Source organism: Seriola dumerili, unplaced genomic scaffold (genome assembly GCF_002260705.1).
Source record: "Seriola dumerili isolate Sdu_G_001 unplaced genomic scaffold, Sdu_1.0 BDQW01000068.1, whole genome shotgun sequence".
Lineage (NCBI taxonomy): Eukaryota > Metazoa > Chordata > Actinopteri > Carangiformes > Carangidae > Seriola > Seriola dumerili.
The window spans coordinates 9,161,751-9,219,217 of record NW_019174323.1 but is presented as its reverse complement, the minus strand read 5'-3'; the positions used below and the strand labels follow the sequence as shown (position 1 = coordinate 9,219,217).

Here is a 57,467-nt window from a genome sequence, read left to right as displayed (position 1 = left end):
GATGTTTGACGAATGTGAGATATCGCATTATGTCCTTTTGTTTCATTTCGTTTCATGGTGCTAATTTGAGTGATTGATTGGTCTGTTTTCCTAGGTTGTTGAACGTTTATTGTCAAAGGTCCCTTCAGTAATTTTAGAAAATTGCTTATCATCGGATTCGACAATGTGAAATTATTACAAATACTATGTACATTTGAATCATATGACATCAGAAGGCTTTTATTCATATTATTCTAACAGTAACTTGTTTATATACATGACTTTGACTGACCTTATTCATATATTCATTTACTTTGAAAAACACTTATGTCAAGGCCAGACATGCAGTGTGTCTGAGCTCATTTAACATGCATTACTTCCCTTCTCTCTGACACTGAGCAATGTGAACAAACATTATATGTGGACAGAAGAGCAAAGTCTGAAGGAACATTCCAAAAATTACACAATTACTCTATAGGCAGGCCGAACAAATGAGTCTGAAATGATTCTTAGAAAAGCGGTTGAATGTATTCTTGGCAAGTGTATACCTTTGCTCTGTCGGTCCCTCTGTCCTTGAGCATCAATGTCACTGTATCAACGTTACTGAAGTCCACTTGAGTTTTGCCAGTAATGGTGCTCAACACCTGAGAGGACACCCTGAAGAGGAAATACCAAAGAGAAGACATTGAGAGCTTGAAACACAGCCATTGAAATTCACTGCAGGGATCATTGAGATTTTTATTTTCTTAATGTTTTGGGTTTCTGAGTCACAATTACAAAGGGTGATACTACGTTAAATTCTGTGGATGTAATTTTTTTCAAGAACGGGTTCAGAAAAAAAAAAAAAAACCTAAAACAATACTAACATGGAGATTTGATGCATTTTAATCCTTGGTAAAAAGAAAATAATTTCTGCTTAGTCTAAAAGGAATAGTTTAAGATCTTGGGGAATACTCATAAATATGAATATAAATATGAAGCTAAATTCAGTAGCCAGTTATCTTAGCCTAGCATAAAGACTGAAAACAGGGAGAAAGCGTTAGCCTGGCTCTGTTCAAAGGTAATTAAATCCTCCTACTGGCACCACTAAACCGTGCAGATGAACATGTTATATCTCACTTGTTTAATTCATATAAAAAACCAAAGTGTAAATACTATGATTGAATGTTTTACGTGGGTTATGTAAGGACTATTTTTTGGCTGGGTGCAGTTGCCAGGCAAGAGACTCCAGGAAGTAGATGCCAAGAAATATTCAAGCACATAACCACCCTTAAATTGTTGTTTTTACACTTTGGTTTCTGTTAGGAGTGAACATACAAGATATAAAGTGTAAATGAGCTTTAGTAATGCTGGTAAGTTTACTTCAGTTACCCAGGCTAGCTGTTTCCTCCTGTTACCAGTCTTCATGTTAAGCTAAGTTAACAAGCCCACCGTAGCTTCATCTACCATACAGGCATAAAAGTGGTATTAATCTTCTCATCTAGCTCTTTTCAGCAAGAAAATGAATATGTATTGTGCCATTCTCTTCCATTCATTTTTTACTCCTCTGTATCAGGAGCCGCGTGAACATGCATGCCCTCTCTTCTATATACAACTGGAAAAACCACTTGGTTTTCAACTGCTTGTCTTGAAGTAATCAGTGAATGTGTAAATGTATTATTGACTGTGAATGTTCAGCAAACCAAGCATGGACAAATATAATGCAACATAAAGCAAGATATTAAAAAAAAAAAAAAAAAAATCACTATCCTTTCAGCAACTGTTCATTGTGCTTTAGTCTGGCTCCTTCCTCACTAGCATCCCATCCTGTGGCAACACAGTTAGATGTTTCATTTTAGATAAGAGACAATTATTGTACCACATCACACATACTATCGCTATCAGCAGAAATCTCAAACTGCTCCACAGAATGCAATCCAGATACCGTGTCCCTGTGCCCTTGGTATTTAATGACATTTCTGTCTGTCCGGGAAGATAGAAGGAATCCATCAGAGCAGGCCTTTGAAAATATTTGACTGTTTTCTGTGTTTTTGAACTGGGCTTATGCTATTAAATTGGGCCAGTGGTTCCTCAAGCAAACACAAATTCATAGTTCTGAAGCTAATCCGAAAATCCTCGTTGTTATGACAACCACACCTTTTTCAGGTTTTGGCCACGTTACCTGTTTCATTTGTTGCACGAAATGAGACACAATAAATATCACTGGAACAAAACGTGAATGTGTGAAAGGTTTGTGACTGCACTTATTTTCAGGGCACATTTCCTTTTATTCTGAAAATCTCCTACTCTAAACACAGTCAATTTCAGTCCAGCTCTCACACTATTAGGATTCACAGAGGCCAAGTATGAAATGAGTTTCTTTTTTGACAGAACACATCTTGACTGACAGCTCAACAAATGAGAAATCATTTACTGTGAACAGAGCGGCCTTCTGCTTTTGGCAGAGATGCTGCCTGTCTCTGAAGCGAGTGTGCCTGTTTGCGTGTGTGTGTGTGTGTGTGTGTGTTGAAATGGCTTTAAAAGCGGATTTAATGTAAGGTCCGAGGCAGCAAAACCATAATAACAGGTCTGTCAGCCTCAAAGCCAGTTTAGACCATTTCCAGTGCAAAAATATTTACATGGTTATGTATGTATATATATTTAACATATTTACATGGCTGGTCAGATAAAGAGAATTTGGCAAATTGAGCAATCTGCTGTAACTGTCAATGTAACAGCAAGAAACCTTGATCAAAAACTTTCCTTCATTAGTATTTCCTGTCATGATAATGCCCTGTTAAAATGTATTTCTTGTTTGGATTTGCTAGTTGGGCATGTGTGTAGAGATAATTCACACTCAGGGAGTTCAGAAGAGTTTATCGAGTGAGAATTCAAAGATAATGGTAAATACTGAAATGTAGTGTCAGTAATTCAATTAAGATTAGCTAATATTAGTCGGTCATACCAGACCAAAAAAAAAATAGTATCAGCTAGACCTCTTTGATCTTAATGACATTTCTCCTTTTAAGTAACCAACAAACACTACTATACTGCAGCTGGTTAGGATTCCTACTGTCACTGATTCCATTCATACAAAATATGTATTAATATAATGAGTTGGACAAAATATTTTTTATTAATGTGATGACTAATATTTGTTTAGTTTTATTTTATCTTGTATATATTATTCAATTGTATACACCACTGAGGTGACGTACTAAATTTCGTTGTTAAGTTGTGCAATTACAAATAAAGGCATCCTGTTCTTTTCTATTAGAAACACCTCTCAGTGTAATGCATTACAACTCAACGGACTAGTGTCCAAAATGACCATAAAGTTAAATCAACATCTCTCTAAAACAGTTCCAACAATAACTAAACATGTTAATATTCTTATTTTTTGTGTTAGACTTGATCAGTTTTGGCAAGTTGTACCTAATAAACTGGCAAGACATATGTACATATAAATATTGGAAACTGTACTCTGCATTTTCAAATGCTTACAATGCTGCTGCTACAAATACATTTCCAAACCCTTTATATACCACATCCCTTGCATGCATGCCATCCAATACATTATAGTTTCTTCATCTACTTAAAACCACAAAGAGCTTCAGGCACCTCTATTAAAAGGGCACTGTTCATCACAACAAAGTGAACTGCTGCATTAACCCTGAGAAACCCTACTCTAAAGTGAGCTGTAGAATAATCAGGTGAACACAAATGAAGCACACCACTACTGTTTCATTCCTCTGCAGGAGAGCTTTTTTTTTTCTCTCACTTTGCCACTAAAGGCTTTTTGCATGTCAATCTACTTACTGTCCACCCTCACACATGCACACATATGTCTATGCATACAAATGCAAACACTGACTGTTGACATGTCTTCAAGTCAGTTAATTCTGGTGAACAGTTAGTCCTTTCCTGCACTTACACTTTTTTAATTTATTTTTATGAGGAGATTTTGACAAGATGTTAATGGATTTTCCGCAGACGCATTCAAGAGACCAGTTTGTGATTCTTTTTGTATCTGGATTTAAGTGTCATGCTGCCTTCTAGTGGCTGGAAACTTATACTGATCCCGTTTGACCATTCCAGGTGCCTACAAATGAACAATTTAGACTCCTAATAATTTTTTAACCATTCTTTCACTGCAGAAAATGTGGATTCAGGAAAATCAGATTCAGGCATTTGGTACTAACGGAATTAAGGAAGAGCTCCCAGAATTAAAAAAGCTTCATGAATTACACTGCAAAAAGAAATGTCTGTCTGTTCCAGATCATTGTTTTTAATCCAGAATAAGGATTTTACAAAGCAACAAAATTGATGTAATTTCCAGCAGAACCTACAGCACCTTTGAGTGACTGCAATTTCAGAAAACATGAGATGCAGGATGGCACAGGAATACTGAAGACTAGCCTTGAAGAGAAAGCATGGACACACCTTGATATATGGGCTGCCAGACTAAAACATAATGCAGAAAATAAAAATGCATTATTGAGCAAACTAACATGTTATATGTAACTAGTGTAGTATATCTGTACAGGCCAGAATCAGCTGAAGCCATTCAGGTGATTTATTACACCATATGGGAGCCATATTGAGGGTAAACACACATACTTTCTTCTGATTAGGGAACAAGGTGAAAAGAAAATACAAGACTGCTGTAATCTTCCTATCACCAAGTACTTTCATTTTTTATTGCTATATGCACACATATCATATCGACCCAAATATAAGACAATCCTGATTATGAGATGATCTCCTGACCCCCTTTTTGTGACACCTGTTTAAATAGACTTTTTTTTATGATTAAGCTTTGAACTCAACACGGTAGGCAGATATATCAAAGCTGACATCTTTTAAATAATCTGAAGTAATATATATAGTAAGAAATCAATTGAGTGAGAAATTCAGTATAAAATACATCTTTAAAAATAATGTAAGTGACACAAACGTGGCATTTCTGATTCCAATTTATCATACAAAAGAAAACATTCATCAGCAGGAAGTTAATTTACGTGTTAACTGCGACCTGAATCATGACTCGTGTTGACAGATTCAGAAAAACACTGAATGCACAATGACATCATAATGACGTCCCTGTTTTTTCACGTGTAATTTCCAGGAAAAACAAACAAACAGTATCTTATATTTGGGCCAATACAGTATCCTCCCAACCTGTAAACAACCTTCACTGCCAACAGACTTAAAACATGCAAATAATAACTGGAAATGTCCACTGATGCCAAACCATACACTGCAAAACAAAATGAATCTTGCATGTCATTTATTACTTTTTAGATTTACAAGTTATTCTCACATTTCATTTAAAAAAGGCTAACAACTCTCTGGTTTTACAGGTATGAATACACAATGAATGCAAACAACTGCATTTGTTGCACAGCTCAGAAATATTTTCAGATGTGTAGCCTATCAAATCATAGCCTGCTTCAATAAGCAAAGTCTCGAGCTTTCCTTATAACTGTGTCACGTTCAGGTCCCTAAAGAGAAGAACATAATGCTGTGATCTCAACTGCAATAAGACAAAAAGATTAATTACTCTGCCTTTTGCAATTTCAGCATTATCCATAGTTGGGTATTTCTATCTTTCATAATGATGATGAATGTAGAAGGAACTGACAGGAGTACAAAAGTAAACAACTGTCAATATATATGCATATGTGCATATAAGTATATACTATATACACACATACATATACAGGGGGGCCCAAGTCTGATCTAAGTCTGAGATCACTTTTCTATTCACTTGAATGGCAAAGGGGTCTCAGACTTTTGGACCGCACTGTACATAACATAAAAACACAAACAAACAATTAGGGAAAATGTCAAACAACCTCAATATCACCCCTCAAAAAAGATAATTTAAGACAGAATTCAATCAACTGGAGACAGGGATTTGAAGGGGAACAGGGAGGTAGATAGATATACCGGGGAAAGACAGAGGAGAAGTAGTGAGGGATCTTTGAAATTCCCTCTAGCTTATGATTCTTTTTAAAAAAACGTTCCTTTAATCAAAGAGGATCCAGATAATCTCATCTGTAATCTCAGTTTAGGTGCAGGAGTGGCGAGTGGCTCTGCTCTCTCCTGCCTCTCTGGGTTTTTAGCTATGTTCTGTCCTTAAAACAATGTTCAGGGCTCGCTCACTAAGTTCATTGTTTTGTACTTGCTAATTGCCACCGCCGCAGCACTGGCCGCTGCGGCCCTGAGGGGCAGTTTCTTGTAGATCCACTCCTGTCCGGGTCCGTCCACCTTGTCCAGCTCCACCCTGAGCCTCGTTCTTCGGTAGCTTCTTTGCTACAGGGAAAAGAGACATGGATCACAAATGTTAAAATTTAAAAGTTCAAAGTTACATTGCAGCTAGCTATAAATACAAGTGGTAACAAGATTGTTAAGTGGACAAGACCAATGGAAACAGCTTCACAAAGTTCTAGTTTTCCTACAGAATTTCCTCTAACCCTCATTAATTTTGAAGAACTGCATAGTCCTACCTCATTCTAAAAATATTCAAATGAAGCAATCTGAGGGAGTAAAACCATTCTTTGAAATAACTGCTCACAAATCACTGATATATGCAGTGTATAAGGAGGGGTCACAAGCTGTTCCATTTTAAAACGGTCATTAACGTAAAAAGGTTGGAGACCGCAGGGTTACACTATTCATAGAGGCTTCTGTCACCCACTTAAAAATGAACAGTTCTCTAGCCCAGCAGGTGTCACAGAAAAAAAATGTTCAATTACTTATTTTTTAGCACTTTCCTTCACATTACTGTAGCAGTAGCAAGTGAAGTTACAGGTTGTTAGCAGCAGGCTAGCAGCTGTGTTTTAGTATTTAGAGCAGGGGTCATCAACTACATTTGTGTCTAAGCAGATACCATGAGGGTTGGACTTGGACCAAATAAAAAAAATATTTAGGCATAATTTATTTAATATTGTGAATTTCTAACTAGATTAATGTTATTTTTATGAGTGTACCGGTATATCAGTGTGAGCAGACTCCTACAAAAACATTGGAAATCCATAATCATAATCAGATACTTAAGCCGAGCTAGAAAATGCTTTCAGATCTCTGCCAAGGAGGCAGTTCATAGAGTGTTTGTTAAACTGATTATTAAATAACACCGTATAGAAGATGCTCCACTGCAAATATTTTAAGTGCTAAGCCCTTTGTGTATAAAAAATAAACAAGTAAATAAGTGAAGAATATATACAGCTCTATCTCTGTGTTTTGCTGTCAATCTCGCCTGTTGCTTCTGGCCTAGCTGGCTCTCCCACACTGTCCTCCCCCTCTTCTCCTACACCTCTCTCTTCATTGGCTTCCTGACCATTTATTGCTGCTTCAGCTGCCACAGCAGCACTGGTTAAAGCCTGGAAAATATTTGAAACTAATTAATTGGATAGCTAATCCCACTGGTCGGACAGTTCAGCTTTCCCACGTGTCTTCTTAAGTTTTTAGGTACTCTGTTTTGCTAATACTTCTGGTCCAGACTCCAGAATGACTTTGCGTGTCCTCAACACAAGCCCTTTTGAATGTTATATAAATAAATAAAATAAATATTTATCAATATTGAGCTGGATTGAGGAAACAATTGAAAAATTAATTACTTTATATTAATATCATTTTGTCATCAGGCCAACAGTTTCAAACTGAAACAAATATCACACATAATGTCTCCAAAATAATCAGTCCGTCCACCTGAAATCTCATCAAAACAAACAAACAAAGAGCTACATCAGGGAAAGATGTTTAACCATGGATGATCTATTCTGAATGAGCTGCTTGATTTTAATGTAGTTTTGTTTTGATTTTGAACAGATACATGGCAATACTTTTTTTCAATATTATCTACTGTTGTTTTATAACAATTCAAGAGCACAAATTAACTAACTTGAGAGCAAGTACTACATATTTCGCCGCATAAATTAGGTATTATGAACTAAGAGGGTGGTAAACTGAAGTGCTGCCTAAAATATCAATCTGTGGGAGTGGTTAAGAGGGACATTTGACTCATCTGAATAATACACTTACCAATAGCCATGAAAATTTCATTCACATTCATGGCAGTCTTGGCTGAGGTCTCCATGAAGAGTAGACTGTTGTCATCAGCATACGTTTGTGCCTCCTAAGGATATTGTTTGTATGGTACAGTTTAGGACAATTTAATGATATAATAAATTCAGGATGAGGATTTGAATACCTGTAATCATTTTGTTGTTGAATTGATTCATATCTATGCATCTTCATACCTGAAGCTCTACAGCTCTCTTGTTTGCGATGTCCGCCTTGTTGCCTGCCAGAGCAATCACTATGTTAGGACTGGCTTGTCTCTGCAGCTCCTTCACCCAGTTTTTCGCCCGTCCGAAAGTATCCTAATGAAGCAATCAAGCAAGAAACTTTATTATTATTACTCTTACCTAATGTATTCACATGACAATCATATTCAAATGTGGCAGAACATTTTTACTTTTTAGCATAAACCATGACCAACATCTGACCTGAAGACATGACCTCAAAAAACTCACAGGTAATGTAATTACATTAAAATTGCAGTGTGTTGTATCCAAAATACTTCCTTAAGATATTCTAAGATATTTACCTCTGATCAACATATTTTGTCTTAACCCTTTAAAAGTTAACAATGAATTTGACAAAAGTCAGAAAAAAAAAATTAAACACTATGCCATTATGAAACAGCTATTTGATCAACAAACCATCAGAGTTCATTGTATTTTTTCTGACAGCTCCCCATTGTTACCCAGCAGCCGAAACCTACTGTGTTGGTAATGTCGTAGACCACGATGGCCGCCTGAGCTCCTCTGTAGTACATAGGAGCCAGGCTGTGGTAGCGCTCCTGACCCGCTGTGTCCCAGATCTCAAACTTCACAGTGGTGTCGTCCAGACAAACAGTCTGAGTGAGGAAGGCAGCTGAGGAGAGCCGGACAATGAGGATAAGTGGAATGATAAAATATTAGGACCATGAACCTTTCCATCTTCCCTGAAGATCCTGTTAATGTTTGAGGTACATAAACACTTAAGGGATGTGCATTGCCTCACAACCTCCACGCCATTCACAACAGCACCAACAAATCTGTGCAAAACCGTGCCGCTTACATCTTCTGAAATGAGATTCATTAAATGAGCATCACTTTTTTTTTCGATGGAAGTTCATTCTTGACCTTAGTAAAAGTACAGCTTAGACCTTTTTCATATTATTTGGGGCTTGGTATCAAAGCCAAATTTTGTTTTTGGTACCAACCAAAATGTATCTTTAATGTTATATGTCAAAATTGGTCAAGCATCAATAACTGGAACAGACTGTGTGGTCAAATCTGTAATCTTATTCACTTAAGAATGAAATGAATCGTTCTTGATATAAATCTAAATCTAAAAATATTTATTCAGCCAAAGTTCTTGTATAGGTTCTTGTGTTTCCATTTAATTTTACATTTTATATTTCTTAAAGAACATTATCAACAAAAGCATCATTTTTTTATCAGTGCGCAAAGTTTGATTTTCCATTGACACTAGTACACTTACATTTCATACACATAACACCACAATCTACCGACTGAGAGACGCAAAGCTTTCAAACAACATGCACTCTTTCAAAAGTTTAGAAGCACATTTCTGACGCCTACCTCCAATGGTACTCTCCTGGAATTCGTGGAACTGGCCTTTGACAAAGCGCAGCACTAAGCTGGACTTGCCCACTGCCGACTCCCCCAGCAGCACCAGTTTGAACTGGCAGATTTTGTTTGCTGCTGTGGCACCATTGGGCCTGGTTGCTCCTCCACCGCGCCCAGCCATTGACAGAGACAGAAATTGTTATGGATGGAGACGGCCTGACACTACCAGCTAACAGGTTGTAAAGACAGGAGCCGACTCTGGACACACAGGCACGGCTGGTTAGTGAGGTCAAGGATCAATCTTCTGGTGGGAAGAACTGGATTGGGCAGACAGAGTTTGGCATTCACAGTTTTGCAGAGCCCAGTGCGATGTCTTCAATGTCCTTTACTTGTTTGGGCAACAGTGCTCAACCTTAAGATATGACACAGAAAATAAGCAAACAAGCTGAATCCAGAGAATATGTGGCATTTTTGTTTGAAAATTAAAGCATCAATTAATGATAAAAATAGGTGCAGATTCATTTTCAAATGTCTAATCCTTGCACCTCTACAGCACAAAGAAAATATGTTTGATATCTTCACTGAAACACATTAAAATATTCCCATACTAAATAATTGGTCGAGCTGTTATAATATCAGGGTAAAGGTGTAGCTAAAGTAAAATAAGATAAAAGAAAAGAGTTTGATGTGCAGCACCTTGTACGACACAGACTGTTCAAAGTTTTTTTTATGAGAGCAGACACTTGGAAATGTTTAAAAGTTTTAACACACAGCTTTAAACTGTCATCTTCTTGGAGTCAACATCACATTCTACCAAGCCAAGTCTAGATTAGTTATCTTACTTAAATACACAGCCACAACTGGGTCCAAACAAAGTGTTTATTAAACCGCTTCAACCTGCAGATGTTAACATTTGACCGTGTAACCGGATAAAAACAAAACCAAGTGCAAGTTATCATCGAGGCTAACGCTAAAAACCATGCTAACATCGGCTAACAAGAAAAAAACCCCACTAAAAACAAACAAATAACGCGCTGGCGTACTTACCAGCAACGAAAAATAATCTCCACCCCGCCTTGTGAACTGCGAGTTGTATCAATATTGTTCCTCTTTAATACGGTTATCTCCTTTTTTTGCCAAAACACTTTCAGGTTCAGTAAATTATACGCTTCCGCCTTGTGTAACTAAAATACTTCCTGATTTCATCTGTCATGTGATGCAATGTCACAACCAATCATAGGAGCAGAGAGTGTGTCGTCAGAAGGAGCCACCTCAGTACCACTATAATTTTTTCGTGTGTGTGTGTGTGTGTGTGTGTGTGTGTGTGTGTGTGTGTGTGTGTGTGTGTGTGTGTGTGTGTGTGTTGCCTGTATTGTAATATAAAAATAGCATTTTCTTGCAGAGCAAAGAATTGCAATTCTTGCGTTATATAACGATGTGATAGCTCAGCTGTACCAGTTATTCCAACTTCATCTTCTCTGATAATGATTTGACACTTCTTCCTTGCTTCTCTCTTCTATTCACATTGTATTAATTGATCTATTTTTGTTTATTTTATTCTCATATATATTTATTCTTGTATCCTGCTGCTTGGATTCTTTGCTGAACGCTTTATACAGATGCAAAACCTCTGTCTAAATGTTTGTTGGTTAAATAAAAAAAGGAAACATTGAAAGAATTCTATGTATGCTTTAGTGACAATTACCACAGTATGCATTTACACTACATGATTAAGGTATCTCTATTAGACCGGCACAGTGGAATACACCATGGGTTTTTGTTTTGTTTTTTTCACTCATGTCAGCATCTTATCAACCACAGGGTGGCGCAATATGACAGAGAGCGAGAGAGAAAACTCAGCAGGGCCTGTGTGACATCAACAGTCATGCAAGTACCCAAGTGCATCCAAGTTAGACAGAAAAGGAATGACTGATGCTGCTGAAGAAAACCCTGAGATACAAGATATCTATCTATCTATTTTATTTGTGCCCTGATTGACCATTTCGTTCATATGACTGGATCCATGTTAACTGTGGGTCTGATTAAGAATAGAAGTATAAAACAACCATCATCATTTATCAGAAAGATTTTTCTTCATTTTCACATTGTATCACTAAAACATATACACTAGTAGACATTCTCATCATAACTTGGATAATTACATAATGACTTTACAATCAGAACATCAATAAATGCAGATGCATCTAATAAAAAAAAAAGTTTTGATGTCCTATATTATCTGAGCACTAACTCTACAACTTTGGTTTGATGGATTTGTTCACAGTATCAATACAAAGAAAAAGGACAAACTTGGAATGGATTAAACTTTATTTTGACAATGCAGTACACACTGCATTACAGTAGATTGGAAGATGTGTAGGCTGACATTCATTTATCTGTTGCACAGATCAGTCCTGCAACAACGGGAAGTTGTTGTGGGTGGATTATTCAAACGTTCACAGTCACCTGATTTATAGCAACCCTTGAAGTAGTTGACAGCTGTGACAACATCGAAAAAGACAGAATGGCTCATTAGATATCTGCTGTACATTTTCAATGAAAGTAATGACTCTGGTCCAGAAAAACAATACACTGAGGGAAAGACCTATACTTACTGGATCCAGCTTGTATGATGACACCGGCACAGACCTGGTTTGAACCACTGCAGGTCTCCACAGAGCCTGAACAATGACGCAGGCCTCCACAGTAACACCTCAAGGCTTCACCTGGAAAAGGAAAAAACCACATCATGTTCAACCATAGCATACAAATTAATTATAATTTACAGGTATATGAACAGTTGTAGACTCTCACCAAAACTTCATTGATGGATGGATAGGATTAAATTAGGGTAAAAGAGATTGCAGGTTTACTCACTGTGGCTAACAACCAACACAACCAAAAGGGTGAGAATCACAGTCTTCATTTTTTCACAGTGTCAGGTCTCTAAACACCAGTCTCTGTATGAAAAAAAATGTGAGAAGATCAAACTCTACATTAAAAAAAGGATTGTTGGGGGAACTCTCAAAATTCACATATTCAAAAATTTGAAGATGTCATACCTGATAAATTGTCGTACTTGAATGCGGATACTTCAAATATGTGCTGCAAGTTGGCAGGCTTCGTTTTTATTTGGTTTTGTTGTGCAATTGATGCAAATCCAGTATTTCATTAACTCTGTTCAAAATACACTTTGTACTCTACTACTGTATTGAATAAAAACCAAACTGTTGTGCAAAGTGGGACATTATCATAATGGCTGTAGTTTATTTCAAAATTAGCCCTAGAAGCCCTACTGTCACCCTTTGTAATAAATATAACATTCCTTTGTCCCTACCCAATAAAGAGCCTGAATTAAGATGTACTCTGTGAATATGACTACACATTATTGGAAAAGAAGTTGAAGTTCTTTCATCCATGCAGGTAAAACTTTATTTCTTGTCTCCACTTTCTCTTTCTATAAAAGTATCACAAAAAGCTCAGAATGTAATTTTTCCAAGCTTAGATGTGGACAAGTTCCAAGTAAATAAACAACAAAGTATCAAAAACTCAGCTGGTGTTGGCCATTTAAACAATTAGTTAAAATATGCAGTTATTTTTAGGAATTTTTTTAAATAAAAGTTGGCAACAATATCCCATTTCCTCTCCCCTTCCCTGTGCAGCACAGAGTCCTGGCAGCAGGGCCTGAAGCAATGTGATAAAGTGAAATTGTACTTGTTCATGAACTGTTTTATTGGACTCATTACATCATATCCATTCCTGAAACTTATTTTATTACACTTTCAATATCAGTTTTACAGTTCAACCTTCTCTGGTCCTGTTGTTGGATTATGGACTTGCTGTATTTATATTCCTACTGCACCATGTTTGAATGTAGAGACATAAACACACATAGACATCCACACACTCTGTTTTATCTGTCTTACTGTTTTTATTCTGAATATGTTGTATCAATTTGTTTAGTTGTTCTCACTTGAATTTTAGTCAGCCAATTACATCTGCTGCATTATTTAACAATGTTGTATCTTTATTGTCCCTTTTAAATACAATAAAATAAATACTACCAGCTTTGCGTTCATGACATGTAATGCCATTTGGTTTTTTATTTTATGGTGAAATTTTACAATATGTCTTCTCTTTTTATCTTGGCCTGGACAAACCATATAGTTTGTGTTGGAGCCATATTAAGAGTTTTTGAATTTAAATAGAAAAAATCAGAAGGATGCCGCGTTTTAAGTTCGATTTTGAACTATGTTAATATGAGTAATGAAGTAATGATATTGATTCAAGGGGTTTTAAGCAGATTAATGATATGAGTACCTGATATTCACCTGTGTAAGTGCTGATTTTGTGACTTGAACCTGCTGTATAACTTCTGCTCTACATCAGTCTATAAGTCGGCCTATAAGTAGGTCTTTGATTTGGTTGGCTGTCAACAGTTTTCAGACCGATAATACATTTAATTATGTCATTTTCCTTCGTCCGATTTTATTGTTCCACTTGAAAAATCAATATATTATTTGATAATAATAATTTCAGATATTGAAAATATTATATCTCAGTCTGTGCTTTACGAGTGTGTGTGTCGGTTACACCACCTAACCTCCGGTGGTTAAAATAACTTTGATTGATTAGCCACTACAGGCTGTGATGTGCACTTCTGTATGGTGGCCCCAGATGGAATCTGAATGAACTGCTGAGTGGATGTGTATGAAACCCAGTCTGAAAAAAGTCACGTTGCCATGTCTGAGAATAAACTTTTGTCAGTTGTAGACAACATTGTCTACCCTGTAATAGCTCAATTTGACTATTTGATTGATCCCACCGTTTATAAAGAGTTTTTGATAAAGACACATAAAAGAGAAACGAGAGAAAATGAGAATAAAATAAAGAGGCATAAAAAGTGAAAAACAAAAATTCAAAGCAACCTTAATCTTTATTATGAGAACACCAGAATGCACGATACACGAGAGCATTCATTAATCAGAGGGTATTTTCAAAGCCATAAAGATGGCATTCATTCATTCATTCATATCTGTTGCACAGATCCGTCTTGCAGCAAGAGCCAGATGATAGACCAAGACGATTCAAAAGCGGGCAGTTGGTTGATTTATAGCAACCATTCAAGCGGTAGGTAACTGTGGAAACATAGAAAAAAGATAATGGATCATTGGAGAAAGTTTTGTTTTCCTGTTTTTATTTGTATTCTTTATTATTGATGTTGGATGGCTGCTCACTATAGTGTGACCATTGCATTTTATTGCCACTGAAGCACTTACTGGATCCCGCGAAAATGAGGGCCCTGGCACAGACATTATCTTCCCCCTGGCAGGTCTCCACAGGGCTTAAACAGTCTCGAATGCCTCCACAGTGACATCTCAATGCTTCACCTGGAAACAGATATAAAAAGAATATTGTTCTCCATCTTAAACAAACTAACTCTGCAATTTCAGTTAAATTTGGGTAAAATAAACTGTGCAGGTTTACAGGTTAACTCACTATGGCTCACAACCAGCACTACAAAAAGAGCAACAATCACAGTCTTCATGTATTCACAATGTGATGTCTCTGTACACCAGATTCTGTATTAAAAAAAAAGTGTTAGAAGATCAGACACCACATTTTCCTAAACAAATATCAGCATTTTTTTCATCATCCACCCATTCAAAGAGTTAAATATATCTCATCCCTGGCGTCCTTTTTATCCAGTTGTGTTGCGTTATTGCTGCATAAGTGCTGCTTATCCAGTTTATTATTAACTTGTTATCTGTGTCAGGAAAACACAATCTTACACCACTGACTTGTGGGAAATGCAGTGTGCTGTACAGAAAATTCTTAAACCAATAGTTACTGCTATCTATGACTAATAATAACAACAACAACAACAACTATGTTGTCACCAGATTTCCCCATAACAAATGAATGTGAATCATGAATATGTCATAAAGCAGGACAACTCAAAACAGACAGGTTTTTACAAATGTTATTCAGTTCTATATAGTTTTATTATAAAGAGTGAGAGAGAATGGAGGTTTCATGCAGGATAAATTTATTTGTTAATTTTTTATGTGTCCATCACCAGCCAGTGTTTGCTGTCCACCTGTGGCCAGAGCTTCTGACAGTGAGGATAACCCAAGGGTGCTAGCATCATGAGGGGAGAAACAATGTTGTGCAGATGTTTAAGTAACTGACAAGAATGGACATTCTCCACAAATTAATGAAAGATACTGTACATTTGCTTATATAATCAGATTGAGAGTCAATAAAGATCAGCCTAAAAAAAAAAAAAAGGATAAACCAGCTTTCACCAAAAATTCATTTAATTCACAGCCACTAATGAGAGAAACAACAGCAGCAAATCCTCTTTTCTTTTACCGAAGGCGGCTGGTGACTTTCTGTGTTGTTCTGTGCTCTCCAGACATTTTAATCAACTTACTGACAGTTTCGTCTCTACAGTAAAGAAACATTGTTTGTTTGTTGTTTTTGTTCTTCTTTTTGGGATATACTTAACGTGTGTTAGTGGAAGCGTGGAATCATGAAAACAAACCCTACAAACCAGATTTAACAGAAGCTAGAAACAATGATTGTACTCTTTGATTACAATAATTCACCTAAACACTGCCCTTCTTAAATCCTCCCTTAAATACAATTACAACCATATAAAAACATGGTTTGATTGTTGACAATTGAGCGTCAACCCATTTTGACACTCCAGCTTTGTAGAATATACGTTACTCACGAAATTAACAAGGACGCAGTACTGATGTGTGGCCAACCTTTCCACCTTTGATTTTGAAACTGTTAAACAGGTGACATTTTCCAGCATCTTGATAAGAGTTTAAATAGTTTAATGTAAATTCAACTATTTAATTATTAATTTGTAATGAGCCTCTCTGTTTTGCTGTAAGGTCACAGTAAAATAAATTAAACTGAGATATTTTATGTGGTAATATTTTATGCATCTATTTTTGCTGAAAAAGTGAATTCCACTTTTTTTCTGGCATTAAGCATATTTTTACTTAAAAACTACATATCTGACTGTCTCTTGTGAATATATCAAGGTATATAAACTTGATTAAGTCCTATAACATAATTGAGTGCACAACTATGTGCAACAACAAACTTGGGAGTTTGAGCTAACAGTAAAGTGACTTTAATCTTTTCTGAGGCTTCACCACAAATATCCAGACATCAGCATTTGTTTTTGACTGTAACTCACAACTGGCTCAAAGTTGCATTTAACTGCTGAAATTTACCAAATGCTCTTTATAAACCATTTGAGCTGAGTTTTATTCCAAGTGGCAATAAAAATTAAAGCAGTCATTCCAATAATGTCACTTATTGTGACATGTTTCTTTCTCAGAAATGCATGAACAGTGAGAAGTGTGACACCACAGTAAAAGAACACAGTCAGACATTTTCTGCATATTTTATTTTGTCAGCTGAGGAGAATCATTCAGAATATCAGAATCAATCAATCAATCAATCAATCAATCAGAATAAAATTCCTGAATACTCTGAATATTTTATGAGTATAATGAGTTCATGTTTTTATCCCAGGAGGCATCAATATTTTGTAAATTAGTAACAGTATTATATATTTCATGGGACACACTTTTCAACTAAATGTGCATATTTATTTATGTTTAATTTATTAGCAGCTATTTCGTCTTTGAGAAAGAAATTTGCCACTTTTCAAATTTGTTTTCTTGAAGAGCAATTGAACCTATTTCACAGAATTATATTTAATGCCTTGGTGAGGAAAAAATAAGAAATTTATTCGAATCTCCTGAAGGATCTTTAGGAGAGCATTAAATGGAGATGAGCTGAAATCATAAATAATGTACTGTGTGCTGCTTTGTGGAGTTTGAATATCAGATATTCATAGTCCAGAAACTATGAATTTGCAAATAAAAAATGCTGAACTGAGAAAAGAATTTAATTTAAAACAATAAACAATCTATGCTGTGTGATGCACATACTCTATTCTCTATATGCAAGATGAAGCATGTGTCATTTTTGTTCCTCTGTATAAAACATCCAACCACTCTGACCTGTCTGCCATATAAATACAGTATCTGTGTGCACAATCAACAGGTTTTCATGTAGAATGCTTACACATTGATTTGGAAACCTTTTCCTTAGGAAAAAGAATAAACAACTTTACCATGCAAGAAGGTAACTGGTATTATCAACTGCAAATTGTTCTGAGGATATTGGAAAAAATATACAGTATATACTAGAACCCACTGCTGTGGAACTTTTTTTTAAAGACACACTTCAGTAAAGCCAAGATAATGCACAAATGACATGCGTTTGCATAGAAATGATGTAAATTGCGTGGAGTTTGACAAATATGAGAGCCCAGGAATTAAAAGGGGGGAAATACAGCACACATTGACAATCTCCAGCAGAGTCTCTTTAAACACTGTAAGAATTGCATTTCAATAACTGCTGATTTTGTTTCCAGTTGCAGTGAAGTCAGTGACCCTGCCCCTGAAACATGTAGTTTAATCTGTGAGGTCTAGACACCAAGACTGCTCTGTGCTCTGCGTCTGGACGCCAATGCTGGACCTTCGTGATGATGCGCTTTCACTGTCTCTGCTCTCCATAGAACCCCCTTTCCCCAGTAGGCATTCCAGACTGGTGTGTTCTATGGCAGACGGGTCGCCCAGTGGGAGGTGGGGCTCAAGAGCATCCGATCGTTCTGACCCTGAATCCAGGGGGGATCCAAGTGGGTGGCTGGGCAATGTGGGCAGAGAGGCAGAGACATGTTGGACAGAGGGTTGTGAGTCCTCAATTTGGAAGATGGAGGTGTCCTGGATCAGATTATGAGATGATGGGACACAAATGTCCTCATGTGAGGTCTGTGATAGGTTCAGATGGGACTCTGAGGGCAGGCAGAAATGGGGGTAAGAGCTTGGTGATGGGTCCAGCAGGCTGTGTGTGGACATACCTGTAGGGGCACTGGACAAAAGGCAAGAGTATTCATCACTATCACTGGGAGGCTGCAGGCACAACGTGGGCTGGGACTTGCTGATGGTAGTTGGGCTAGCACTGAGAGGTCTGTTGTCAGAGTCCTCATGCCAAGCATGAGTTGTAAGGCCTGGACTTCCACCATGGAAGCCTGGGCTGATGCTGAGAAGAGATGGGCTCGTCCACAGATGTGTTTTCATGCTCTCCGAGCTATGACACGAGCCTAACCTGGGTGCAGAGTTTAGAGAAAGAGGTGGACAGGAGTTAGAAGGTGGACTAGAGGATTTAGGTCGGTGGTGGCTCTCTGTTTGAGTTTCAGCAGCTCTACTGTAGCTCCAGTGGTCAGTGGAAGGGACACTTTGGTGGCTGTGGCCTTCATGGCTCCCAGGATCATTATGGAGGTGGTAGGTTGACGCTAGGTTGAATGGCATACCAGTGTTGGGGCCTGTGGGAGGGCTGGTCCCCATTTGGACACCGTATGGGTATGAGGGCTGGTAGTGATGCATGGATATGTGAGCCTGGAGGAGATGCATCATATGGTGCAGGCCCCTGGTGAGCTCAGATACTTCCTGGTTCAATGTGCCCATCTGCGTAGAGAGTACACACAAGTTTAGTCACGCCTACCTTGCATATTCTATTATCACACTGAGCAAACATGGTAAAGTTGACAGGATTTTTCCAATTACCCGCCCTTATAGTCCCTTCTATGACTCTAAGAAGTAGTTTCTTATGCAGCAGTGAAATCCAGAGGGACTCTGACAGACTCAGGTAACTGACACAAATAGGGAACAACTATGAAAGCAGATGTAACTGGGAATAAGTTGGTGAACCATGACAGAAAGGGGGCCAGAAAAGGGCCATAAGTAGAGCTGGGTTGTCATCAGAATTTCTTTTTTCTTCAGATTGTCGAGTCAGCACTCTCGGCTATCCTCTGCATTGCAGAAGTGCCCTACTGATTAATTAATTTCAACTTCAGACAGCACCTACCTGGGCCCATCTGGATGCTCTTGCTGCACCTGCTTATGCTCTATTTACATTCAGATTAAGACTGCAGGGACAGGAACAAGGCAGAAACTCTCTACTCTACTTGATCTCACTGTATGTTTCCCCATGTTAATATACAACCACGGCTGATATTGAATGAGATGCCAGAAATTTATCTATGAAAAAAGCTAATGAGTTTCTTCTTATTTTCTTGGTCTGCACTGAAGATGTCAGTGACTCCATTGCTTAACACTGAAACAGGATCTCATATTTTATAGCCAAAATGAAATATAAGTCCACAGGTTGTATTTTCTCATAACAAATTTGTTCATGCTTTATGTATTTCACATTCAGCCTGTCAAAAATACTTAACAAAGAGAAGACAGAAGAGATGATGAGTGGGGATACTCAGCAGAGTTGATTTGGGTCTGGGAGGATTTCAAAGGCTAGATTATCTTTGGTCCAATCACTTTTAATTTAAGTCAAGAGGCTTTTACTTTACCTTATGGTTGAGTTGACTGATGCCCTGTCTGACCTCCTCTGTCTCCACCAACAGAGTGGCATTTGCCTGCGTGGAGTCTGGAAAAATAAGGTGAAGGAAATAAAGTAGCTGACTTAATAGCACATGACTCAAGACAGATGTGACTCCAGAGGACGGCAACTTACATATGTAAGTATGGTATGTGTTCATAATGCACATTTGCATATGTGTACAGTATCTGTCATGGGTAGACTCATTATACTAAAGTAAATTAGATGAGCTTAAACTAAACAGAACCTGATATTCTCCCTAGGAAGCTAGTGATCATCAGTAAAAGCTCAGGTCAGATGATCAGTACCCTGCTTTGACCTCAGTTGTCCTTTAACATGTTCTCTGACTCTTTGGGCACCTGGCTGTCATTTCATTCCTCTCATGTGCTCTCATATTTCCCCAGAAGGAGGCAGGGCAGCATTGTGGTGTCCACTGTTTGAACTCCTCCAGCCATCTGGCACCTGGGTGACCCTCGCAGCTGGAGGCGGTTTGGCTTACCTTGGGTGCTGCCTCCTGTACTGGCTTTAGGCCCGCTGTGCTCCACGTTGAAATGGAACGTGTGCCCATTGTCTTCAATGCCGTCTACAACCCTGTGGCGGGAGGGGGTGAAGAGGAGGGAAGCTGGAGTTAATGTAACAGTAGAGCTTTTTCAATTATCATTGGAGCCAGCAGACGACCCAGGAATGTGCCATGAGAGCTGCTGCTGGCAGAAGCCCATGTAGGTTTGAACATGAGGAGAAGAGCCCAGTCTGGAGGGGCGGACACCTGAGCCCTCTGAACCAGCACTTACCCATATCTAGGACTTACTGGATGACTTAGGGATACATTATGAATACAGATGGTTAGGGCAGGAGGATAAGGTACTCTGGTAATGAAATTCAGTGACATCTGTTGAAATATGCAATGCAAATACTCTACGTTTATGCAGGTTTCTCTAGCATGACTTTAGGTGTCACTTACTGCAACACCTTTTTCAGATCATGTCAGACGTTCTAAGGTTAGCATAACTTGAGTAAGTATGTAGACATACTGTGCTCTACAAAATTCTGTGAGATACTGTCTGTGATAGGAAAAGGAATTAATTTAAAACAATACATGTTAAGGAAATGTAAAGGGAACAACTTCCTGTGTTTTGCCATAATTTGAGTGTGACTACATGTCTATGAAATGAAATAGTGGTACAGATAATAAGTGGTAGAGTTTGAGTGAACACACAGAAGCAGCCACAGTGTGAAGAACTGATACTAAGAACAAAAATGAAAAGTGTAGGTAGATTGGTAACAATTTGTGAAGCTTATTATTTGTAATGGCTGTTTATAGTGTGTCAGAGGTTTTGATTGTACTCTGTTGTAATTTCTGAATGATTGCCGGGTTTCCTACTCCTTCATAGAATCAAGGTTTCCACACTAGACTAGACATTTTAGTTTAAGAATTACTAATAGCATGTTGCTTTTAGATTTTATAGCACTGCATTATGTTATATAGGTGTTGTTTATTTTCTGGTCAAGCAGTGTACACTATATTTTGCAATGCTTGCTACCCAAGTTAAAACAAATTTATGTAGTTTTGACTGTTAAGAGTTTTCTCTTTTCTGCTTGTGTTTTGGAAAATGAATTTAATGTTAGTTTTCACTACCTCGGACTCAGATCTGGGGGTCCAAAGCAGGTGACAGTTGGGATAAGCAGCTTTGAAGGCTTTTGCTCAGCTCCTGACTCTCCCTGGGCTGAAGTTGAGGCTGGGGCCAGGGTCAGGGCTGATGTAGGGGTGCTGTGCTCTCGTTTGGTGGGTGGCTGAGGGGATGAGCTCTGCCCGTGGAAGCCACGGCTGAGATTTGGGGAGCGGCAGCGTCGCAGGGCGTTGAACTGCCGCAATTCATCCCCCAGGAGGTTCCCCAGGGACGTACGGCGAACGGGGCTGCTGAAGCTGGGCAGCAGGAGATTGCGACGGGAGCGGGTAGCCGGAGAGAGGTGGAAGGAGTCATCTGGGTCATCACCCTTGGTTTCCACGATAGAGGGGAGCCTGGATTCCTGCAAAACAGGAAATATAACATGTAGCATTAATAACTGTACACTTTTTAATGTATAATTTTCACAACAGAAAGGTGCACAAATCCTCAAATGGCCTGATTTGTGTTTGTGTTTGTCAAAATACAAGCCCTTAGGATATGAAAACAGATTAGAGCAGAAATAAAATAAAACTTGGAAACTGGAATAATAAATACATGAATTAAATTAAGTATTGAATCATATTAGAAAACCAGACAAATTCAAAATGCCATTCAAATTACTTTGCTCCCCGAAAACATTTAATGAGTAATCATGCACATAATAACCTATTTATTTTAAAAGCTGCTGATAACAAGCAAATAATGTTATTTTTATTATCTTTTATTTATCAAAGTTTAATCACATTGCAAATTCTAACCACAGCTGCTTGTGTAATTATAAGTAAAAACAATTGGTTTTATATTAAATGCAACTTTTAATAACAATGTGAACACTGTAAACAGTAATAATAACAGAAAAATAAGGCAGGGAGATACAGGGAGATGCATACAGTACATAGTGAGGAAAGTAGCTCATAAGGTTTCCCATTAGGAGAGCTATTGACCCAGTTAGTGAGCTAACTCCAGGGACACTCTGTTCCAAATGAGTTTCAACCTGTATGGGAAGTCCATGTACAAGCCCTCGCACAATGTTTATAAGCATTACCGTATGTCCCAGAAAAACTGGGGGTTTTGCCTTGAAAAACCAGATGCACGCCAATTAAAAACCAGGGACTTAAACACATGATACAAATACACCTCTCACCAAAATTGTGCAGTGGTCTCACCTACTCTATATTTAATATAATTCAAAACCAGGCTTTGTGTTTTTGAATTTTTCATAACTGACTTACAACATCTTGTGGACAAAGGAAATAATGACACCTCAAAGAGAAGATGGATTGAATTAGCACTGAACTCACATGGGAGAGCCTGGGTGACCTTGAAAACCTGTTGAGACCCTGCAGTGACAAAAAGAAAGCAACAGAGATTACAAAAGACACAGCTGCAGGAAAAATGTATTGATTTACTTAATATCCTATCTATCAGATATTTAAATTTTATATTTAACCCTTACAGTAACATATTTGGTGATATCTTTGCCTTTACAAAACTGAGTAAAATTCTAAATTGTTATTTTGTTCTCTTTTTCCAGTCCAACGGTTTTCCATTTGTTTTCCCATTACTTAAATGATCTTGGCCACTCATACATCCTCTGCCACACAACCCGAATCACATAACTGATTCTTTTTTCCACACCTGATTGCAGAGGGATTCCAGCAAAAGTTTCACTTTCTGCTGGTGTGTGGAGAAATTGCTAGCAAATTAGCATAATCACCAGCTGGATGGAAAATGAAACTGTGGTAGTGTGAAGCCTTCCCTCATGTGTGAAAAAATGTGCTTCTGACAACATGGCTTAATGTGACAACACAAGCCACAGTCTGTCGCTCTACCAGTCTAGTGCCAGTAATGCTCTTTGATGCAAGGAAGCCAATTCACCGAGGATACACATTAAATTTAATCCTTCATTGAAGCACAATACTGGGTTTAAAAATCAGCACAGCTGAAATGATATGAAAGCAAAAATAAAACTCCAACTGTGAATCTTTCATATAGCACCACCATCTCTTCAGATGGTGGTGCTATATGAGAGACAGAGGGAGGAAATCAGTGAGTCTATTCAAGGCAGGGACAAATTCTCCTCATAAGGAAAGTTAACCCCAGAGCAACTTGGAATGATTAAATAGAAAGAGAGCAATATTAGTGCCAAATGACATTAACTGAACATCAATATCAAGTAATGGGGCACTGATGCCAAAAGTGTCCCACATAGGAAAGTGGGTTTGCAGGGACTTAATTGAGGGGCTTTTTCCTGTCACTCACAAGTGTGCTATGGTGTATTTGCACATGCATGCCATTCTGAAGGAACAGATCTTACAAAATGGCAGTATACATTGTGTGCGATTTGTTTTTGCTGCACACCAACCATCTAAAACCAGGTGTTACAGGTAGAAATTGAAGCACAATTGAGCAAATACTTGACTTCCTTTGTTGCTACAAATTTATTCAGAAACTGATGTCGGTGAGAAAACAAACAAACATTTTTTTTGTTTTCAGAATAGCTTAAAAATCAGAAGCATAGACCATTGACAGCTAAGTAAGTGCAAACTCATCATCAGGGGTGTACTTGAAATCATACTGATGTTGCCTGATGGTATGGTCACCTGGGACTGTTGTTGTGACATTCTGTCATCCCCTCTCTGTGCTCCTTCAGCCGACTCCTGATTAGTATTTTTATCCCACCCAACATGTCAATAACATTGAGCTCATCTTGTCTCTAGCTCTCCAATAAACATGCTGTACTTTTGCGCTCATTGGTTACCAGTTGGCTGCCTTTGTCAACTTTGTTAAACTGTTGTTGTCATATGAGGCTCCAAAGAGAGCTGCATCCCCATAACTCCTGGCCGACCAGTTTGTCCTTCACACCCCATGACTACTGACTACTCTCCCTGTGGCGACATGGTCATTATAGTTCAACAAATTTCGTCTCAGTGCTGGCTTTCTACTGGAATAGTGACCTTCCCGCTCTACCCAGGACAGTATAGTCACTCCTTATATATTTATATATATAAGTCATGCTCCTGGTACCTAGTTCACACCAAATCATTCAACCTAACCTTAAACCAATAACTATTTTTTGGCCACTTAGGAGCAGCTGAAACAAGCTGTGAATATATATACAACAATATATAATACAATATATAACAAACTTGCTAGCAATCACACCTAGCAGTCACAGAGCGACAGAGAGTCGTGTTTCTTATTCACTCTCTTTTAGCTCTGATTTTTGGTCTCAACTAATTGAAATGTCTGGCTCTTTAGCTGCTAAATGCTCCACTATGTTCACCAGCTCATTGCAGACTTTGCCTAATCACAAACTTGGTGCTGAGCAGAAAAACGAGGCAATGAGAGCGAGAGTGAACCAAAACAGGAGAGCTGCGGGCTGAACAGCCAGCATTTGCCAGAAAGACATTTGATACATTGTTATTATAAAATTAAATGAATCAAGTGGAACTGAATAGAGCTACATTATTTTCACAATTAGAAAGTCGGTGATGAACAAAATTTCAACTTATTTGGCTTGTGCAGTTTTGAGTTGCTACAGATAAGACATTCAACCCAACTTGAAAGCAATCTAATGGGTTCTTGTCTCTGTTTGTATGTTTGCAGTATGCTGAGTAAAAAAAGCTGTAAAACTTTTATGTTCTATATCAACACCAATTGAGAAGAATTTAATTGACAGCACTGCAATACAAGTTGAAATTAAATTACAGAGTTGACAAAAAATCCCTCATTTTCCATCAGACTGGGTTTTTCCCTTGAAGACAAGATAATGTAGTCCCTTTTGGGGACTAAGCATTTCTATAATCTGTTTCTTTGGCAGTATTTCACTACAGTTGACTGATTGCTGTACAGTCAGCATATTCTCAAGTATCTCTTTAGTGCAAAAGGACCTCCCATCCTACAACAACTCCCACCTAAAACCACCCACGGTGAGGATGTGAATGAGACCAGTACGACTGTATGTTTGTGTGTGTGTGTGTGTGTGTGTCAGGAATCTGTGGGACCTGGCAGCACGGCCAGGTAGCTGCACACTCCTTCATCCTGTCAGGGGAGCGGCGGTGCCCCGACTGAGCTTGAGCATAAACTCTGAGCAGATGGTGTGGGAGAAGTAGAGAACTAATACTTGTGATCAACCTGGCCCCCGAGAAGCCTGCTTGAATCTAAATTAAAGACTGTAATAAGTCTAGTAACGTATGAACATATATGGCAGCTATACTCAAAATAGAGATCTTATGATAGTCAACTTTTCTAAAATAATTTGCTTTTCTGTCATATACGCATGGATTCTGTAAGGTGACAAATTGTATCTATGATGTGTCTCTATGGAGGGAAACTCCGCAAACATAATTATCCTGTTTTTGAAGCCCTCATTAATTCAGTTCTTTCAGTTCAGTTCTTTTCCCTCGGCCTGTCTGACAAAGACATCCGGTAATTAACACGGCCAGCACAGATGTCCTGTTCTTCATGTTCCAAACTTAACAAACCACAAATAAAACAAAAAAACAAAATGAATAAATTAAGAAAACCTTCAAACAATGAAAAAGGCCTGTGGGAACAAAGATGAATGCTTGAAGGAAGTACAAAATGTTTGTGATTGACAATTAGGATGAGATTGGGAAAGTCCTCAGGGAGCTTTGTCATTTTTGTCAGTCACACATCAATGACATCTTGGCATTAATTTGTTTTGATCATACGGTTCAACAACATGCCATGCAACACAACCACTGAACTTTGTTACATTGTTTCTGTAGGTTTTCAAGATCCATTTTTTAAAGATTATATAACAGTGCCTGTAAACATGGCTACATGTGTAACATCAACAGGTGCATTTTCTCCACAGATGGAGGATTATCCTGCCTTACGTAATGCTTTCTTAAATAACTGTTAGGGGTAACAGGCAATGCTGGGAGGAGGTCAGTGTCTGGGTGTAATGTCATCCTGTTGTGCTTTGGGGTGGTAACAGGCAAGCGATACGGCTGCCTGACAGCGGCACCCACGCATGGTAACTGGTGTGACAATCAAGTCACCAACAGCCCTTTGGTCGCTGTGGCAGAACAAGTGTCAAGGAGAGTGACAAAGGCACCTCAGGGGGCACGAATGTGTTGTTTGGTGTGTTGTATGCTCTATTCCACTATCAGATAAATGTAGGGGGAAACGGTGCGTGTGTAACATCTGCTGGGCTGCAATGCACAATCTAATAATCAAGAACACATCATTAATTTCCTTCAAAGCTGAAACAATGACCAGTTCTTACATGTTCAAACTGTGAATTATTATACACATGTAAACCCAAGTTTAAAATACCTTTATCAAACAACACTTGCAATTTTTTTTCTTTCTATTTACCGTAGAGTTTATTTAATTTGATTCTGTTGTTTGTCCGATTTCTCTTGTCTTGCCTAAATTTATTGTCACATTAATTTTACTTATCTGTATGTATATGTGATTAGTTTGGAGTGCAGTGGTTCTGTAGTGGATGGGGCTCTGTTGGAGCAGAACAAGGGGGGAAGGGGTACACTGTATTTGTTCAACTGTCGGCGTTGAGTTGCATTCTGTAAAACTTTAAATGCAAATAAAAAGACCTTGAACAAAAAAACACTTGCAAACCAAGCTGCAAACCGAGAAAAGGAAAAATCTTCGCTATATCTCAGATTGATGTCTAAAGTTAATACTAAATAATAAAGTTTGAGTGCCAGCCCCAAGAATTAAGTGCTAACTGTATTTTGTGAATCACCACTTTGGACAAATATTTAACTATTAGATAGTTGAAATCCATAGTAGAAGAGGAAACAATACAGATGACTCTACCAACAGCTGCCTCAGCAGACCAGAATGATTTCTAAATGTTCAAAACCCATACATCACCACTGCTCTCCTTATCTTCATGTACTGATGTACAGTCTAATAAACATGTGGGTAATATGTTGGGAGAATGATTATAGGTTGGTAAGCTCAGGCAGAATTAACGTTGTGATAGCAGGATAGGATAGGATAGGATAGGATAGCAGTACCTCGTCCTGGCTGCCCTCACGCAGGTTATATGTGAGGTTGTTGTGGATGTCAGAGGCGAACACGCTGGCGTATTCAGGGTAAAGTTCCAGCACCTCTCTCAGGCCTCGAACACTGATATACTGTAGGTCACAGTAGGTCAAGGCCTTCACATCAGCGTTGGTCTTGATGACCTGGTCTGTTCCCGGCAGGTCCGACCCGATCAGGTCCCCTTTCCCTAAAACCAAAATAGTAAATATTCACTTTCTTGTGTGACTTTATGCTACTTAAACACCTCAAACTTGATGCTACAATACAAACCTAATATGGCCAGCACCATGTTGTCTTTCAGCACCTCTAAAGACCCAGAGCACACAAAGTAGTTGGCATGCAGCGCATCGCCCTGGCGGATCAGATACTCCCCAGGGACGCAGAAGGAGGTTTTTATATGGAGGGAGAGAGAGCGCAGACATCCACGACTGGCCCCCTTAAAGACCGGCAGCTGGAGGATGTCCTTATTCAGATGCATGGCGATGTCAGCCCGCAGCTCATCAGGGAAGTCATGCAGGAGCTGGGGATGTGTGACAGATGTAACGAGATGCGGCACTGATTGGTAATTAGGGAATGGACTGTGTTGCCACCAGTTACCCTTTTTTGAATTTCAATAGGATGTCAATTAATGGTTTACCTGCAGCCATATGTTGTGCAAAATCATAAACAATTAAGGCTACAAAGGCTTGTGAATGGATTTTACAGCAGGTAAATGCCATCAAAACATTGGCTTGAAGTTCCTTGGGGGCAGACAGAACTGTGTGCAAAGGTATTACATGACAACAACAATGAAAGGGACTCCTACCTCGTTGGCATCTATACCATTGTTGACAGACCACGTGGTCTGGAAGTACTCCAGCATTCGTTGTTTGAGCTGCTGGGGCAGACGGTGGACACGGATGAAGTCCTTCAGGTCTTTCATACGTGTGTGGTAGAGAGAACGGCGTGAGTACATTCGCTGGATGATGGCCGTCACGTTACCAAAGACGAGGGCGTGCATTAGTGCTGTATGAGAGATGAAAACAACTAGCATGAAAGACAGTAAATGACAATATAAAGACTGAGTATTAGTATTCTTAGGTTGAAATAATACAACTTAATTTTGAAAGTTGTCTCTCAAAGAAAAAAATACTTCAAAAGGTGGCTTTTATTTTTAATTCCTTTCAAATACTTTTCCTGCTTTAAAATAAAAATAAATCTTCATATTGATCACTACCCAGTCATCTATAATAGTTACCATTTATGTGCTTATTGATCCAATCAGGGGCCACAGTAATTTACAGCTCCATTTATATCACTGCTCTGATAAGCAGTCTGAATAAAAAATAAAGCAATAAAGCAAAAACAATTATCTTATGTGTTGTTGCACCAATAATTGCCACCTCAGCTAAAATAATCTGTTTATTGGTATATAAAGATGGCAACAAGCTGAGTCTTAAAGGCCAGCCAAACCATCCAACCCACTTCCCGCTGAATCTTTAGACCTGACGTGCCAAACAGAGGCACTGTTCTGCCAGGATGCCAGAGGGAGAATGTACCCTAGTGTCAGACGTACCGCCGACGAGCATGGTGCAGATGGAGAAGATCTTCTCAGCATCAGTGTTGGCACAGACATTGCCAAAGCCCACACTGGTCAGGCTGCTGAGGGTAAAGTAGAGGGCAGCGATGTAGGAGCTGCGCACTGTCGGGCCGCCCACCGTGCTGTTGATATACGGTGTCTCCAGACGTTTGCCCAGCTCATGGAGCCACCCTAGATTGTAGAGGTAGAGCACGAGAGAAGAACAAAGGCAACAGTTAATGTGGTCCGCACGTACTTCAACACCTGTTCTAAGAAAGACAAGAGTGTATAGTGGGTCTGTGTGTTTGTATGTGTCAGAAAGAGATTGTCAGCAGGCTGTTGGTACGTGACGGGGCAAAATTAGATTGGCTCCTCCAGGGATAAATAGGGAGCGTTAATTAGCAGGTATGACCTAAACTCCCTATACACAGAATATACTGACTCAAAAGTATGCACAATCCCACATATACACACATAAACAGAAACACACACTCAGCAGACTGTACCAGGTGTTCAATTTTGCTGTACATTATGTCAAAGTATGTGTGTTGCTGCTGTTTCAAAATCATGTGTTGCTGTTAAGGTGCAGGATCAAACCCTTCACTTGTTTGTAGTCATTTAGATGGTAATGAAAGCCTAAACCTGGTTAGACTCTGGTCTGATGCTCGCAATTGGATAAATAATAAAATAAGATACCACTCAGATAATTTACAGAATAGAAAAGCCTGTCAGTTTTTGATTATTGGTCTCCATGTTGAACCATTTTAAAACAGTGACACAAACAAGACATTAGTATGCTGCTTGCTACCAGTCATTTGTTATATGAGCTTTTGATCTGGTGTCAGGCTGTCCTCATTAGAGTGCCAGAGTATGGTGTTCGCTGTCATCTCACCACTGAGCAGAGCTAGAAATCCCAATAGGTGAGCCCTGATTATTTATAGCTGAGTGGGGACAAAACAAATGTCTATTCACTGTATTGACAAAATGTAGTCTGCGGTATTAGACTAGACCACTCACTTAGAATGAACCTATGATAGGTGAATGAAAGTCTGGAGCAGCGCTTACTTTAACTATGAAATTAGCAATTTTAGGTTCTATTTCCTGCAAGACGTCACAGACAGACAACGAATAAATGATGGCATATGGTGAAAATCAGCTGGAACTATCACTTCATTTATCCTTTTCAGAGAAAGGAAATACTACTTTCACACCCTTTATGGATCAAACACCAGACAAGACAACACTTCAGCTTCCACTTCAACAAGGCCACAAGTTAGACTCACCAATGTCCCATGTCTCACTGGTCTCTATCTCCCTGCGTCCAATCATGTACCAGATGCAGGCCATCCAGTGTGCCAGCAGGGCAAACACAGACATTAGTAAGGTCAGTACCATGGCGCTGTACTGGGAGTAGCGGTCCAGCTTCTGAAGCAAACGAAGGAGCCGCAGCAGGCGTACCGTCTTAAGCAGGTGGACCAAGGACGTCTGAGGTGGAGATGAGAGTAAGGGGGATCAAAGTGAGGAAGAAAGTGAGAGAAAGGAGGCAACACACTTCAGGGAAACCGGTATGTATTATGACAAATCATCAATTTTCTCCTTATGTCAGCAATCATGAAGAGCAGTGGTACTCACAACTGTGATGTTGAAGGCATACAGCAGGTCAAAGGGCAGGGCGGCCACCAGGTCCACAAAGAACCAGGTGGTGGCGTAGTGAATGCAGATGGAGCGTGGCTCATAAACCACTTGGCCTGACTGGCTCACAAACGTGGTACGAAAGTTCAGGATAATGTCTGGAAATAAGAAAGTTAAAGGTAATTTTTTGTCTGGTAATCAGGTAATCTGTGACTAAGGGACGGTACAGTCATACTCATGTTCATTAAGCAGGAAGAGAAACATTGTCACAAACATGCAGTTTTTTTTACTGAAAAAAACTGATTCAGTCCAAATGGTTCACTTGTATGCGAAGCATACTTTAGACCACATAATGATGTTTGTCATTCCCACAAAATATAGAATACAGACAGAGTGGATTACCAATTTTAGTCATATTAATGGTAATGTAACCTTAAAATAATAACAATATAAATGAAAAGAAATGGAAAATACATGAGGGAATATATTGGTGTTTTAAGGCATCCATATGGATCAGTGAATTTACCAAACAGATCATTTAACCTTAGTCTCAGAAACATGATGTCGATGTTGGCAGAGACGATGGCTCACCACTCAATGGGAATTTCAGTAATGATAAGTTTAAGGAAGGTAAGATGATGAGGATGGTGATTTTTGGAGAGCACATACAGCAAAGTGCAGATTAGTGTAAGACTGATTAAAATCAGTGGCACCTCCTCTCCAATATATCATTTTCCTAAATACTTCTGGCAAGCATGCCTTATTTTGAGTGCTATATGAGGTTGTTTGCATTTTTGTTTCTCTCTTTCTGTCTATTAATTAGTCACGTGTCTTCAAAAGAGAAATAGGAAATACAATAAGTTACAACAAACAAACTAACTCTAGTCTAGCACGGCTGGTGGTTCTGTGTTTGTACCAAGTTGAGGGATTCCTAACCACTGTTAATGTACACTAAGAGGAGAACATTGAGCTTCTGCCACCTCAATTCATCCCTTGGGTGTGTCCCTTTGAGGTTTATCAAGGATTATCAACTGGGAGGAGTCCCTGGGAGAGACTCAGGACATCCTGAAGGGACTACAAAACCTAGGTTGAATGGAACGAGGAGAACTTTCTAGGGAAAAGGATGCCTGGGTTGCTCCTGTTCCCTGTTGCCATAGGTGTCAAGAAAATGGATAGATGTTACCACATAAAAACTACCTTCAAAGCACCATAATATTATTATTACATCTTTTTGTGATCAAAATTTTATTATAATTATTTTATCCCTAACTGGAGGTTAGATCAAACACAACACAAAACATCATCCCCTGCATACAGCTGTAATACTGGACATTGATCACTTTAACATACACATAAAAACAAAGGGGTCTTATTTTCCCCTCCAGTCTTTAAAGACAGCAAAGGGGAAATTTTTGGTTGAACCACATATCTAATTCCTTGCAAATAGAATTGCGCAACATTTAATAATTATTGTGAGAAATTTTATGAATAGAGTAATAAAGACTCCTTTAGGATTTCTGTTTACAGTCCTGAATCATCCGATAAATTACTTAAGAGTAAAAGTCAAATTTATTTTATAGCCTGAAAGGGTACTTAAAAAAATCAAAAAATCTCCATAACCACCCCATCACCAAAGACAATTCATTTCCAATCAATCAAATGCCTTTTCTGTATAAATACATATTACAGCTGGTGATAACATTGAATTAGATGAGTTGCATGATCTATTCAGTAACTTCTATCAATACTCACCTATAATAAAGAGCATTTCCACTGCAATGTCGCTTACAATGGTGGAGCGTGCAGCTGTGACAGTGTCATCGTAGGGTGTGAAGCTAACGTTGTAGGGAACGGTGACAGCCACATAGAAGGTGGCCAGCAGAATGAGCCAGTCCCACAGGGCTTTGAACACACTGTAGTGGAGCAGAATGAAACGCGACTTCTGCACTGCTGCCACCTTGTACTCTGGTATTGAAGACTTGCCCATATTGTTCTGTGAGAGAACAGGAAGATGAAGTTTAGCAGGGCAAAAACACTCTTAAATATTTCTGTTGAAACAGACAAGAGCATGTACAGAGTCACATGCACACACACATATGCCACTCATATAGAAAGGTGGTTTGCCTGTTAGGAGTGAAAGTCCAGTAATAACCTCTAGCCTCTTGATTTTCAAGCTCAAGTTAATAAATACACAAAACACAAAGCATCCTAGAGAAGCTGCATAAATGAATAACTTGATAACCAGATGCTCACAAGGTGTGCTGTGAAAATAAATGATAATCAGAAGGACATAGCAGTGCCAAGATTTTGCAGAAACGGACAATATAAATGTCAACACCCTCGCTTGTGTTTTGACCGCTGATGATTCAGTGTGGGAGGCAAATCAAGTGAAAAAGATATGGTAATGCTGCCGGTTATCTATTCTTGAAAGCCTCCTATAGACAGTTATAAACCTTTTAAATGGCTGTGCAATAACAATACAAAATGACAGAGATATGACTGTGGTCAGTGAGGGGGAAACTTATTACCAACACTGATGCCGTGTAATTTCATACATGATTTGACCTAGGCTTGACTTAATCCTTCCAAATGGCATTAGTGTCTTAATTCTCAGGTGGTACAGTACAATGGTGGCTTTGCTACTATAAGGAAATGAGGGGAATTAGAACATTGACCATCCACTGCTGTTATTTTTGGAAACCTCTTGCTTATTCATTCCGCTTATTTCATTTTTATTAAGAAAATCCAATTGCACAAAATATGCATTGCTACGTCTGATGAGGTGGTGGAGACCATTCGGCACATAATGAGACTGCAGCTCTCCAAATGGGGCCATGCACTTGGCACATAATAGCCTTAACAATGTTTAGGAGACAGGAGGAGAAGCTATTACCCGTAGCAGTGGTGAGAGGGAAACAGAAAGGAGACATAAATGAGCAGTAATCCATCCACGAAACAATGTGGCCACTTCACGAACAGGTGAGGCCAGAAACAAGGAGGCAGGTTAATGAAGTCTTAGGAGTCTTCTAAGTCCTGAGATTTACTTGCATAGGCTGTGGAAGCTGCATTGGTTGACTTGGAGGGAATAGATCAACACTCAACTCTTTTTGAAATTAATTGAGAGAGAATGGACAACCACTTTTTGTACTCCAGAAAGAAGAGAAATACCACAGAACAATCACACACGGTATGCACAGTGTGATTGCAAGGAAACATTTTGCAATGAAATATCTGTCAGTGCATTATACTAGCGGAGAAAAATGTTCAAATTGTTCCCAGGGAAGAAAAACTGTAATTATTAAGGCTGCTTGACACAAGACAATTTCTGGTGAAAAGATAAATGTTTGTCACAGTCACCCTCAGTCAGTGTTTTTCATGGCATCTAAACATTAGTAAGCAGAATATCTAGAAGACCTTGCTGACTGCCATCAACAGCTGTAGTCACTTTAATGACAGTTCAAGCGATGTCAGCAAAAGCTGGACTGTTTTCTTTTTTTTTTTTTAATTTGCCTTACATCACAGAGGTCAGGACGCCCATCTGACCTTTGGCACTTGAGGCGGTCAGCTGAGCACATCCAAATGATTAGAAAAGAAAGCCCAGCACTGCAGGGACACATGGGACTACATGTCACACAACTACAGCTGGTCTTTGCACTTCATTAACTCACACTGTAGCCTAGAGCTTGTTCCAACTACATCTCCCAGCATGCTTTGGGCTTCAGCACTGATAAAAGCCTGTCCTTGATGGGGAAGGAGACACACATGGCTTACTATGTGACTCAAGCAGCAACCATTCACCCCTGCCCTAAAGCACAGAGTCTACAGCAAACTATTGCAGAGGATGCTCAGTCTTGAATTTATATTCCAAAATATTATTTAGCTTTCCTTTTTACCCCAGTCTTTCCTCTTGCGCAGCAATGTGGCAGGAGTACAACAACAAAACAACAAAGTTACCACAATCCTCTTGAACAGACACCCAGCTCTTATTGTGTGATGGTATTGGTAGGATCACTATACTTAACAGGCTCTGCATTATGAACTTCAGTTACAACAACCCAGTATTCTCCTGCACAAAACTGAGTTACAGCAGGAGAATAAAGATAAACATTTGCTGTCTTAAAGTGTGTTTGTGAGTGAGTGTGTAAAAAGTTCTTAAAAAAAAAAAAAAAAGGAGCTCTGTATTTCAAAGGCAGCCAAAGAAGTGTTTGCATCATAACTTAAAATGCCTCTAGATTGCACTATTTTTCTCTTTCATAGCTCTTTGACGTGTGCATTAAACTGAAAAGAGGCATTAGTGGCTCTCCCCTGGGAAATGCAGCAGCTTGAAGCTCAAATCTGAGCTTCTTGTCAGAATGCCTTGGATTGGTTACAGTAGCTGATACACTAATGGACTGACAGCCTAAAAACTGGCAGAACTGACGTAAACAACAACTCAGGCAGCGTGCTTGTGTTTTGGTAAGGAGTCCTAAGAAAAAAAAAAGCTGAACATGTTTTTAAGGAGCTGATGCATTGTGTCGTGGATCATTTAAAAAGGATGCACATTCTACAGTCTGAAACTAAGGTACACAAAGGGCTGTGGAGATGTGCAACTTCTGCAATCAGATTTTCATTTGTAAATTATATGTCTATAATTTAATTTATTGAAACTTTAAGTAGTTACTTGTCACCTCTGGCTCTCTTTATGTTTGTTTTCATGGCTCTACTAGTATTTAAAGATCTACGTGTATGTCTCTGTGTTTTCCAGTATAGTTCCCCTCCATTCTTCCTTGCCTGGCAGGCCGATAGGCTACAAATAGAGATGTAGTCAGAGCAAATCTGGCTTGTTGTGGTGTGGAGGAAGAGGACCACATTGTTAGCTTACTGCTATTGAAAGATACAGACAGAGAAACAAAGTGAAAGAAAGATGGAGTCAGTGTTATATCATCATAAATTATATTATTAGTATTATTGTGTTAACAGCATTTTAATGTTGTAGCAAGTTGAGAAGGTGCTAAATACAACTTTATATATTGTTGGGTCCCTTAATCTTAAGCAAATGCATCATATTTTATAAAGATTTTATATGTAAAAACATATCTGTTGTGTAGTATTAGTGGACTAAAAAGAACAGTATGTCCCTCTGAAATGTAGTGAAGTAGAATATTTAAGAAAATCGAGGTCATCAAGTAAGTACAAGGATTGTACTTATGAAAAATTAAGAACTGGAGGTTGGAGTGGATGGATAGCTTCAGAATTTGAGCTTCAATAGAGGAAAGAGGGAAAGAGAGAGATAATTTAAAAGTGGAAGAAAATGGGGACTACAGAGTGACAGACAATAAGAGGGAGAGACAGCAGGATCCAGAGGGATGAACCCAAAAGAGGAGATGAGGTTAGAATGACAGATGGAGAGGGAGAGAAAACGTGTAAAAGCAGCAGAGAAAACGAAGGGGTGACTAAAGCTAAATAAAAAAAAACTGAATGCACTAAAAAGGATGAGGTAGAGAGATAAACAGCGTTATCAAAATTGTTTCTCGGTTTCCTTCAATAAATAACAACTTGATGAATGCTAATGACTTGGCTAACTAATTTTTCAGCAGTGACAGGGAGAGTGGTAGTCAATTATCTCCTATGTCAGGATACTGCAGAGTATACAGAATTGTATCGTCTTACTTACCAAAGAAAAACTTCTCAAATAGAAATCCATTGTTTTGAGATTTTTCCCTTCGTAGTGAATTTAGCGTTATTTTTAAACAATGTTGTTTCCACAAGCAAGAGTTAAGCTAGCTAACTGCAGTTAAGTGCTGTTGCCCTGGTTACCACCCTGATTTAGAATGTGGTCTAACTGCTGTCAACTGATCTCAACCGCTATTTTAAGACTTTTTGAAATTATGTAAAATGTAATCCACTAGTTGCCTTTTCGCTGTCTTTTCTTGGGTTTTCTCATTTATTGTCCTCTTCAGTAGTCGCAAATAGCCCTGACTCACTGACTGATTGATCATAATTCCAATATTGATTTCAGAATGCGACGTGACTGAGTTGCAGTTTCCTCATTGGCCCTCTAAACTGGTTTTGTTTAAATCACTGGTCAAGCACCAAAGGACCAAAATTTTGCTAAAACAAATAGTGATTAAAGAAAATGGATAATACACCCCTTTTATTTACAATTTATCTAGAGACCCTTTGAAGGGCTTGATCCCTAGCCACTGAACTAAACTACCTAACTTTATATTAAGTAGTTTAAACTAGCTCCACTTTGACCTGCTACAACAGTAAAATGCTATATATAGATGTATTAGTATTTAATTCTGTATTTTCATTAAATAGGATTTGAAATGCAGAACGTTTACTTGTAATGGAGTATTTTTACATTAATGTATTGGTACTTTTACCTAAGTAAAGAATCTGAGTATTTGTTCCACACTCTTTTATTCTGGATATGATTGTACATCTGTTGATGTTGTTGTGATGATGGTGATCTAGTTATCAAGGAGGGAACTATTATATAAGCACACATATTACTAATTCTGTCGTACAAGAGTAATGTGACACTATCTCTGTGTATTGTTGTGTTGTATCGAGTCACCTCAAAGTAAACACATGAAACTGATTTATAGGAATATGCATCATGTGAACATAAAAACGCAAATAATGATAATATGAAAACACTGGTGCTTAATAGTTCTTTATCCGCTTTTGTCTTAATACAGGGCCTAAGGTTATTTTGTGATTGAGGCCCTGTTTACAGGCCCTTGTCTAAATTAGTTTCTGGTGATATTGCTAACACTAACATTATCAATTATCAAGTGTGTTGCATGTTATCATTGCTTTGAGTCTCATTCCCATGCATACTGCGGTATCTGTTTAACAATGGTGACAGGTCTGCAAGGTCTCCAGAGTCACTGATAGAATCACGAGACACAGTCCAATGAGCTGCCAAAGACCCACAAAAACAAAACAATATTCACAGGAATACTATATATTTGATTTATATTCTCACCAGTCGCTGGTTGCCTAAATTTTTAATATGCTACAACATCACAGGCTTGTTCTGAATGCATGCTGCTGCTGGAAATTGCTGTTTTTCGTCATACTGCATGCTTGTATGCTACTATCAGTCCCCACGGTTACAAATAAATAAGGCAAATGTGTTGCATTGTCTTCTTTTCTTTTGCATTTTTATTTTTATTTTTTACATTTTTAGAAGGTAGAATATGCCCAGAACAAGATGCTCTTGCCATGGTTTACCTTGGCAAAGGAGCTTCTAATCTCAGTGGGAATTAATAAACAAATTTTCATGGTGGTAGAGGTAGAATGTGGGAAAAGTTGAGGTTATGGAAAAGTGTCATTTCTGCAGGAGTGTGTGTACATGTGAAAAAGATGTGCAAGAGAACCAAAGACAGAGAGCAGGCTGCATATCAACGCTGATTGTTAAATTTCATATTCCTACATTGTATGTAGGCTTATCAGTGTGTGTGAGAGCGAAAGAGAAACTGTGTTCTTGTCAAAATAGTCTCATGCTGAGAGTGCGGGCATAAAATTTGAATGATAAATACTATGCATCTAATTCTGAGTGCGCTGATGTTTTGCCATATGTTTACCTCGCTCTCCTCAGAGGGCAAGCCATCATTTACTGTCTGTCCTGATGCATGTGTGAATGTTTTTGTGAAAGCGCATATGTGTGTGTGCCCTATTAGAACAGGTGTGTGTACGCTGCGAGCATGCATGGTGCCAGTGAACACTGCCATCTGTAAGTAGGTGGGATTGTGAAGCGGGGCAGCAGGAGGTTTGGCAGACAGTGGGGAGGTGTAGAACATTGATTCCCCAAGAAGGCATCTGCACATCGACTCTGAAAGCAACAGGACCGCTTTTGTCTCTGGGGGCTTTAACAGGCTGCAGGTCAACTGCACACAGGTTCATATGTGGGTATGTATCTCTTCCTTTTCAGAAAAAACTAAACAGAAATTATGGTCCTTATTTTATTTGAACTTAGAGCAAACATAATATATAGGGCTGCAACTAGTTAATATGTCACTAAATCAAAATGGAAAATGGAAATCACAATTTCTCAGAGCCCAAGATGATCATTTCAAATTGCTTGATCTGCCTTAAGAGCACTCAATAAGTTCTTCATTTTACAATGATAAAAAACAAAGACAATGTTTGTATACACACATACATACAACACACATACAAGTAATCAATTATCGCAATTGTTTTAATCTTTCAATTGATTTTTTTTTGTCATTGTCCCTTGAGCCCATAGTAATATAACCATGTACTTAATATGATTTATTTTCTACTAGAAATGAGCTTACATTAGAGAAGAAATGCCTTCTTTACTTCATTCCAGAAAAATGTGAAATGTTACCCTGACTTTCACCCCTCTTTCTTTGTGTTATGAATAGCTAGTAATCTATCTGGAGTTGGCAAACACATTTGGCCAGTCACTGGAAAAGTACAGCATGTTTGAATGATAAGTGAAGTGTCCAAAAGGCAATTTTCATGTCAGATTCTCATTGTGTTTTTGCAGGTTTTAGCACTGAAGGGAGGAGGGGAAGCATTTGGTGTCAAATAAAGGGTATACTATTGAAATGGTAGAGGTACTTTGAGAAGAGTTACTACTTGACGGTAAAATTTTACTGGGATTGTCAGTACTGATGATAAAACTGCTTTAGTTACATGCAATGGTATATTTCAGGTAACTGAATCCCTCCAATCAAATAAGTTTTTTTCGTTTTCAAATGCCACCTCAATCAGTCACACTCGTCTTTCAACTTTTTACATTTTTATTTGAATTTACCCCTGAAAGGTTCTGAATTGCTCTCAGCTCCCTGGGATGAAGCGCCACATTGTGAGGGACAGGTTTGACTACAGACCCAGTTGGTAACTGAGCCTCTGCAGGGAGGGAGCGGGATTATCTCAAAAATGGTCCTCCGCTAGAAAAACTGCTCCCGTTTGTATCTGAGAGCAAAACAAGGGCTTGTTCTCATGAATAACATTGCTTGGAGTATAGCACGACTTTATTATTCAAAGCCTACAAAGGCCTTTGTTGTGTAGAAATAAGACAAGCGACAATGAAACAGACCATAGCTAGGTCTATTTCACCACAACAAAAAGCCTCTTTAAGGTACTTGAAACACAAACACACTTGAAAGAGAGATGAGGGCAAACAAACTGCACGGGAAAAATGACACACTTATCTGAATCAGAAAAACATTTGAAATCCATGTTGAATAAGCCTATTTTATCCATACTGTGTAGAGGCATTAGACATATAGCAGCCTCATCTCGACCTGAGGGTAAAGGAAATTTAAGGGAACATGCTAATGACATAGTGACCTATATCCCAGAGCTCCTACTGGTGAGGTGTTGGCATGTCCAGACAATCCCAAAAAGTGATGATGATGATGCTCCCAGCTTCCCCTATGACCAATAACACCTCACCCGCAGTGACAACCACCTCCCAGCCAACCACTGCTGCCACAGTGACCTTGCTATTTGTCCATTTAAAGCCTCCTAACTACAGTTTGCATGCAAGGAAATGCAACAGAAGCAAGATTAAAATCATTCAGTAGCCTTAAAATAGTGAAGCCATATGACATATTTTCCACTGAGATAAGCCACACTCTGTGAATCTGTGTTAAGACTTCCCTCACATTGTCTTCCTAAAAACTCATCTTTTAGATCTCAGCATTAATAATTCAAGCCCAAGAATGAGGGCGCTGCATGTCTGAGCAACTCCTGACTGGAGATTTTTTTAGAAGGGTATGTCAGGGCAGACATATAAAATACCATCACAAGCAACCAGCCAATCAGGAAGCATGTGAGAGTGGTTAAAAGTACTCACGCTGCCCAGGTTGACATCTCCTTTGCCTCCCCTGGAGAATTGGCTGGTGAGCTGGTACAACATGGTGCGTCCACGCTTCCTGGCCTGGCTGAAGTGAGAGCTGCTCTTCCTCCTGCACCTCTTGTCATCTGAAACTGTCACACAGTCACTCAGATCAGCGCACGTAAATCAGATCACAAGGTTGTGTCACAAGGAATTTCTGTGGGAGCTGGAGACGAAGAACACCTGAGGAGAATATTGTGACCTCGTGAACTCTGACAGGCGTTAATGCCGAATAATTGTTCCTGTTATAACACAACCACTGATATGTAGTTGACTTCCATTCGATTGCATTATAACAAAATGACAGTCTATTTCCCCTGGCATAGTGCTTGGTATTTGAGGCAGACTGTGTCAAGGTTCCACTTGAAGACACACCGCTGCCCAAATCAAAGTCCCCATTGGTAAACATCGTCTGAGTTCAGTGAACGAATGCCAGCCAAAACAAAACTGCCGGGTAGAATGTGACAGTGATGAACAAGAGCGCACAGAGAAAACGAAAGCTGGGGGCCAGAGGATGGCACGCTCGTAAATCATGCTCAAAGTAAGCAAGTAACAGGAGTTTTTTTGTAAACAGGGATTGTAGCCTACCCTCCTTCTTGCTGTTGTAGTGGCCTTTCCCGTAGGTGTCGGTGATGTCCTTGAATGAGAAGAGGAAGAGAACCATTTCACCCCTCTCATTCTTGATGGGCACAATGTCCAGCAGACACCAGAAGGCCGTACCTGGAGCAAAACCAGAAATGTTCATTTAGTGGAGGGTTTTTTTTCCTCCTCATTTCCTGAATGAAGGAAAAATCCTCAAAAGACACATCACAGTGTAAATATACAGGAGCAGGTTTAGAAACTATTGAATGGGCAGGCCAGATGGGGGCACACTTTTAAAGAAATTAGTTAATCTCAATTAGTTAAAACTCAAGCCCTCATTCTTGACAATAATTAACTTTGTTACATTGTTTATTCACTCTAATAAAAAATAAAAATTTAAATAGTCTAATATGAAACTATATAAAAGATATATATACATTCATGGACAGATTAAAAAAAACAATGGGCCCTTGGACACAGACATGTAAAAAGGCCCTCAACCTTTCTTACACAGGAGCAAGACACACAAACTGAAAGAGACGGAAAATGACTACAACTGACCCAGCATTTTGCCTGTGGTCATCTTCCATCTCTAGGTAGTCATTCTGTGTCTCTTTGTAGTTGTTGTGAATCTCTCTTTGGATATTTTATGTGTCTTTGTGGTATTTGTGGCGTCTCTTTGTGGTCGTGTTGTACCTCTGTGTGGTTCGTCTCTTTTGCACATTTTGTGTCTCTTTATAGTAATTTTGTATCTCTTTATGGTCGTCTTGCGTCTTCTTTGTAGTCATTTGGTTGACTTTCCAACAAGAAATACTAACTGTCATGTCTTCACACAGAGGCTCTGGTTCAGGGGCCTGTACCTTGTATGCCCATTCTGTTATCCATCCATGATACTAACAAGCCCACTACCTGTCACTGTCTCACTCTGGTATGGTGGGGGGGGGGTTACGAATAGTATCAATGGGTTACCAATCAGATTCCAGGGGGAGCCTGTGACACCCCTCTAGCCCCGCCCTTGTAAATGTATTTCCATAATGACATCACTCTTTCATGCCAAGGACTTTGATTTCCCATGTCATGTCAGCTCTCGCCAAGTCTGAACTGTGGACACTTGTCAAGTGTGGCATAACCTTTCTAAAAATGTAGCTCAAATTAGATATGGATCATGTTCTGGAGGATTGTGCACAAAGACAAAGAGCAAGTCAGGGGATTGGTTATAACAAGTCAGGCAGAGGAAGGAGCACCACAGATCCAAGACCTTGCCATAACCCAGAACGCTCATTAGCAACTCTGCAGAAACTGTGTGCTCTGCCACCAAACAGATGTTTCACATCTCCTATAGTGTCCCCAGTGTGCTTGTGTGTGTGTGTGTGTGTGTGAGATTGTGTGTGTGTGTGTGTATGCGTGTGCATGTATTTGTGTTTGTGAGTGTGAGAAAAGAGTGTAGATACTGCTGGTTTAGCACAAGGCAGTTAGTGTATATATAACACAAGAGAAACTATTTGTGTGTGTTTTGTGCTTTCACGCAGCAGGCACACACACTCATGAGGACAGTGTGTGTGTCTACTGAATTCGTTTACTGTCAAACTTTATCATGAAATACATCTGCCATCTAAATTATATCTTTACACATCTATCGCTTCTATTTCTCTTTCACTGCTGTGTTTTCTTTTTCTCTTCCATGGCTCTTGTGTCTGCAGTTACATAATATTATCTTCGGGTATATTACAAACGATTGTGTCTTTCCTCTCATTAGCTGTAGTGGCATTGCCTTGCTGTTGCTAACTGTACTGTAAAAAAAAACAAAACAAGAGGACTGGAAGAAAAAGCTTTTTTTCAACTGCAGTGCAGATTTGTTGATCCATCAGAGTAATTAGTGGTTCACACACTCCGAGGCTGCTGCAGGTTTGTGTCTCTGATGAGGAAATATAATCCTGTGTGCCAATCAGAGAAGACTTAAACACTGTTGTGTGTTCTCTTTTCATGCATGACCTCTCATTTTGAGCCCAAGACTTTGTCAGAAGGATTAGCTAGAAGTCAGAGGGAATGAGTTAAACTCAGGATTTAAGCACACACTCAGAAAATATGTACAGTACTTTGTCCTGCAGTAAGAAGTTATGATTAGCCTTGGAAATGTGTGTAAGAAAATGAGCTGAAGCTTGTTATTCCACCACACTGCACTTTTTGAACTTATGCTGAATTAACATGAACCGACTGCTGATTTTTTTCAACTCAATCTGATGGTTTTGTACTAATAATAATGAGCACTGAAGGGCTCTAACTCTACAAAAGAGCATGTATTGCAATACTGAACTGCTGTAGCCTATTTAAAATTCTGCATCGCTGAGGAGATTCATAATTCAGCCAAAATATTCAGCTCTCATCTAAAAATAAATGTGCACTTCATGAGGTTGAGAACAAAAAAAGAATCCCACAACGTAGATGTCACTGCAAAAACTGAACAGATGATCACAGCATGATAAAACCAGAAGAGAATCTTAGAAAAATAAAAAGTCTTGTCATTTCCTCAGTTAATAAATGAGTTTGATCAACTGAACAAAAGATGAGAGGAATGTTAATTTCTCCGTAACCTTGAGTTTTGAATGAATAAGACTACATACTTAGATCTTATGAATAAACACTTTGGCTTTCCCTTCCCTTTGCTCTTTGCCATGCACCCACCGTTCTTCTTGTAGAAGTGGACCTCGGCCTGATACTCCTCTCGGCCCTCCAGAGCCTTCTCCATCTGCTGAGCCACGTGCTCGCTGGTGTCGGCCCCGTACAGGAAGCGGCAGCTGCAGTTCTTTTGCATCACCTCAGTCCTTGTGAAGCCTGTCAGTTCACAGAAGCCGTCTGAGCAGTAGACGATGGGGTAGCCGCGGTGGCCCTGAGCGTTACCCAGCAGAAAATTACTGTCTGCAAGGGGAACATGAAAGGAAGAGCCGGGTGCATCATGTTGAAGTCTAAACTCTGGTACATAGTTTGTCCTCTGCACTAAAATCAAAGTCTGTTTAGCTCTTTGAACTTGTGTCAAAGCTTTGCAGGTTTAGTTCAACACTAGTTTACAAGTTCAAAGTAAACATGAATCAGACTTTGTTGTGGACTAAATTAATTTCCCCAGGTCGTCCTCATCAGATTTCTGAACTGAGTTATATTGCTGTGGTTATCAGAACCACTGTTGTGTGCGGTTAAGGGAATTGGCGTATTGGGCTGCAGATGGTAAGATATCAAAACAGCTGACTGGGGTATAAAAAGAGCACAGAGGTTAGAAATTGATTTACACGTAACTCCAGGCTTACTAGATTGGATGATGTGAACCCTTAAAAGACTTGACCCTTGAATTTAAAAACTGATTGGAAAATAGAGGAGTGCAGGAAAGTGGAAATGAGCCAGAAGAATACACATATAAATGGGAATTTGAAGGAAGGAGAAGATGCGACAGACTTAAGAATGACTTGACTTAAGCCACACTCCACTTTATCTTTAGAAAAATATTTGATCGATGTAACCAGACACAGACCTAATGTTCCACCACCTTCTTGTGAGAACATTTGAATCCTTTAGTATAGAAATGATCCCTTGTCCAACCAATCCAACTGATGTGAAGGAAAAAAGGAAAAGATTAACATTAAGCTGATTGATTACACTGCAGTATAAACAGTATTTTCATATAAAATACAGATGACCAGAAGCAAATGACAATTAAATTACCTTTGCATGGATATAAGAAAGAATTCATACATTGCATAATATTAGGTACATAACTTTACATTACATGCTACTATTCTACTACTACTCTACTCTTCTTTTACTACAGCCTACTACCTCTATATAAATACAAGAAACATATAAACCTGTCACATCACGTGCCCCTGCTTGAAAAAAGAAAATGGCTTTACTTCAAATCTTTATTCAAGCTCCATGATGGATTATTTCAAAATCCAATAAAACACTGGAATATTGTCAGCGTTCCCTCCTCTTATGTTCCTTCACCTGTACACTGCATGTTTATCTCAAGGTACTGATATTACGCTGTGCTTATAAAGCCCTGGATAGAAAAATGCAATATACCTCCATGACCTCAGGAAGATCCATAAGATCCATACGTCTAAATGTCAAACTAAAGTGGGGGAATTAAGTCTGCTGTTCAGGTATTTGCATTGTGTGGATCATACTGCATGAGGCGGATATTTGCTTTACGCCTGTGCTGCTCCTCCACCACCACAACATCTTTGCTTTGATTCTTCATTGTTTCTTACCATACTCTCAGCACCATGGACAGTTCTCTAGCAGCAGGCCTGTAGCTTGTGCTTTTTATTTATTTTTTTTATTGCTGTATCTTGTTAATTTATATCTGCAAGACAAAAAAACACACAGCGCCAGATCTCTCTTCTGGGACTTCATCCACGTGACTTCAGGCTGCAGCCCTCACAGATTGTACATTTGTTCTGCACACCTCCACATATTAATCTTGGTGATAGGTGTGCTGTAGTTTGACGTCATATTTTCCCTTTGTTGCTAGAAGCATGGGGCCTTGATGAGCTAAACCAGGTTTTTGCTGCAGTGTGGTTTTTTTGGCTATGTCTGCCAGAACTACCAGTGGAAGGAACTTTGAAATACAATATATTAAAAGCAGCGCCGAATACAAAGCTGAGAGACTTCAACTGACTTCCACTTCATTATTTTTGCAGTTTTTGATGAATGAAACACATCCTAGAAGACACTGACCAATACAGACAAAATAACAGCCTGAAGAAAAAAAATTATAGACAGCTGAACCAATCCCTTCTCAACAAATCCATAAGGAATTTTGAACTTTGGATTGCATTATACTAACCTGTTATTTATGGATACCAGAAAACAGTGGTTCCCAACTTTTTCTGACACACTCCCACAACCCTATCAAATGGGCTCAAAAATACCCCTTCATCATTACCCCTTTCACTTTATGGTTGTGGAAACCATATTTCACCACAGTGTGTGGGATGGATCTGTGGCTGCACAAGTGAACTCATACAAGTCGGTGGTCTTGGAATTGCAGATGTTCAGGCTTTATCTATCTTAGCACTTGCAGTGATAGAAGCAGGACATTTCAGATATTTATCCATCGCTTCGTAGTTTTCATGCACACTCAATCACAACACATACTGTAGTGCAGTAGGCCTATTGTAGCTGGAAGGTTACTGGTTAATTTTCCTCTTAAATAAAAAACATGTGACTGTACTATACAATCAAATCATAATTTATATTTTTTTCAAATTAGCCGAGCCACTCCACAATCTTTCCATGTACCCTCTATTTACTGCTGAAGTACCTCTTGGGGTTCCTTGGTTGGGAATCACTGGGTTAAAGCCCTCCACACTTATGTATACATTGGATGAGGTGTAATTCCACACTTAATGAAATATCCATGCATGTATATCTTTGCTCATTATTTTCCAAAGTCAGTACCGAGGCATCAAGCTTCACTGCACAGTAACTGACATGTTTCTGCAGCTTGACTGAAAATGCCACACTCCAGATTTTCTGAATGCCAAGCAGAGAGGCAGCACATATATGTAGACAGACAGACCGGTCTGAAATCTACAGATTCCACAGAGAGCACGTCTAAAAAGGAGGAGTATTAAGCAGCTGCTACCGCACCTTCCACAATCTAGCACTTTAATTGGCCAGACTGAGCGGAAAGCAGTCTGTAGGGGATGTCTGTTCTGAGTAGTGACAACCTTTCTTGGGTGTGCAGTGAGCAGCAACTAAATTGTCACTATGGAATTATAGAAAGAGACAGGCATTAGTCAGATCCATCAATGGGCAGGGAAGGTTTTTTTTTTTTTTTGCCTATGCTATGTCTTGCTACTATTTCTGTTCCCCATATATCATTACATGGAACCTGAAGTATCTCTGTTCTCTAGTCTCCTACAGATCTTTATGAATGAAGAGAGAATGATAACTGTTGCTTTTTTTTCCACATTAAGTCACAGCTTTAAAGACAAAGCGCTCCGGAAATCTGACTCCATCTTTTCACATCTAAATAAATAGCCCTAGAAACAATGGGTGAACAAGATGTGATCGTGTTGAAAAAAAAAACCAAAAAAACATGCCCTCTTTTTCATGTTCTATAAATTCCTGACAGCCCAACTCAGTGAGCCAGCAAGTGTTGGAGAGGAACTGCACTCATCTCTGGTTTATGTAATGTTTACCTAAGAATAGGTACATCTCTACTCAGCATCCCTAAATCGGTCCTTCAAATAGGTCAAGAGCAGGTGTAGTCATAAATCACTTCATAAGGATGTATTTAAACCAATGAGCCATGACGGAAAAAAAAAAAAACTTTTATGCTGCGGTTGTTGATCTGCAAACTGTGCTGCTCTACACTGTGGATTACATTAGTCATTGAAGTTATCTGAATGATTCAGAAAAGTTTCATTCAAGCTGCAATGTTATGCTGTTTTTGGTGCATTTAAAGTAACACTTTGGGAAATACTTTTACCAGCTTTCTTGCTGAGAGTTAGATTAGAAGATTGATATCTCTGCCATGTCTGTACGTTAAATATCAAGCTGGAGCTGGCAGGTGCTTATCTTAGCTTAGCATAAAGACTGGAAATAGGGCCTGAATCTGTCCAGAGGTCCTATAAAACAGAAAACTGACGATTTTTACACATTGGTTTCTGTATGGATTAAACAAACAAGAAATAGCATGTTAATGAGTGAACATTATAGCTGCTGGTAGGTGGATTTTGTTTAATTTGGACAGAGCCCCCTATCTCCAGTCTTTTTGCTAAGCCACGCTCCAGCTTCTTTACAGACATTAGAGCTACTTCTCATCTCAAAAAAGCAAGTGCATTTCCCAAAATGTCAAACAATTAATTTAAAATGCATTTTTTCTTACAGAGCGGATAACTATATATCCTGGAAACCAGTCTTTACTGGGGATGAAAAAACATCTCTCAGGGCTTTCACTTCAGCTTCTACAATTTTATACTTATTTCTTCCCTGATAACTTTATAAACAAGCAATCCAGGGCCCACACGAAACCACATTTGATAAACTGTTTGTGTGTGTGTATGTGTGATTGTGACAATGCCTCAATTCTTAGGCCATAATCCTCTCAGGGATATTGCTTCGAGTGGCCGCTCCACTGCGGCAGCTTCCTTAATTACACATCTGTGCTGACTCGCTACAACTGTAATCTGACATGATAACACTGCATGGTACTGCTAGCAACAAGCAGCCTGCACCATGTCTATTGTGCACAAGTTCCTCAGTGTATAAAAGACTGATGAAGCCCATGAGCCTTGTCCTCTGCATCAGCAGCTAATTACCATCTAGAAGCATGTAATTACTTACTGGGGCAGATGGGTGACAGCGCAAGAAGTGGACTTGTAGGGGGAAAGGTCACTGGTCTGGTAAAGAGTTAGTGCAAATAATCAATCACTTGTTTTTTCTGATATCAGTGATTAACTAGGTCATTTTCTAGACTTTTAAATGACAACATCTGGAGCTTGTTTGACAAAAGTATCTGTGCTGTTGTGATCTGAATCCTGTGAATGGTAAAAAGGACTCCAGTTATGTAGCGCCTTTATCCCGGGAACGGTGCAAAGTGCTTTACAAAGCCTCACACCCACTCACACCTACATTCACGCACAGATGGAGGTGGAGCTGCTGTGCAAGGTACAGACCTGCAGGAGAAGATTGAGATTTTAGTGTCTTACTCCGAAAACATATATTTAGGAGGAGCTGGGGATCAAACCACCAATCCTGTGATTACTGAATGATGTCAGTATCAATGAAAGACTCTGACGATGACAAATCAGTGCCGGGATCAAACTAAGCATCTGTAAAACTAAATACAGGGAGCTTTTCAAAAGATGCAGCAGAGGATGAAGCCACACAATAGCTTCAGCTATCCACTGTCTGCAGTGCTCTGGCCTTTGCAGCTGCCTATTAAGACCTGTTCATCAGCTGGGTAACAATGAGCTCCACAAGGTTCAATCTGACAGTCCTCCCTGTCTCCCCTTTGGTTCCTTGGTTGCCTTTTAACAGAAAAGTGTTTAGGGGTGATATAAACCCGGTTCTTATCTCTGCCTGCAGCTGCCCTGTGGTTATGCAGCCCCACAAGGCGAGCGCTGCTGTCAATGTGAAAACGCCGCTAGGGAGGTCGTGTAAAGGAGCTGCGGGAGGTGGGGATGGGTGTAAAGGACAGGCGTGTATGCTGTAACACACACACGCACACACACTACATGCACAGCACAGGGTTGTCACAGGGTTTTAGCCTGTGTGACAACAAACATCTGCCCTGCTGACGTGCCCTGGAGCAAAAACACAGCTCCAGAGGTGCTGTTCTTTAACCTGACCCTGACCTTTGACTTCTGAGAATTTCCCTTCAGGGACCAATAGATGATTGTCACAAACATACAGACACATATGTCAAATCAGCAAACTCTACATACAAACACATGACCAACACAAAGCCCTGAGCCCAGGGCACGCAAAATGCACACACACACACAAACGCACACATTCACATTTCCTTTGGGGAACAGGGAGACTGACATTGCTATGAGCCAAATACTGTGCTGTGCAGTGCCAAAGGTTACTGACTTAACCTGTTCTGACATTTTGCTTGTTGTGCTTGAGTCTATATGCTACAGACAAGTAATTTCCTCAGTCCAGGAGCTGTTAAATTAAAATCAACTTAAAATTGCTTTCAGTGTTCGTAAATGTTATTGCTAAGGTCAAGCGTATTCCAATCAATATTCGTGAATAAAACTCTCACTCAGAGCCACAGACTGGAGAAATAACACCAAAAACCCCCTGATGGCATGAAAGTGTGGAAAATGAAGCTGCACAATAGACACTGACTGGGACACAGATGTCACGCTTTTAAAGCCAAAATGCTCCATTATCTGTCCCAGCAGAGTATACCTGTGGTTACGCTCACACAAAGGCAGAGTGTGGTGTTGTTTTTTCGCATAGTGGAAGCAATCTGAGTAATTATACGAGCATGCTGGGAAAACAAAAAATGTAATAAGACAATGATGTTTACATAAATAACTATCTGATATATACTGCATTTATTCTAATATAGCTATAGGTGAGGACTGTGTTGGAGTGAAACATTAGATGAATATTTTGGACAGTGTTTGACTGCATGACTGCTCAGTCAGCAGTTGTGCTTTCTTTTGTTTTGCTGATCTAAAAGCATTTTTTACTCAGGCAGATGGACTGAAGCATCTATATTGTACAAGAACTGAAAATATGTGACCTGCATCATGTTTTAAATCTTTTCAGGCTGCTGTAGGATTTGTTATTGAGTTTATTATTTTTGTGCAAATGAATGGTATTATCTGTAAGTTTTATTTTCATACGTTATAGGATTTGGTATTAAAAAAAACAATTATTTTCCATGAACAAGTTGTGATTTTAATATATAAGGATTTTTATTACAGTGAAACTAATACTTGATTAGACCTTACTTTATCAAACATTACAGAAAGCTGTTTTTATCAGCTTCTCAAAATGAGTCATGGTATATTTTATACATGACCATTAAAATAAAAGAATACATAAATGATTGGTTGCTATAAATTATACTTATATTGTAAGTAGAAGTCTAGAAGGGGGCTGTGTTGGAGTGATACATTAGATAAAATTTTGGACACTGCTTGGCTGCGTGGCAGCTCAGTCAGCAGAGGTGATGTCTTTTGTTTTGCTGATTTGAAGGCATTTTTGCTGAGTCTATATTCCATATTATGTAATTACAAAAAAAAAACATGTTACAGGCATATTTTTTAAAACAGTTTTAAGGCTTTTAAGTTTGTTTTAGTATGTAAGTATATGTACATTTTGTTATTTTGTGTTAGGAAATTTGCTATGAAAAATGCATGATTTTACATGATGTCTGTTTTGTGAGGAGTTTATCTTTTAAAATGTGTAAAATCATACCTGGGAGGAAAATATACTTTGGCAAACTATCAGCTACAAGGCAGATATATATCTTATCTTAAGACATAATAAGATTTGTGTGATACAGCACCAGAAGCACAGAGACTGTTTCCCAAAAACTGCCTTCTAGTCAAACAGCCAGGAGAAGTAACATTTTTGAAAGAAGGGGAATATCAACAAATACTGTACCTTACTATATATATATATATATATATATATAGAGAGAGAGAGAGAGAGAGAGAGCGAGAGAAAGAGTTTCTAAAATGCTTCTTTCTAAAACAAGAGAACCATCTGCCCTCTAAAAGTCCTTGATTGGAAAAGCAAGTTCAAGTGTTTTCTCTTTGGCTTACCATTTTTTTCTTCAAAGACCAAAGTGTTCAAGCATCATACATGTCAAGTGGCAGGACCCTGTTGCCCCGGAAACAGGAAGGAAGTTATTTTGAGCGGCGGGCACGCTGCCACTCCTCTAGGAGCCACAGCCTTATGGTGGCTTTGAGAATGGCTTGAAAGTGGCAAAAACTGGCATGTGGTTGCAAAGACGTGTACACTGCTGTCTGTCTGTTGTTGTAAATTGCCATTATTTGGCATGCAGGAAGAAGGATACGCACCCTGCTACAGTGGTGGATGTGGGCTCAGCTGTCCTGTCCAGAGCTGCAATAGTGCTGCAGGACTGAATTACCACAACAAGTAAAAGAGGCAGAGTTCAACACTATAAAGCACTACACGTTTGTGGACATTACTATCAATAATGAATAAACAAAACAAAAGAAGAGAAAATGGCAGATCAAGAAGGTTTCTCATTAAATAAACATTGCTATTAGTCTCTACGAGAAATCATATTACACATTAGAAAAGACACTGAGCTCGAAAGGGAAGTGTTTCTCTGCCCCTTGCTCTCTTACAGAGGGAGGTCAGAGAGCGGGTTCAACCAGAGAACAACCCTCTGGAGTTTGCACAGGGCTAGTTTAGCTCAAGGACTCTTCAGCTGGGTAGATGCAACATGAGGGCATGACCCTCGGTCCTCCAGCTGAACTCTGTGCTACCCACGTCATCTCTCGATTCAAGCGTGTTTATATTCGCATCCCACAAATCTCCTAAATTTTATTTTAAACTACAGTCAGTGTTCAGATATGAGAACAATTCCTGATGAGCAACATATCACAGTGCTTTAAGCTCTAGAGAGATCCTCTAACACCTCATTAGGATGCCTGACTCACAAGTTAAAGCTATAATTGCATACCCTACACATCAATTACACAGTAATGTCACCCGTTTCACAGTGTTTATTTCCCCAAGTCAAACTGAGACCCAGCTCAGAGAATAACTGTGAAACAGCCATTCATTCAGGCCACTGCACCTGACTGAGGGAGGACAGGCTGAATCGACAAGCGAACAAACACAGACGTCCCCACGGTATTTGTTTACAACGAGCCACAACCTCCCCTGAGGTGGCACAAGGTAAAAAACAAGCAGACACAAGCCAAGCAGAAATGGCAGTGCTGCCTAATGGCTGCAGCGGCTAGGTTGGAGCTAATTGTGTCAAACAAACGTGAAAAGACAGCGTGATTTCTGATGGTCAATTTTCTGCTCGTGTCTTTACTGTAAAAGTGCAAACAAACTTTTTTTCTATATACTAGTGCGGCCAGCAGCAAATGTTGCATTAGTCAGTCAATGTGGGTTCTGGTTCAGATACAGAACATCAGAGACTGACCTGAGAACAGATGTATCTTGCTCATATTCAACTTCAAGCAGGTGATGAAAAGAAATGAATTTGTTTCTGGCAGTGTCTCTCTCTCAGAGAAAACATCAAGTATTTTGCAACCAGCAAGTCTTTCATTTTTCCTGTGATTAAAACTATCCTTTAGCTGCCAAAAGATTTTGTTGTGACTTATTTTTAAAGTATCTTTGGCCTTCATTAGATAGGATGCACTAGAGAGGTGACAGCAAATGAAGGGAGAGAGAAAGGGGAGATGTCATGCAACCCCAGCCGGACTCAAACCGGGAACACAGCAATTACATAGTCAGCCACTTTAACCACTGGTCCACAGGACACCGCCATTTTTAACGATTAAGAGTAAGGAGTGTGGAAAACCTACAAGTAATTATCCTCAGTGTTTCCATCGTACTTACGGGTGCCATCGAAGCGTGTCGCGATGGTGTCCAGAAAGGTGTTCTGGGGGGCCAGGAGGCCCTTCATCACCGGCATCTTGACCCAGAAGTGGGACGGCCAACAGCTGGCTCGAGGTCACACCATCCCAGAATCAGAGCAGGTGGCTTCCAGGGGCTCTCAGCAGGTGCAGGAGACTTCGAGGGAGACAGTCCAGTGGCAGCCGCGGAGACACACATTTACAGGAAAAGCAGCCAACCTTCTCCAAGCGACGTCTCTCCCCCAAAGACAATAGTGCAGCCTGGGAAGACTAAAATAGCTCACTTCAACAATGCAGGGGTTCGGGTGTGGGCAGCTCAGATAAGTACAAATTAACAGTAGCAATCACCAGCAGCTGCTCAGTCAACAAGGAGGGATCATGTCCAGGTGACGCTGACATCCAAAGAGCTTCAGATCTGTCAGCCCAGCTGTTGCTCGTCTGCACCTTTCAGCCCGAGAGCTCATTCCAGCAGCAACGTGGAGGAAGTTATCCTTTAAGTCCACTGCGTTTTCCATCTAGAAGGGGACCGAGAATCTGCAAGACAAAAAACATGTGTCTACACCTCTCTCATCCCTCAGCTCAGTGCTCTGTCAGGATGCTGTGGCAGAGTAGTTGCATCTTCTTGAGCTTTCTCCCCTACTCGCTACTCTCTCTCTCTCTCTCTCTCTCTCTCCTCCCTCTGTCTGTCTGTCTTGCTCCTGCTTCCCTCCACTCCTGTGATATCCCAGCCAATGAGATGCTGGCATCCTCTGTGGGGACCTGTTTTCATCTGTGGCGGGGGTATAGAGAGATAGAGAGAAAGAAAGAGAGAGAGAGAGAGAGAGAGAGAGAGAGGGAGAGAGAGGGAGAGAGGGTGTGGGAGCGGGAAGCGAGCGGTGGAGGGAGGAGGGAGGGAGGATGCTTTTGGAGCAGGTGACAGCACCATTACACCCCATAGTGCTACTATCAGCACATGGCTTTTGTGTGGATGTCTGCAAATCAAGGAAAGATGGATTACCTGCATGTCGGTCAGTGCAGCCTATTGTATTCAGTTGGACTGTGTCCTATTGTGCTGTTCTCTCATGGGAGTCTGACTCAAGGGAAAACGTGAAATCGAGGGTGGGGGGGTGGAGGGGTGGGGTAATTCACATTTACTTATTTTTTCTTTTACATCTACTTTGCTGAGTGAAGGAGTTGCATGAGCTGTAATGACTGTAGCCCTCAAATCCCATTCCTAGAATATGACTGTTTCAAACTTGTCTCTTCTGGATGGAGCTGGTCTCTGTTGCCCTCCCAGCCTCTACAGTATCCTCATGAGAGAATTAAAGCTCTGGGATGAAAGCCGCTAAGAGGGGATTAAAAGGATAAGCCTGGAGATGTTTGTCATGAGGACTTGATGCTGAACACACCAAAGAAACGTCGTGTCTCAGCTCACTTTGACCCAAGCAAACAGCACCGCTTAGCTGATGAGGGAAATACCTCTAGATAGGGATGTCTATCCTAAAACATATCTTGTCCATTTTAAATGAACTTTGTCAACAGTAATCTCATTAGATTTTACAGGAATCAGGGAAAGATGAGCCTACCATTAATGTAATTAATGTGATTCTCATTAAATGTTAATGCTTGCAAACTGCATAAGGTAACCTGATAATTAGATGGATCTTTTTGTTTTTGAGATGTTAAATGATGGGAGTCCAGCACAGGTTTTAAATGCAATATTTTAACATAATTTGTCCATATTAAAATGTTACAGCTTTTGACAGGAGAGGGTTAGAAAATGGGCAGAAGACTGAGACAATTCTGTTCATTTTAAAGTCGGTGACGAGAGGTTTCAGCAGAAGTAAAGGTCTGAGTTTTACTGAATTGTGACGCAGAATTATCACTGTGATTTATGTGGAGCTTGAGGATGTCGAGGTTGTATCGATTTACCCAGCCGCTAGAGGAAAAAGCAGAGCAGGAAAACGCAGAGGAGATTCTACAACAATATATCATTTCAAAACTTAGGAGCATGTGAAATAGGCTACATGTGACATATTGGGTTTGAAACGGGAATATTTCTATGCCCCTCATAGAAAAAGAAAAAAATCTTTACAATACATTTCCTGGACCATACATCAAGTGTAACGTCATGCAAATTGGGAGACAAGTAAACAAAAACTGATGAGAAAAGAAATATAAAGGAACAAGTTTCTTGCGGGGGCATTGGTAATCTTTCTAAAGTTGAACTGATTCGGCAGCTGTGTGGGCGTTTCCTCCAGCCAACAATGAAGTTTGTAATCTTTAGGGTGAAAATGTATGTATGGATTGGATCTAGATTGACAGTCCTGGAAGCAAACTGCAGATCTCTAAGAATAACCAGGTCAAAGAAGTGAATGATAATCACACTGGACACATTTAATGTGAAATTTAAATGAATTAAAATGCTAATTGGATGAAATTCAGTAAATCCTGATTCTGTGTGGGGAAGAAGACACTTTGTAAACTCATCATTAACATCCTGTCAGTCAGAAAATTCTGTGGAGAAAAGGTGATTAAAATGCAGAGAGTAATTAATCCATCCATCAGGCTGCACAGGTGAGCTCCATTTGGAGAAAAAGGGGGTGAAAAAAAGACAACCAGTGAAAGTAAAAGACTGTCTCGCAGACTGTAACAGGGTATTGTTCCCCCTCTCGGATCCTATTCAAGCCCTGGCAGCCATTCACTGCTATTTATTTTTAATGGCTTCTCATTGTCCCGTCTTCTTGTAGTTCATCCATCTCTGCTTGTCTCTAATAAAGAGGCTAATCCATTAAACATGCTCACTATCTACTCCACAGTCTAATACGACAGAGTGACGCACAGGCAGCCAGGTGAAATACAATCCCAACTACATTTCCCATAGTTCCTAGCTTGTCTAAATGTCTGCTGGAGATGAAACCTGAGGGGTATTACTTGATTTAAAAAGGGTAAATTCAAATTTGAAATTCAAACCGAATCAGCTGTTTATTGATATTTACAAAACAAACTCTTACCATTTTAAACCTGAATGAAAAAAACACAGCCTTAATCCTGATTTAAACTGTAAGATAGATAAGCTTTTATATCCGGCATCATTCACTCAACATGCAACATCCTTTCTCTCAATTAAACACGTCCTCCTTCCCTCAGCAAACCCATTGAGAAATCAAGCCCATCATTGTCAAATCTCTGCTGTTTATACTGAATTAGCTTGTGACTGAGCAGATGTGCACAGAGGCTCTATGTGTTTGTGTGTGTGTGCACAAATCTTCTAGGCCTGTGTGGATGACAGACAGAGGAAGACACACTACCATGACACTCAACAGCAACTAGAAAACAACCAGAATAAGTAATGATGATAAAATTTAAAAAAACAAAGTCAAAGCATGGATCAAATGACTGGGAACACGCTTGATTTCTGTATCATATTCTCACAATAAAACAGTGTCATCATCAACAAACAGTTTCTCCTCATTCCATTTATCACAGTCACTCAAATTTTTGAGAAACTATCATACTGAATTGTAATAAATTAATTCACAAAAGTACACGAACACATAAAAATGATTTAAGGTCCCTGTTTTGTTCAAACATAACATTTTCAAAGTGCGATCTTGCCAGACTGAGACAATAAGGCACGTTTTGTAACTTACTCCTGCATTTTTACGTTCATTAGTTTGGGAATCTTTTGACTTATGGATGAAAATGATCCTTCATCTGACATTGAAGTCTGAAAATCAACACAATTTGCACCGTCACAATATTCACCTATTACAATGGCAAAGAAAAGCGACAGTTCAGTGTCTTCGTTTTCGTGCTTCCAGCTCTTTAAAGCTAATAAATGTCTGTGTTCAAGCTTCATAAGTCAATAGGCAATGAACCTGTGACCTCGAAAGTGCTGGTGAACGTGAGGAAGATAAGAGACTCTCACTTCCTCAGGTAACTACAGGTTAA

General features: G+C 39.4%; 2 protein-coding genes and 1 long non-coding RNA gene across 3 annotated transcripts; 1 reads left to right on the top strand and 2 right to left on the bottom strand.

Moving 5' to 3' along the window:
* Window positions 1-4,226: 4,226 nt before the first annotated feature.
* LOC111220140 (ras-related protein Rab-5C-like) lies at window positions 4,227-10,798 on the bottom strand. Its single transcript, XM_022743127.1, has 6 exons — window positions 10,653-10,798; window positions 9,618-10,017; window positions 8,753-8,904; window positions 8,226-8,348; window positions 8,008-8,101; window positions 4,227-6,276 (listed from the first exon to the last, which is right to left on the bottom strand). Exons 2-6 carry the CDS (start codon window positions 9,784-9,786, stop codon window positions 6,149-6,151), a joined length of 666 nt encoding a protein of 221 aa, XP_022598848.1. The 5' UTR covers window positions 9,787-10,017; window positions 10,653-10,798; the 3' UTR covers window positions 4,227-6,148.
* Window positions 10,799-12,956: 2,158 nt separating this feature from the next.
* Window positions 12,957-20,585, top strand: LOC111219881. Its single transcript, XR_002665033.1, has 3 exons — window positions 12,957-13,028; window positions 20,122-20,235; window positions 20,501-20,585. It is a non-coding gene; the product is annotated as an uncharacterized LOC111219881 (long non-coding RNA).
* On the bottom strand, window positions 18,116-53,593 carry LOC111219880 (potassium voltage-gated channel subfamily H member 4-like). Its single transcript, XM_022742718.1, has 16 exons — window positions 53,518-53,593; window positions 44,128-44,361; window positions 41,452-41,583; window positions 40,822-40,949; window positions 32,748-32,988; window positions 30,996-31,153; window positions 30,647-30,848; window positions 29,361-29,555; window positions 28,611-28,810; window positions 28,076-28,325; window positions 27,778-27,992; window positions 23,065-23,103; window positions 21,733-22,124; window positions 20,596-20,687; window positions 20,068-20,144; window positions 18,116-19,168 (listed from the first exon to the last, which is right to left on the bottom strand). The coding sequence occupies exons 1-16, from the start codon at window positions 53,591-53,593 to the stop codon at window positions 18,116-18,118; spliced, it is 3,684 nt and encodes a 1,227-aa protein (XP_022598439.1).
* Between the last annotated feature and the right edge of the window lie 3,874 nt (window positions 53,594-57,467).

Coding starts and splice junctions, on each gene's coding strand:
- LOC111220140 (XM_022743127.1), bottom strand. CDS start 9,786: ATGGCTGGGCGCGGTGGAGGAGCAACCAGGCCCAATGGTGCCACAGCA. Junction 8,349..8,752: donor TCTACGACATTACCAACACA/GTAGGTTTCGGC, acceptor TTGCTTCATTAG/GATACTTTCGGACGGGCGAA. Junction 6,277..8,007: donor TGAAATTTTCATGGCTATTG/GTAAGTGTATTA, acceptor TTTTCCCTGTAG/CAAAGAAGCTACCGAAGAAC.
- LOC111219880 (XM_022742718.1), bottom strand. CDS start 53,593: ATGCCGGTGATGAAGGGCCTCCTGGCCCCCCAGAACACCTTTCTGGAC. Junction 32,989..40,821: donor GAGATGTCAACCTGGGCAGC/GTGAGTACTTTT, acceptor GTTCTCTCACAG/AACAATATGGGCAAGTCTTC. Junction 22,125..23,064: donor GGTCACCCAGGCTCTCCCAT/GTGAGTTCAGTG, acceptor CCTGTTTTGCAG/GAATCCAGGCTCCCCTCTAT.